Consider the following 63289-nt stretch of genomic DNA (forward strand, 5'->3'; position numbering starts at 1 on the left):
ACTTTCAAAAGGGAATTGGATAAATTCTTGAAGGGGAAAAACTTGCAGGGCTATGGGGGAAGAAAGGGGGGACGGGGAGAACTAATTGGACAGCTCTTTCAAAGAGCTGGCACAGGCACGATGGGCCAAACGGCCTCCTTCTGTGCTGTACGATTTTATGATTCTAGCTAGGGGATGGGTAACAAATGCCAGTCTTGCCAGTGATGCCCACATCCTGAGAATGAACAAGATTAGAACAGTAGGGGAAGGGCAGAAGGGAGAGCAATCACTCAAACCAAGGGTATCCAAGAGACCGTTACCGGGCAAAGTCCTATGAGCAAAGCAGAGTCGAAGAGCAAGGATAACACCATTGGGGCACTGCCAAGGTACACTCAGAAGCCAAGCTAGACATTCCCGTCTACACCGCCTGAGACAACCAGCGTGGGGGAGCAGCCACATGGGGGTCGCCAACTCCAGTTGAATGCAGTCCTGGAGGTTTCATCACGTGACCTCTAGCCTCTAACTGCCCCACCCCCATGCTCCCGCCATTGGTCGGCCAACATGTCCATCCTCATGGTGCACCGCCAATTGGAAAGCGGACAGACTCTTTTTTTACCCGATTGGATGGTTCTTTACTGTCAGTCAAACAGCCTTTTCTCCAATATTTTTATAACTAATGAACAGACTTGTTTCAAAGAAAATTAAAAAAACACACAATTTTTTTTTTAACACCCCTATAATTTTTCTCCCGGGTGTTTTGTTCGCAGCAGTGTCCTGGAGATAAATCTTCAATTCCTGGAGATTCCAGGCCAATCGGGGTAGAGTCGGGACACAGTGCCCTTCAGTGTGATTGACGAGTCCCCCAGACTCAGAATGGGAATTGGTGCCAAGCCAGGAGAGATTAAAATCAGCCATTCCAATGACATGCTTATTTGAGTCTGATGAATCATTGTTTCCACGTTCAGTTTGAGAACATTTCCTGGTGATACTGAGAAGTGAAACTGGCCAACCAGGTTAGGAACTGTCTTTTCACCATTCGCAATACACCAACAATACCCCAACCAGACCCCAATCATACCCCAATACCCCAACCAGACCCCAATCATGCCCCAATACCCCAACCAGACCCCAATCATACCCCAATACCCCAACCAGACCCCAATCATGCCCCAATACACCAACCAGACCCCAATCATACCCCAATACCCCAACCAGACCCCAATCATACCCCAATACCCCAACCAGACCCCAATCATGCCCCAATACCCCAACCAGACCCCAATCATACCCCAATACCCCAACCAGACCCCAATCATACCCCAATACCCCAACCAGACCCCAATCATGCCCCAATACCCCAACCAGACCCCAATCATACCCCAATACCCCAACCAGACCCCAATCATACCCCAATACCCCAACCAGACCCCAATCATACCCCAATACCCCAACCAGACCCCAATCATACCCCAATACCCCAACCAGACCCCAATCATACCCCAATACACCAACCAGACCCCAATCATACCTCAATACACCAACCAGACCCCAATCATACCCCAATACCCCAACCAGACCCCAATCATACCCCAATACACCAACCAGACCCCAATCATACCCCAATACCCCAACCAGACCCCAATCATACCCCAATACCCCAACCAGACCCCAATCATACCCCAATACCCCAACCAGACCCCAATCATACCCCAATACACCAACCAGACCCCAATCATACCCCAATACACCAACCAGACCCCAATCATACCCCAATACCCCAACCATGCCCAAACCATACCCCAATACCCCAACCATGCCCCAACCATACCCCAATACACCAACCAGACCCCAAACGTTCCTTAATCACTCTCTAACTGCACCCCGACAGTACTCTCAACATACATGAGTACCTAAACACACTCCAACTGTATTCCAACTATTCCCCAACTATACCTGGCCAAATCCCAATTGTACTGCACGTACCCCACCAACACACAAGAGTCAGCTCCTTAACGGTGTGCGGACAACACAGTGTGAACGGAGAGTTTGGTAAGTGTGGGAGTTTAAGGGTTAATCTCTTTAAATCTAGTGCATATTGCTATCAACTGTTCAAGTTCAATTTTAAAGTTTAAATTTTTAAGTTTCTGTCAGGCTTCAGCAGAGAGAGCTGCTGCAACAAGTTAATTGGTTAGCTAGATTAAACTGGTACTTGAAGGTGGGGCAGGCCTGACTCATCTGAGTCACCAACTGTAGAAATGCAGGGGCCTGTCAGTGCAAACAGCATGGTGTGCAGACAGCACAGTGTGAACGGAGAGTTTGGTACGTGTGGGAGTTTGGTGAAGTGGGGGAAGGAGGTGCTGCTTTGTCTTGCTTTTCCTAACTTCTTCCCCAGAGCGGCAGTGGACCTGAGCGTAGAAGACTGAGATTGGGGAATAAAAGCAGCAGTAGACCTGCAACAAGAGAAAACTACAGTGCGACGTCACAGGTGAGGCAGGAGAGTCCGAGAGGTGAGCACAGTATAAAAGGAGAGACCTAGAGCGGGAGGAGAGTCTGAGAGTCCAAGGCAAGTCATGGCAGCACAGCTCGCACCCGTGATATGCTTCTGCTGCACTATGTGGGAAGTCATGGACACTACCAGTGTCCCTGGCGACCATGTGTGCAGGAAATGTGTCCAGCTGCAGCTACTGGCTAACCGTCTTTCGGAGCTGGAGCTGCGGGTGGATTCACTGTGGAGCATCCGCGATGCTGAGACTATCGTGGATAGCACGTTCAGTGAGGTGGTCACACCGCAGGTAAAGATTACGCAGGCAGAAAAGAAATGGGTGACCGCCAGGCAGAGTAAAAGGACTAGGCAGGTAGAGCAGGAGTCCCCTGGGGCCATCTCCCTCTCAAACAGATATTCTGCTTTGGATACTGTTGGGGGAGATGGCTTATCAGGAGAAAGCAGCAAGAGCCAGTTTCGGGGCACCACGGGTGGCTCTGCTGCACAGGAGGGGAGGAAGAAGAGTGGCAGGGCTTTAATGATAGGGGATTCAATTGTAAGGGGAACAGATAGGCGTTTCTGCGGCCGCAAACGTGACTCCAGGATGGTATGTTGCCTCCCTGGTGCTAGGGTCAAGGATGTCACGGAGCGGCTGCAGGGCATTCTGGAGGGGGAGGGTGAACAGCCAGTAGTCGTGGTCCATATTGGTACCAACGACATAGGTAAAAAAAGGGATGAGGTCCTGCAAGGTGAATTTAAGGAGTTAGGAGATAAATTAAAAAGCAGGACTTCAAAGGTAGTGATCTCAGGATTACTACCAGTGCCACGTGCTAGTGAGTATAAGAACAGGAGAACAGACAGGATGAATGCGTGGCTGCAGGGATGGTGTAGGAGGGAGGGATTTAGATTCCTGGGACATTGGGACCGGTTCTGGGGAAGGTGGGACCTGTACAAACGTGACGGGTTACACCCGAGCAGGACCGGGACCAATGTCCTCGCGGGGGTATTTGCTAGTGCTGTTGGGGAAGGTTTAAACTAGAGTGGCAGGGGGATGGGAACCTGAGCGGTGAGTCAGAAGGAAATAAAGTTGAGAGCAGCAAGAGAGGGGAAGACCCAGGGGAAATCTACAATAAAAATAGTACAAACAGTTGTTCAAGAACAAGTGAAAGGGAAAAGCGTAGAGCAGCGGAAAGAAAGTGTACTTTAGGCACGACAGATAAAATAAAAACTAGAAGGCGTAAGGCGATTAACCCAGCATCAAAGCTGTGGCAGGGGGTTGGGAACCTGAGCAGGGAGACAGAGGAAAGTGTGTCAGGAAGGGACAGAAGGTATGGAGTAAAAGGTAAAGTGTTAAATAAGGAAAAAGCAGAAACTAAGTGTCACAAAACATATTTGAAAGTTCTTTATCTGAATGCACGTAGCATTCGTAACAAAATGGATGAGTTAATGGCACAAATAACTACGTATGGGTATGATCTTGTGGCCATTACAGAAACATGGCTGCAGGGTGACAACGACTGGGAATTAAATATGCCAGGGTATTTAACAATCAGGAAGGACAGGCAGGAAGGAAGGGGAGGTGGGGTGGCTATGTTAATAAAGGAAGGAATCACTGTAATACAGAGAAATGATATTGGGACAAAGGATCAGGATAATGAAACAGTTTGGGTAGAGATAAGGAATAATAAGGGGAAAAAAACACTAGTGGGCGTAGTATATAGGCCTCCTAATAGTTGCAACTCTGCTGGAAGAAGTATTAATCAGGAAATAGTCGGGGCATGTAATAAGGGAACAGCTATAATTATGGGGGATTTTAACTATCATGTTAACTGGACAAATCAAATTGGGCAGGGCAGCCTTGAGGAAGAGTGTATTAGGGATGGATTTCTTGAGCAGTATGTAACTGATCCTACAAGGGGGCAAGCAACCTTGGACCTGGTCCTGTGTAATGAGCCAGGATTAATTAATAATGTCCTAGTTAAGGATCCCCTTGGAATGAGTGACCATAACATGGTTACATTCCATATCCAATTAGAGGGTGAGAAGGTTGGTTCTCAAACAAGCGTACTGAGCTTGAATAAAGGAGACTATGATGGTATGAGAGCGGAATTGATTAAAGTGGACTGGGAAAATAGATTTAAGGGTAAGATGGTACATGAGCAGTGGTGTTCATTTAAGGAGTTATTTTACAACTTTCAAAAAATATATATTCCACTGAGGAAAAAAGGGTGTAAAAGAAATGACAGCCATCCATGGCTAAGTAAAGAAATTAAGGATAGTATCCAACTAAAAACAAGGACATATAAGGTAGCCAAACTTAGTGGGAGGATAGAAGATTGGGAAGTCTTCAAAAGACAGCAAAAAGTAACTAAAGGATTGATTAAGAAAGGGAAGATAGATTATGAAAATAAATTAGCAAAAAATATAAAAACAGATAGCAAGAGTTTCTACAGTTATATAAAAAGAAAAAGGGTGGCTAAGGCAAACGTAGGTCCCTCAGAGGATGAGACCGGGAAATTAATGGTGGGAAACATGGAGATGGCAAAAATGCTGAACAAATATTTTGTTTCAGTCTTTACAGTAGAGGACACTAAGAATATCCCAACACTGGACAAACAGGGGGCTCTAGAGGGGGGAGGAGCTAAATACGATTAAAATCACTAAGGAATTGGTACTCAGTAAATTAATGGGACTCAAGGCGAATAAATCCCCTGGACCTGATGGCTTACATCCAAGGGTCTTGAGGGAAGTGGCAGTGGGGATTGTGGATGCTTTGGTAATAATTTTCCAAAATTCTCTGGACTCGGCAAAGGTCCCGGCAGATTGGAAAACTGCTAATGTAACACCGTTATTTAAAAAGGGTAGCAGGCAGAAGGCTGGAAATTATAGACCAGTTAGTCTAACATCTGTGGTGGGTAAAATTTTGGAGTCTATTATTAAGGAGACAGTAGCGGAACATTTGGATAAACATAATTTAATAGGACAAAGTCAGCATGGGCTTTATGAAGTGGAAGTCATGTCTGACAAATTTGCTTGAGTTCTTTGAGGACATAACGTACAGGGTGGATAAAGGGGAACCAGTGGACGTAGTGTATTTGGACTTCCAGAAGGCATTCGACAAGGTGCCACATAAAAGATTATTGCTCAAGATAAAGAATCACTGGATTGGGGGTAATATTCTGGCATGGGTGGAGGATTGGTTATCTAACAGGAAGCAGAGAGTTGGGATAAATGGTTCATTCTCGGACTGGCAACCAGTAGCCAGTGGTGTTCCGCAGGGGTCGGTGCTGGGTCCCCAACTCTTTACAATCTATATTAACGATTTGGAGGAGGGGACCGGGTGTAACATATCAAAGTTTGCAGATGATACAAAGATGGGAGGGAAGGTAGAGAGTGAGGAGGACATAAAAAACCTACAAGGGGTTATAGACAGGCTGGGTGAGTGGGCGGAGATTTGGCAGATGCAATACAATATTGGAAAATGTGAGGTTATGCACTTTGGCAGGAAAAATCAGACAGCAAGTTATTATCTTAATGGCGAGAAACTGGAAAGTACTGCAATACAAAGGGATCTGGGGGTCCTGGCGCAAGAAAATCAAAATGTTAGTATGCAGGTGCAGCAGGTGATCAAGAAGGCCAACGGAATGTTGGCGTTTATTGCTAGGGGGATAGAATATAAAAACAGGGAGGTATTGCTGCAGTTATATCAGGTATTGGTGAGACCGCACCTGGAATACTGCATACAGTTTTGGTGTCCATACTTAAGAAAAGACATACTTGCTCTCGAGGCAGTACAAAGAAGGTTCACTCGGTTAATCCCGGGGATGAGGGGGCGGACATATGAGGAGAGGTTGAGTAGATTGGGACTCTACTCATTGGAGTTCAGAAGAATGAGAGGCGATCTTATTGAAACATATAAGATTGTGAAGGGGCTTGATCGGGTGGATGCGGTAAGGATGTTCCCAAGGATGGGTGAAACTAGAACGAGGGGGCATAATCTTAGAATAAGGGGCTGCTCTTTCAAAACTGAGATGAGGAGAAACTTCTTCACTCAGAGGGTAGTGGGTCTGTGGAATTTGCTGCCCCAGGAAGCTGTGGAAGCTACATCATTAAATAAATTTAAAACAGAAATCGACAGTTTCCTAGAAGTAAAGGGAATTAGGGGTTATGGGGAGCGGGCAGGAAATTGGACATGATTTTAGATTTGAGGTTAGGATCAGATCAGCCATGATCTTATTGAATGGCGGAGCAGGCTCGAGGGGCCGATTGGCCTACTCCTGCTCCTATTTCTTATGTTCTTATGTTCTGAAGGAAGAAAGGGCAACATCCCATTGGGAATTCTGTCCCTTCAGAGTGAACCTGTTGAGAAAAGACAGCCTCAAGGGCACTCACCCAACGAGCAATAACATGTCTCCAGAGACTCGAGGGTTAAAACAACATTTCATTCTGTTTGCCTAAAACTGAAACCAGAATCAGTTGTCCTGATATAAAAGGCGTTTAACTGTTTTCTGTGTCGCTCTCAGTTCTGTGCAAATCAGCAGGTGAGTGGTTTCTCTCTCAGCTCCTGCCGCAGTGAAGACTCTGTGAGACCCGGACAAAGTTTAACACCTGACAAGGTATGAGGCACATCGCATTTAATGTGAGGGGGCACGCTGTGATCTGGTTAGTGCGAGGGGGCACAGTGTGATCTGGTTAGTGTGAGGGGGCACAGTTTGATCTGGTTAGTGCGAGGGGGCACGGTGTGACCTGGTTAGTGTGAGGGGCACAGCGTGATCTGGTTAGTATGAGTGGGTACAGTGTGATCTGGTTAGTGCCGAGGCCACAGTGTGATCTGGTTAGGGCCGGGGGCACAGTGTGATCTGGTTAGGGCCGGGGGCACAGTGTGATCTGGTTCGTGCGAAGGGCACAGTGTGATCTGGTTAGTGCGAGGGGCACAGTGTGATCTGGTTAGTGTGAGTGGGCACAGTGTGATCTGGTTAGTGTGAGTGGGCACAGTGTGATCTGGTTAGTGCGAGGGGCACAGTGTGATCTGGTTAGTGTGAGTGGGCACAGTGTGATCTGGTTAGTGTGAGTGGGCACAGTGTGATCTGGTTAGTGCGAGGGGCACAGTGTGATCTGGTTAGTGCGAGATGGCACAGTGTGATCTGGTTAGTGCGAGGGGCACAGTGTGATCTGGTTAGTGCGAGATGGCACAGTGTGATCTGGTTAGTGCCGAGGGCACAGTGTGATCTGGTTAGTGTGAGTGGGCACAGTGTGATCTGGTTAGTGTGAGTGGGCACAGTGTGATCTGGTTAGTGTGAGTGGGCACAGTGTGATCTGGTTAGTGTGAGTGGGCACAGTGTGATCTGGTTAGTGTGAGTGGGCACAGTGTGATCTGGTTAGTGTGAGGGGCACAGTGTGATCTGGTTAGTGCGAGGGGCACAGTGTGATCTGGTTAGTGCAAGGGGCACAGTGTTATCTGGTTAGTGCGAGGGGCACAGTGTGATCTGGTTAGTGTGAGTGGGCACAGTGTGATCTGGTTAGTGCGAGGGGCACAGTGTGATCTGGTTAGTGCAAGGGGCACAGTGTGATCTGGTTAGTGCGAGGGGCACAGTGTTATCTGGTTAGTGCGAGGGGCACAGTGTGATCTGGTTAGTGTGAGTGGGCACAGTGTGATCTGGTTAGTGTGAGTGGGCACAGTGTGATCTGGTTAGTGCGAGGGGCACAGTGTGATCTGGTTAGTGTGAGTGGGCACAGTGTGATCTGGTTAGTGCAAGGGGCACAGTGTTATCTGGTTAGTGCGAGGGGCACAGTGTGATCTGGTTAGTGCGAGATGGCACAGTGTGATCTGGTTAGTGCGAGGGGCACAGTGTGATCTGGTTAGTGCGAGATGGCACAGTGTGATCTGGTTAGTGCGAGGGGCACAGTGTGATCTGGTTAGTGCGAGATGGCACAGTGTGATCTGGTTAGTGCCGAGGGCACAGTGTGATCTGGTTAGTGTGAGTGGGCACAGTGTGATCTGGTTAGTGTGAGTGGGCACAGTGTGATCTGGTTAGTGTGAGTGGGCACAGTGTGATCTGGTTAGTGTGAGGGGCACAGTGTGATCTGGTTAGTGCGAGGGGCACAGTGTGATCTGGTTAGTGCAAGGGGCACAGTGTTATCTGGTTAGTGCGAGGGGCACAGTGTGATCTGGTTAGTGTGAGTGGGCACAGTGTGATCTGGTTAGTGCGAGGGGCACAGTGTGATCTGGTTAGTGCAAGGGGCACAGTGTGATCTGGTTAGTGCGAGGGGCACAGTGTTATCTGGTTAGTGCGAGGGGCACAGTGTGATCTGGTTAGTGTGAGTGGGCACAGTGTGATCTGGTTAGTGTGAGTGGGCACAGTGTGATCTGGTTAGTGTGAGTGGGCACAGTGTGATCTGGTTAGTGTGAGTGGGCACAGTGTGATCTGGTTAGTGCGAGGGGCACAGTGTGATCTGGTTAGTGCGAGGGGCACAGTGTGATCTGGTTAGTGCGAGGGGCACAGTGTGATCTGGTTAGTGTGAGTGGGCACAGTGTGATCTGGTTAGTGCGAGGGGCACAGTGTGATCTGGTTAGTGCAAGGGGCACAGTGTGATCTGGTTAGTGCGAGGGGCACAGTGTGATCTGGTTAGTGCGAGAGGGCACAGTGTGATCTGGTTAGTGTGAGTGGGCACAGTGTGATCTGGTTAGTGCGAGGGGCACAGTGTGATCTGGTTACTGCAAGGGGCACAGTGTGATCTGGTTAGTGTGAGTGGGCACAGTGTGATCTGGTTAGTGCGAGGGGCACAGTGTGATCTGGTTAGTGCAAGGGGCACAGTGTGATCTGGTTAGTGCGAGGGGCACAGTGTGATCTGGTTAGTGCAAGGGGCACAGTGTGATCTGGTTAGTGCGAGGGGCACAGTGTGATCTGGTGAGTGCGAGGGGCACAGTGTGATCTGGTTAGTGCGAGGGGCACAGTGTGATCTGGTTAGTGCGAGGGGCACAGTGTGATCTGGTTAGTGCGAGATGGCACAGTGTGATCAGGTTAGTGCGAGGGGCACAGTGTGATCTGGTTAGTGCGAGGGGCACAGTGTGATCTGGTTAGTGCGAGGGGCACAGTGTGATCTGGTTAGTGCGAGGGGCACAGTGTGATCTGGTTAGTGCGAGATGGCACAGTGTGATCTGGTTAGTGCGAGAGGGCACAGTGTGATCTCGTAAGTGCGAGATGGCACAGTGTGATCTGGTTAGTGCGAGGGGCACAGTGTGATCTGGTTAGTGCAAGGGACACAGTGTGATCTGGTAAGTGCGAGATGGCACAGTGTGATCTGGTTAGTGCGAGATGGCACAGTGTGATCTGGTTAGTGCGAGGGGCACAGTGTGATCTGGTTAGTGCGAGGGGCACAGTGTGATCTGGTTAGTGCGAGAGGGCACAGTGTGATCTGGTTAGTGCGAGAGGGCACAGTGTGATCTGGTTAGTGCGAGGGGCACAGTGTGATCTGGTTAGTGCGAGGGGCACAGTGTGATCTGGTTAGTGTGAGAGGGCACAGTGTGATCTGGTTAGTGCGAGGGGCACAGTGTGATCTGGTTAGTGTGAGGGGCACAGTGTGATCTGGTTAATGTGAGGGGCACAGTGTGATCTGGTTAGTGCGAGGGGCACAGCGTGATCTGGTTAGTGTGAGAGGGCACAGTGTGATCTGGTTAGTGCGAGGGGCACAGTGTGATCTGGTTAGTGCGAGAGGGCACAGTGTGATCTGGTTAGTGCGAGGGGCACAGTGTGATCTGGTTAGTGCGAGAGGGCACAGTGTGATCTGGTTAGTGCGAGAGGGCACAGTGTGATCTGGTAAGTGCGAGGGGCACAGTGTGATCTGGTTAGTGTGAGGGGCACAGTGTGATCTCAATAATGTGAGGGAATGTAGTGAAACATCATTACTGCAAAGGGGCATAGAAGGCTCCCATTAAAGTGAGGGGACACAGTGTGACCCCATTAGTGTGAGGGGATACAGTGTGACTCCATTAGTGTGAGGGGATACAGTGTGACTCCATTAGTGTGAGGGGATACAGTGTGACCCCATTAGTGTGAGGGGATACAGTGTGACCCCATTAGTGTGAGGGGATACAGTGTGACCCCATTAGTGTGAGGGGATACAGTGTGACCCCATTAGTGTGAGGGGATACAGTGTGACCCCATTAGTGTGAGGAGATACAGTGTGACTCCATTAGTGTGAGGGGATACAGTGTGATCCCATTAGTGTGAGGGGATACAGTGTGACCCCATTAGTGTGAGGGGATACAGTGTGATCCCATTAGTGTGAGGGGATACAGTGTGACCCCATTAGTGTGAGGGGATACAGTGTGATCCCATTAGTGTGAGGGGATACAGTGTGACTCCATTAGTGTGAGGGGATACAGTGTGACCCCATTAGTGTGAGGAGATATAGTGTGATCCCATTAGTGAGAGGGGATACAGTGTGAGCCCATTAGTGTGAGGGGATACAGTGTGACCCCATTAGTGTGAGGGGATACAGTGTGACCCCATTAGTGTGAGGGGAAACAGTGTGACCCCATTAGTGTGAGGGGAAACAGTGTGACCCCATTAGTGTGAGGGGATACAGTGTGACCCCATTAGTGTGAGGGGATACAGTGTGACCCCATTAGTGTGAGGGGATACAGTGTGACCCCATTTGTGTGAGGAGATACAGTGTGACTCCATTAGTGTGAGGGGATACAGAGTGACTCCATTAGTGTGAGGAGATACAGTGTGACTCCATTAGTGTGAGGGGATACAGTGTGACTCCATTAGTGTGAGGGGATACAGTGTGACTCCATTAGTGTGAGGAGATACAGTGTGACCCCATTAGTGTGAGGGGATACAGTGTGACCCCATTAGTGTGAGGGGATACAGTGTGACTCCATTAGTGTCAGGGGATATAGTGTGATCCCATTAGTGTGAGGGGATACAGTGTGACCCCATTAGTGTGAGGGGATACAGTGTGACTCCATTAGTGTCAGGGGATATAGTGTGATCCCATTAGTGTGAGGGGATACAGTGTGACCCCATTAGTGTGAGGGGATACAGTGTGACCCCATTAGTGTGAGGGGATACAGTGTGACCCCATTAGTGTGAGGGGATACAGTGTGACTCCATTAGTGTGAGGGGATACAGTGTGACTCCATTAGTGTGAGGGGATACAGTGTGACTCCATTAGTGTGAGGGGATACAGTGTGACCCCATTAGTGTGAGGGGATACAGTGTGACCCCATTAGTGTGAGGGGATACAGTGTGACCCCATTAGTGTGAGGGGATACAGTGTGACCCCATTAGTGTGAGGGGATACAGTGTGACCCCATTAGTGTGAGGAGATACAGTGTGACTCCATTAGTGTGAGGGGATACAGTGTGATCCCATTAGTGTGAGGGGATACAGTGTGACCCCATTAGTGTGAGGGGATACAGTGTGATCCCATTAGTGTGAGGGGATACAGTGTGACCCCATTAGTGTGAGGGGATACAGTGTGATCCCATTAGTGTGAGGGGATACAGTGTGACTCCATTAGTGTGAGGGGATACAGTGTGACCCCATTAGTGTGAGGAGATATAGTGTGATCCCATTAGTGAGAGGGGATACAGTGTGAGCCCATTAGTGTGAGGGGATACAGTGTGACCCCATTAGTGTGAGGGGATACAGTGTGACCCCATTAGTGTGAGGGGAAACAGTGTGACCCCATTAGTGTGAGGGGAAACAGTGTGACCCCATTAGTGTGAGGGGATACAGTGTGACCCCATTAGTGTGAGGGGATACAGTGTGACCCCATTAGTGTGAGGGGATACAGTGTGACCCCATTTGTGTGAGGAGATACAGTGTGACTCCATTAGTGTGAGGGGATACAGAGTGACTCCATTAGTGTGAGGAGATACAGTGTGACTCCATTAGTGTGAGGGGATACAGTGTGACTCCATTAGTGTGAGGGGATACAGTGTGACTCCATTAGTGTGAGGAGATACAGTGTGACCCCATTAGTGTGAGGGGATACAGTGTGACCCCATTAGTGTGAGGGGATACAGTGTGACTCCATTAGTGTCAGGGGATATAGTGTGATCCCATTAGTGTGAGGGGATACAGTGTGACCCCATTAGTGTGAGGGGATACAGTGTGACTCCATTAGTGTCAGGGGATATAGTGTGATCCCATTAGTGTGAGGGGATACAGTGTGACCCCATTAGTGTGAGGGGATACAGTGTGACCCCATTAGTGTGAGGGGATACAGTGTGACCCCATTAGTGTGAGGGGATACAGTGTGACTCCATTAGTGTGAGGGGATACAGTGTGACCCCATTAGTGTGAGGGGATACAGTGTGACCCCATTAGTGTGAGGGGATACAGTGTGACTCCATTAGTGTGAGGGGATACAGTGTGACCCCATTAGTGTGAGGGGATACAGTGTGACCCCATTAGTGTGAGGGGATACAGTGTGACCCCATTAGTGTGAGGGGATACAGTGTGACTCCATTAGTGTCAGGGGATATAGTGTGATCCCATTAGTGTGAGGGGATACAGTGTGACCCCATTAGTGTGAGGGGATACAGTGTGACCACATTAGTGTGAGGGGATACAGTGTGACTCCATTAGTGTCAGGGGATATAGTGTGATCCCATTAGTGTGAGGGGATACAGTGTGCCCCATTAGTGTGAGGGGATACAGTGTGACCCCATTAGTGTGAGGGGATACAGTGTGACCCCATTAGTGTGAGGGGATACAGTGTGACCCCATTAGTGTGAGGGGATACAGTGTGACCCCATTAGTGTGAGGGGATACAGTGTGACCCCATTAGTGTGAGGGGATACAGTGTGACCCCATTAGTGTGAGGGGATACAGTGTGACCCCATTAGTGTGAGGGGATACAGTGTGACCCCATTAGTGTGAGGGGTTACAGTGTGACCCCATTAGTGTGAGGGGATACAGTGTGACCCCATTAGTGTGAGGGGATACAGTGTGACCCCATTAGTGTGAGGGGATACAGTGTGACCCCATTAGTGTGAGGGGATACAGTGTGACCCCATTAGTGTGAGGGGATACAGTGTGACCCCATGAGTGTGAGGAGATACAGTGTGATCCCATTAGTGTGAGGGGATACAGTGTGACCCCATTAGTGTGAGGGGATACAGTGTGATCCCATTAGTGTGAGGGGATACAGTGTGACCCCATTAGTGTGAGGGGATACAGTGTGATCCCATTAGTGTGAGGGGATACAGTGTGACTCCATTAGTGTGAGGGGATACAGTGTGACCCCATTAGTGTGAGGGGATACAGAGTGACTCCATTAGTGTGAGGAGATACAGTGTGACTCCATTAGTGTGAGGGGATACAGTGTGACTCCATTAGTGTGAGGGGATACAGTGTGACTCCATTAGTGTGAGGGGATACAGTGTGACTCCATTAGTGTGAGGAGATACAGTGTGACCCCATTAGTGTGAGGGGATACAGTGTGACCCCATTAGTGTGAGGGGATACAGTGTGAGCCCATTAGTGTGTGGGGATACAGTGTGACCCCATTAGTGTGAGGGGAAACAGTGTGACCCCATTAGTGTGAGGGGATACAGTGTGACCCCATTAGTGTGAGGGGATACAGTGTGACCCCATTAGTGTGAGGGGATACAGTGTGACTCCATTTGTGTGAGGTGATACATTGTGACCCCATTAGTGTAAGGAGATACATTGTGACTCCATTAGTGTGAGGGGATACAGTGTGATGCCATTAGTGTAAGGAGATACAGTGTGACTCCATTAGTGTGAGGGGATACAGTGTGACATCATTAGTGTGAGGGGATACAGTGTGACCCCATTAGTGTGAGGGGATACAGTGTGACCCCATTAGTGTGAGGGGATACAGTGTGATCCCATTAGTGTGAGGGGATACAGTGTGACCCCATTAGTGTGAGGGGATACAGTGTGACTCCATTAGTGTGAGGGGATACAGTGTGACCCCATTAGTGTGAGGGGATACAGTGTGATCCCATTAGTGTGAGGGAATACAGTGTGACCGCATTAGTGTGAGGGGATACAGTGTGACCACATTAGTGTGAGGGGATACAGTGTGACTCCATTAGTGTCAGGGGATATAGTGTGATCCCATTAGTGTGAGGGGATACAGTGTGACCCCATTAGTGTGAGGGGATACAGTGTGACCCCATTAGTGTGAGGGGATACAGTGTGACCCCATTAGTGTGAGGGGATACAGTGTGACTCCATTAGTGTGAGGGGATACAGTGTGACCCCATTAGTGTGAGGGGATACAGTGTGACCCCATTAGTGTGAGGGGATACAGTGTGACTCCATTAGTGTGACGGGATACAGTGTGACCCCATTAGTGTGAGGGGATACAGTGTGACTCCATTAGTGTGAGGGGATACAGTGTGACCCCATTAGTGTGAGGGGATACAGTGTGACTCCATTAGTGTGAGGGGATACAGTGTGACTCCATTAGTGTGAGGGGATACAGTGTGACCCCATTAGTGTGAGGAGATACAGTGTGACTCCATTAGTGTGAGGGGATACAATGTTATCCCATTAGTGTGAGGGGATACAGTGTGACCCCATTTGTGTGAGGGCATACAGTGTGACTCCATTAGTGTGAGGGGATACAGTGTGACCCCATTAGTGTGAGAGGATACAGTGTGACTCCATTAGTGTGAGGAGATACAGTGTGACTCCATTAGTGTGAGGGGATACAGTGTGACTCCATTAGTGTGAGGGGATACAGTGTGACTCCATTAGTGTGAGGAGATACAGTGTGACCCCATGAGTGTGAGGGGATACAGTGTGACCCCATTAGTGTGAGGGGATACAGTGTGAGCCCATTAGTGTGTGGGGATAGAGTGTGACCCCATTAGTGTGAGGGGATACAGTGTGAGCCCATTAGTGTGAGGGGATACAGTGTGACCCCATTAGTGTGAGGGGAAACAGTGTGACCCCATTAGTGTGAGGGGATACAGTGTGAGCCCATTAGTGTGAGGGGATACAGTGTGACCCCATTAGTGTGAGGGGATACAGTGTGACTCCATTTGTGTGAGGGGATACAGTGTGACCCCATTTGTGTGAGGGGATACAGTGTGATGCCATTAGTGTAAGGAGATACAGTGTGACTCCATTAGTGTGAGGGGATACAGTGTGACATCATTAGTGTGAGGGGATACAGTGTGACCCCATTAGTGTGAGGGGATACAGTGTGACCCCATTAGTGTGAGGGGATACAGTGTGACCCCATTAGTGTGAGGGGATACAGTGTGACCCCATTAGTGTGAGGGGATACAGTGTGACTCCATTAGTGTGAGGGGATACAGTGTGACCCCATTAGTGTGAGGGGATACAGTGTGATCCCATTAGTGTGAGGGAATACAGTGTGACCGCATTAGTGTGAGGGGATACAGTGTGACCACATTAGTGTGAGGGGATACAGTGTGACTCCATTAGTGTCAGGGGATACAGTGTGACCGCATTAGTGTGAGGGGATACAGTGTGACCACATTAGTGTGAGGGGATACAGTGTGACTCCATTAGTGTCAGGGGATATAGTGTGATCCCATTAGTGTGAGGGGATACAGTGTGACTCCATTAGTGTGAGGGGATACAGTGTGACCCCATTAGTATGAGGGGATATAGTTTGATCCCATTAGTGTGAGGGGATACAGTGTGACCCCATTAGTGTGAGGGGATACAGTGTGACCCCATTAGTGTGAGGGGATACAGTGTGACTCCATTAGTGTGACGGGATACAGTGTGACCCCATTAGTGTGAGGGGATACAGTGTGACTCCATTAGTGTGAGGGGATACAGTGTGACCCCATTAGTGTGAGGGGATACAGTGTGACTCCATTAGTGTGAGGGGATACAGTATGACTCCATTAGTGTGAGGGGATACAGTGTGACCCCATTAGTGTGAGGAGATACAGTGTGACTCCATTAGTGTGAGGGGATACAGTGTTATCCCATTAGTGTGAGGGGATACAGTGTGACCCCATTTGTGTGAGGGGATACAGTGTGACTCCATTAGTGTGAGGGGATAGAGTGTGACACCATTAGTGTGAGGGGATACAGTGTGACTCCATTAGTGTGAGGGGATACAGTGTGACCCCATTAGTATGAGAGGATACAGTGTGACTCCATTAGTGTGAGGGGATACAGTGTGACACCATTAGTGTGAGGGGATACAGTGTGACTCCATTAGTGTGAGGGGATACAGTGTGACTCCATTAGTGTGAGGGGATACAGTGTGACTCCATTAGTGTGAGGGGATACAGTTTGACTCCATTAGTGTGAGGGGATACAGTGTGACCCCATTAGTGTGAGGGGATACAGTGTTATCCCATTAGTGTGAGGGGATGCAGTGTGACCCCATTAGTGTGAGGGGATACAGTGTGATCCCATTAGTGTGAGGGGATACAGTGTGACCCTATTAGTGTGAGGGGATACAGTGTGATCCCATTAGTGTGAGGGGATACAGTGTGACCCCATTAGTGTGAGGGGATACAGTGTGACCCCATTAGTGTGAGGGGATACAGTGTGACCCCATTAGTGTGAGGGGATACAGTGTGACCCCATTAGTGTGAGGGGATACAGTGTGAGCCCAATAGTGTGAGGGGATACAGTGTGAGCCCATTAGTGTGAGGGGATACAGTGTGACCCCATTAGTGTGAGGGGATACAGTGTGAGCCCATTAGTGTGAGGGGACACAGTGTGAGCCCATTAGTGTGAGGGGATACAGTGTGAATCCATTAGTGTGAGGGGATACAGTGTGACCCCATTAGTGTGAGGGGATACAGTGTGAGCCCATTAGTGTGAGGGGATACAGTGTGAGCCCATTAGTGTGAGGGGATACAGTGTGAGCCCATTAGTGTGAGGGGATGCAGTGTGACTCCATTAGTGTGAGGGGATACAGTGTGACCCCATTAGTGTGAGGGGATACAGTGTGACCCCATTAGTGTGAGGGGATACAGTGTGAGCCCATTAGTGTGAGGGGATACAGTGTGAGCCCATTAGTGTGAGGGGATACAGTGTGACTCCATTAGTGTGAGGGGATACAGTGTGATCCCATTGGTGTGATGGGATACAGTGTGAGCCCATTAGTGTGAGGGGATACAGTGTGAGCCCATTAGTGTGAGGGGATACAGTGTGATCCCATTAGTGTGAGGGGATACAGTGTGACTCCATTAGTGTGAGGGGATACAGTGTGACCCCATTAGTGTGAGGGGATACAGTGTGACCCCATTAGTGTGAGGGGATACAGTGTGACTCCATTAGTGTGAGGGGATACAGTGTGACCCCATTAGCGGGAGGGGGCACAGTGTGACTCCATTAGTGTGAGGCGATACAGTGTGACTCCATTAGTGTGAGGGGATACAGTGTGACCCCATTAGTGTGAGGGGATACAGTGTGACCCCATTAGTGGGAGGGGGCACAGTGTGACTCCATTAGTGTGAGGGGATACAGTGTGACCCCATTAGTGGGAGGGGGCACAGTGTGACTCCATTAGTGTGAGGGGATACAGTGTGACCCCATTAGTGTGAGGGGATACAGTGTGACTCCATTAGTGTGAGGGGATACAGTGTGACCCCATTAGTGTGAGGGGATACAGTGTGATCCCATTAGTGTGAGGGGATACAGTGTGATCCCATTAGTGTGAGGAGATACAGTGTGACTCCATTAGTGTGAGGGGATACAGTGTGACTCCATTAGTGTGAGGGGATACAGTGTGACCCCATTTGTGTGAGGAGATACAGCGTGACTCATTTAGTGTGAGGGGATACAGTGTGACCCCATTAGTGTGAGGGGATACAGTGTGATCCCATTAGTGTGAGGGGATACAGTGTGACTCCATTAGTGTGAGGGGATACAGTGTGACCCCATTAGTGTGAGGGGATACAGTGTGACTCCATTAGTGTGAGGGGATACAGTGTGATCCCATTGGTGTGATGGGATACAGTGTGAGCCCATTAGTGTGAGGGGATACGGCGTGAGCCCATTCGTGTGAGGGGATACAGTGTGATCCCATTAGTGTGAGGGGATACAGTGTGACTCCATTAGTGTGAGGGGATACAGTGTGACCCCATTAGTGTGAGGGGATACAGTGTGACCCCATTAGTGTGAGGGGATACAGTGTGACCCCATTAGTGTGAGGGGGCACATTGTGACTCCATTAGTGTGAGGGGATACAGTGTGACTCCATTAGTGTGAGGGGATACAGTGTGACCCCATTAGTGTGAGGGGATACAGTGTGACTCCATTAGTGTGAGGGGATACAGTGTGACTCCATTAGTGTGAGGGGATACAGTGTGACCCCATTAGTGTGAGGGGATACAGTGTGATCCCATTAGTGTGAGGGGATACAGTGTGACCCCATTTGTGTGAGGAGATACAGTGTGACTCCATTAGTGTGAGGGGATACAGTGTGACCCCATTAGTGTGAGGGGATACAGTGTGATCCCATTAGTGTGAGGGGATACAGTGTGACCCCATTAGTGTGAGGGGATTCAGTGTGACTCCATTAGTGTGAGGGGATACAGTGTGACCCCATTAGTGTGAGGGGATACAGTGTGACTCCATTAGTGTGAAGGGATACAGTGTGACCCCATTAGTGTGAGGGGATACAGTGTGAATCCTTTAGTGTGAGGGGATACAGTGTGACCCCATTAGTGTGATGGGATACAGTGTGAGCCCATTAGTGTGAGGGGATACAGTGTGACCCCATTAGTGTGAGGGGATACAGTGTGACTCCATTAGTGTGAGGGGATACAGTGTGACTCCATTAGTGTGAGGGGATACAGTGTGACCACATTAGTGTGAGGGGATACAGTGTGACCCCATTAGTGTGAGGGGATACAGAGTGACTCCATTAGTGTGAGCGGATACAGTGTGACCCCATTAGTGTGAGGGGATACAGTGTGACTCCATTAGTGTGAGGGGATACAGTGTGACCCCATTAGTGTGAGGGGATACAGTGTGACTCCATTAGTGTGAGGGGATACAGTGTGACACCATTTGTGTGAGGAGATACAGTGTGACTCCATTAGTGTGAGGGTATACAGTGTGACCCCATTAGTGTGAGGGGATACAGTGTGACTCCATTAGTGTGAGGGGATACAGTGTGACAACATTTGTGTGAGGAGATACAGTGTGATCCCATTAGTGTGAGGAGATACAGTGTGACCCCATTAGTGTGAGGGGATACAGTGTGACTCCATTAGTGTGATGGGATACAGTGTGACCCCATTAGTGTGAGGGGATACAGTGTGACTCCATTAGTGTGATGGGATACAGTGTGACCCCATTAGTGTGAGGGGATACAGTGTGACCCCATTAGTGTGAGGGGATACAGTGTGACCCCATTTGTGTGAGGAGATACAGTGTGACCCCATTAGTGTGAGGGGATACAGTGTGACTCCATTATTGTGATGGGATACAGTGTGACCCCATTAGTGTGAGGGGATACAGTGTGACCCCATTAGTGTGATGGGATACAGTGTGACCCCATTAGTGTGATGGGATGCAGTGTGATCCCATTAGTGTGAGGGGATACAGTGTGACTCCATTAGTGTGAGGGGATACAGTGTGACTCCATTAGTGTGAGGGGATACAGTGTGACACCATTAGTGTGAGGGGATACAGTGTGACATCATTGGTGTGAGGGGATACAGTGTGACTCCATTAGTGTGAGGGGATACAGTGTGACCCCATTAGTGTGAGGGGATACAGTGTGACCCCATTAGTGTGATGGGATACAGTGTGACCCCATTAGTGTGATGGGATACAGTGTGATCCCATTAGTGTGATGGGATACAGTGTGACACCATTAGTGTGAGGGGATACATTGTGACCCCATTTGTGTGAGGGGATACAGTGTGATCCCATTAGTGTGAGGGGATACAGTGTGACCCCATTTGTGTGAGGGGATACAGTGTGACCCCATTAGTGTGAGGGGGCACAGTGTGACTCCATTAGTGTGAGGGGATACAGTGTGACTCCATTAGTGTGAGGGGATACAGTGTGACCCCATTAGTGTGAGGGGATACAGTGTGACCCCATTAGTGTGAGGGGGCACAGTGTGACTCCCTGAGTGTGAGGGGATACAGTGTGAACCCATTAGTGGGAGGGGGCACAGTGTGACTCCATTAGTGTGAGGGGATACAGTGTGACCCCATTAGTGTGAGGGGATACAGTGTGACTCCATTAGTGTGAGGGGATACAGTGTGACCCCATTAGTGTGAGGGGATACAGTGTGATCCCATTAGTGTGAGGGGATACAGTGTGACCCCATTTGTGTGAGGAGATACAGTGTGACTCCATTAGTGTGAGGGGATACAGTGTGACCCCATTAGTGTGAGGGGATACAGTGTGACTCCATTAGTGTGAGGGGATACAGTGTGACCCCATTAGTGTGAGGGGATTCAGTGTGACTCCATTAGTGTGAGGGGATACAGTGTGACCCCATTAGTGTGAGGGGATACAGTGTGACTCCATTAGTGTGAGGGGATACAGTGTGACCCCATTAGTGTGAGGGGATACAGTGTGACTCCTTTAGTGTGAGGGGATACAGTGTGACCCCATTAGTGTGATGGGATACAGTGTGACCCCATTAGTGTGAGGGGATACAGTGTGACCCCATTAGTGTGAGGGGATACAGTGTGACCCCATTAGTGTGAGGGGATACAGTGTGACCCCATTAGTGTGAGGGGATACAGTGTGAGCCCAATAGTGTGAGGGGATACAGTGTGAGCCCATTAGTGTGAGGGGATACAGTGTGATCCCATTAGTGTGAGGAGATACAGTGTGACTCCATTAGTGTGAGGGGATACAGTGTGACTCCATTAGTGTGAGGGGATACAGTGTGACCCCATTTGTGTGAGGAGATACAGTGTGACTCCATTAGTGTGAGGGGATACAGTGTGACCCCATTAGTGTGAGGGGATACAGTGTGATCCCATTAGTGTGAGGGGATACAGTGTGACTCCATTAGTGTGAGGGGATACAGTGTGACCCCATTAGTGTGAGGGGATACAGTGTGACTCCATTAGTGTGAGGGGATACAGTGTGATCCCATTGGTGTGATGGGATACAGTGTGAGCCCATTAGTGTGAGGGGATACGGCGTGAGCCCATTCGTGTGAGGGGATACAGTGTGATCCCATTAGTGTGAGGGGATACAGTGTGACTCCATTAGTGTGAGGGGATACAGTGTGACCCCATTAGTGTGAGGGGATACAGTGTGACCCCATTAGTGTGAGGGGATACAGTGTGACCCCATTAGTGTGAGGGGGCACATTGTGACTCCATTAGTGTGAGGGGATACAGTGTGACTCCATTAGTGTGAGGGGATACAGTGTGACCCCATTAGTGTGAGGGGATACAGTGTGACCCCAATAGTGTGAGGGGGCACAGTGTGACTCCCTTAGTGTGAGGGGATACAGTGTGACCCCATTAGTGGGAGGGGGCACAGTGTGACTCCATTAGTGTGAGGGGATACAGTGTGACCCCATTAGTGTGAGGGGATACAGTGTGACTCCATTAGTGTGAGGGGATACAGTGTGACTCCATTAGTGTGAGGGGATACAGTGTGACCCCATTAGTGTGAGGGGATACAGTGTGATCCCATTAGTGTGAGGGGATACAGTGTGACCCCATTTGTGTGAGGAGATACAGTGTGACTCCATTAGTGTGAGGGGATACAGTGTGACCCCATTAGTGTGAGGGGATACAGTGTGATCCCATTAGTGTGAGGGGATACAGTGTGACCCCATTAGTGTGAGGGGATTCAGTGTGACTCCATTAGTGTGAGGGGATACAGTGTGACCCCATTCGTGTGAGGGGATACAGTGTGACTCCATTAGTGTGAAGGGATACAGTGTGACCCCATTAGTGTGAGGGGATACAGTGTGACTCCTTTAGTGTGAGGGGATACAGTGTGACCCCATTAGTGTGATGGGATACAGTGTGAGCCCATTAGTGTGAGGGGATACAGTGTGACCCCATTAGTGTGAGGGGATACAGTGTGACTCCATTAGTGTGAGGGGATACAGTGTGACTCCATTAGTGTGAGGGGATACAGTGTGACCACATTAGTGTGAGGGGATACAGTGTGACCCCATTAGTGTGAGGGGATACAGAGTGACTCCATTAGTGTGAGCGGATACAGTGTGACCCCATTAGTGTGAGGGGATACAGTGTGACTCCATTAGTGTGAGGGGATACAGTGTGACCCCATTAGTGTGAGGGGATACAGTGTGACTCCATTAGTGTGAGGGGATACAGTGTGACACCATTTGTGTGAGGAGATACAGTGTGACTCCATTAGTGTGAGGGGATACAGTGTGACCCCATTAGTGTGAGGGGATACAGTGTGACTCCATTAGTGTGAGGGGATACAGTGTGACAACATTTGTGTGAGGAGATACAGTGTGATCCCATTAGTGTGAGGAGATACAGTGTGACCCCATTAGTGTGAGGGGATACAGTGTGACTCCATTAGTGTGATGGGATACAGTGTGACCCCATTAGTGTGAGGGGATACAGTGTGACTCCATTAGTGTGATGGGATACAGTGTGACCCCATTAGTGTGAGGGGATACAGTGTGACCCCATTAGTGTGAGGGGATACAGTGTGACCCCATTTGTGTGAGGAGATACAGTGTGACCCCATTAGTGTGAGGGGATACAGTGTGACTCCATTAGTGTGATGGGATACAGTGTGACCCCATTAGTGTGAGGGGATACAGTGTGACCCCATTAGTGTGATGGGATACAGTGTGACCCCATTAGTGTGATGGGATGCAGTGTGATCCCATTAGTGTGAGGGGATACAGTGTGACTCCATTAGTGTGAGGGGATACAGTGTGACTCCATTAGTGTGAGGGGATACAGTGTGACACCATTAGTGTGAGGGGATACAGTGTGACATCATTGGTGTGAGGGGATACAGTGTGACTCCATTAGTGTGAGGGGATACAGTGTGACCCCATTAGTGTGAGGGGATACAGTGTGACCCCATTAGTGTGATGGGATACAGTGTGATCCCATTAGTGTGATGGGATACAGTGTGACACCATTAGTGTGAGGGGATACATTGTGACCCCATTTGTGTGAGGGGATACAGTGTGATCCCATTAGTGTGAGGGGATACAGTGTGACCCCATTTGTGTGAGGGGATACAGTGTGACCCCATTAGTGTGAGGGGGCACAGTGTGACTCCATTAGTGTGAGGGGATACAGTGTGACTCCATTAGTGTGAGGGGATACAGTGTGACCCCATTAGTGTGAGGGGATACAGTGTGACCCCATTAGTGTGAGGGGGCACAGTGTGACTCCCTGAGTGTGAGGGGATACAGTGTGAACCCATTAGTGGGAGGGGGCACAGTGTGACTCCATTAGTGTGAGGGGATACAGTGTGACCCCATTCGTGTGAGGGGATACAGTGTGACTCCATTAGTGTGAGGGGATACAGTGTGACCCCATTAGTGTGAGGGGATACAGTGTGATCCCATTAGTGTGAGGGGATACAGTGTGACCCCATTTGTGTGAGGAGATACAGTGTGACTCCATTAGTGTGAGGGGATACAGTGTGACCCCATTAGTGTGAGGGGATACAGTGTGACTCCATTAGTGTGAGGGGATACAGTGTGACCCCATTAGTGTGAGGGGATTCAGTGTGACTCCATTAGTGTGAGGGGATACAGTGTGACCCCATTAGTGTGAGGGGATACAGTGTGACTCCATTAGTGTGAGGGGATACAGTGTGACCCCATTAGTGTGAGGGGATACAGTGTGACTCCTTTAGTGTGAGGGGATACAGTGTGACCCCATTAGTGTGATGGGATACAGTGTGACCCCATTAGTGTGAGGGGATACAGTGTGACCCCATTAGTGTGAGGGGATACAGTGTGACCCCATTAGTGTGAGGGGATACAGTGTGACCCCATTAGTGTGAGGGGATACAGTGTGAGCCCAATAGTGTGAGGGGATACAGTGTGAGCCCATTAGTGTGAGGGGATACAGTGTGACCCCATTAGTGTGAGGGGATACAGTGTGAGCCCATTAGTGTGAGGGGATACAGTGTGAGCCCATTAGTGTGAGGGGATACAGTGTGAATCCATTAATGTGAGGGGATACAGTGTGACCCCATTAGTGTGAGGGGATACAGTGTGAGCCCATTAGTGTGAGGGGATACAGTGTGAGCCCATTAGTGTGAGGGGATACAGTGTGATCCCATTAGTGTGAGGGGATACAGTGTGACTCCATTAGTGTGAGGGGATACATTGTGACCCCATTTGTGTGAGGGGATACAGTGTGATCCCATTAGTGTGAGGGGATACAGTGTGACCCCATTTGTGTGAGGGGATACAGTGTGACCCCATTAGTGTGAGTGGATACAGTGTGACATCATTAGTGTGAGGGGATACAGAGTGACTCCTTTAGTGTGAGGGGATACAGTGTGACATCATTAGTGTGAGGGGATACAGTGTGACATCATTAGTGTGAGGGGATACAGTGTGACATCATTAGTGTGAGGAGATACAGTGTGATCCCATTGGTGTGATGGGATACAGTGTGAGCCCATTAGTGTGAGGGGATACGGTGTGAGCCCATTAGTGTGAGGGGATACAGTGTGATCCCATTAGTGTGAGGGGATACAGTGTGACTCCATTAGTGTGAGGGGATACAGTGTAACCCCATTAGTGTGAGGGGATACAGTGTGACTCCATTAGTGTGAGGGGATACAGTGTGAGCCCATTAGTGTGAGGGGATACGGTGTGAGCCCATTAGTGTGAGGGGATACAGTGTGATCCCATTAGTGTGAGGGGATACAGTGTGACTCCATTAGTGTGAGGGGATACAGTGTAACCCCATTAGTGTGAGGGGATACAGTGTGACCCCATTAGTGTGAGGGGATACAGTGTGACCCCATTAGTGTGAGGGGGCACAGTGTGACTCCATTAGTGTCAGGGGATACAGTGTGACTCCATTAGTGTGAGGGGATACAGTGTGACCCCATTAGTGTGAGGGGATACAGTGTGACCCCATTAGTGTGAGGGGATACAGTGTGAACCCATTAGTGGGAGGGGGCACAGTGTGACTCCATTAGTGTGAGGGGATACAGTGTGACCCCATTAGTGTGAGGGGATACAGTGTGACTCCATTAGTGTGAGGGGATACAGTGTGACCCCATTAGTGTGAGGGGATACAGTGTGATCCCATTAGTGTGAGGGGATACAGTGTGACCCCATTTGTGTGAGGAGATACAGTGTGACTCCATTAGTGTGAGGGGATACAGTGTGACCCCATTAGTGTGAGGGGATACAGTGTGACTCCATTAGTGTGAGGGGATACAGTGTGACCCCATTAGTGTGAGGGGATTCAGTGTGACTCCATTAGTGTGAGGGGATACAGTGTGACCCCATTAGTGTGAGGGGATACAGTGTGACCCCATTAGTGTGAGGGGATACAGTGTGACCCCATTAGTGTGAGGGGATACAGTGTGACTCCTTTAGTGTGAGGGGATACAGTGTGACCCCATTAGTGTGATGGGATACAGTGTGAGCCCATTAGTGTGAGGGGATACAGTGTGACCCCATTAGTGTGAGGGGATACAGTGTGACCCCATTAGTGTGAGGGGATACAGTGTGACCCCATTAGTGTGAGGGGATACAGTGTGAGCCCAATAGTGTGAGGGGATACAGTGTGAGCCCATTAGTGTGAGGGGATACAGTGTGACCCCATTAGTGTGAGGGGATACAGTGTGAGCCCATTAGTGTGAGGGGATACAGTGTGAGCCCATTAGTGTGAGGGGATACAGTGTGAATCCATTAGTGTGAGGGGATACAGTGTGACCCCATTAGTGTGAGGGGATACAGTGTGAGCCCATTAGTGTGAGGGGATACAGTGTGAGCCCATTAGTGTGAGGGGATACAGTGTGAGCCCATTAGTGTGAGGGGATGCAGTGTGACTCCATTAGTGTGAGGGGATACAGTGTGACCCCATTAGTGTGAGGGGATACAGTGTGACCCCATTAGTGTGAGGGGATACAGTGTGAGCCCATTAGTGTGAGGGGATACAGTGTGAGCCCATTAGTGTGAGGGGATACAGTGTGACTCCATTAGTGTGAGGGGATACAGTGTGATCCCATTGGTGTGATGGGATACAGTGTGAGCCCATTAGTGTGAGGGGATACAGTGTGAGCCCATTAGTGTGAGGGGATACAGTGTGATCCCATTAGTGTGAGGGGATACAGTGTGACTCCATTAGTGTGAGGGGATACAGTGTGACCCCATTAGTGTGAGGGGATACAGTGTGACCCCATTAGTGTGAGGGGATACAGTGTGACTCCATTAGTGTGAGGGGATACAGTGTGACCCCATTAGTGTGAGGGGATACAGTGTGACCCCATTAGTGGGAGGGGGCACAGTGTGACTCCATTAGTGTGAGGGGATACAGTGTGACTCCATTAGTGTGAGGGGATACAGTGTGACCCCATTAGTGTGAGGGGATACAGTGTGACCCCATTAGTGGGAGGGGGCACAGTGTGACTCCATTAGTGTGAGGGGATACAGTGTGACCCCATTAGTGGGAGGGGGCACAGTGTGACTCCATTAGTGTGAGGGGATACAGTGTGACCCCATTAGTGTGAGGGGATACAGTGTGACTCCATTAGTGTGAGGGGATACAGTGTGACCCCATTAGTGTGAGGGGATACAGTGTGATCCCATTAGTGTGAGGGGATACAGTGTGATCCCATTAGTGTGAGGAGATACAGTGTGACTCCATTAGTGTGAGGGGATACAGTGTGACTCCATTAGTGTGAGGGGATACAGTGTGACCCCATTTGTGTGAGGAGATACAGTGTGACCCCATTAGTGTGAGGGGATACAGTGTGACCCCATTAGTGTGAGGGGATACAGTGTGATCCCATTAGTGTGAGGGGATACAGTGTGACTCCATTAGTGTGAGGGGATACAGTGTGATCCCATTGGTGTGATGGGATACAGTGTGAGCCCATTAGTGTGAGGGGATACGGTGTGAGCCCATTCGTGTGAGGGGATACAGTGTGATCCCATTAGTGTGAGGGGATACAGTGTTACCCCATTAGTGTGAGGGGATACAGTGTGACTCCATTAGTGTGAGGGGATACAGTGTGACCCCATTTGTGTGAGGAGATACAGTGTGACTCCATTAGTGTGAGGGGATACAGTGTGACTCCATTAGTGTGAGGGGATACAGTGTAACCCCATTAGTGTGAGGGGATACAGTGTGACCCCATTAGTGTGAGGGGATACAGTGTGACTCCATTAGTGTGTGGGGATACAGTGTGACTCCATTAGTGTGAGGGGATACAGTGTGACCCCATTAGTGTGAGGGGATACAGTGTGACCCCATTAGTGTGAGGGGATACAGTGTGACCCCATTAGTTTGAGGGGGCACATTGTGACTCCATTCGTGTGAGGGGATACAGTGTGACTCCATTAGTGTGAGGGGATACAGTGTGACCCCATTAGTGTGAGGGGATACAGTGTGACCCCATTAGTGTGAGGGGGCACAGTGTGACTCCCTTAGTCTGAGGGGATACAGTGTGACCCCATTAGTGGGAGGGGGCACAGTGTGACTCCATTAGTGTGAGGGGATACAGTGTGACCCCATTAGTGTGAGGGGATACAGTGTGACTCCATTAGTGTGAGGGGATACAGTGTGACCCCATTAGTGTGAAGGGATACAGTGTGATCCCATTAGTGTGAGGGGATACAGTGTGACCCCATTTGTGTGAGGAGATACAGTGTGACTCCATTAGTGTGAGGGGATACAGTGTGACCCCATTAGTGTGAGGGGATACAGTGTGATCCCATTAGTGTGAGGGGATACAGTGTGACTCCATTAGTGTGAGGGGATACAGTGTGACCCCATTAGTGTGAGGGGATTCAGTGTGACTCCATTAGTGTGAGGGGATACAGTGTGACCCCATTAGTGTGAGGGGATACAGTGTGACTCCATTAGTGTGAAGGGATACAGTGTGACCCCATTAGTGTGAGGGGATACAGTGTGACTCCTTTAGTGTGAGGGGATACAGTGTGACCCCATTAGTGTGATGGGATACAGTGTGAGCCCATTAGTGTGAGGGGATACAGTGTGACCCCATTAGTGTGAGGGGATACAGTGTGACTCCATTAGTGTGAGGGGATACAGTGTGACTCCATTAGTGTGAGGGGATACAGTGTGACCCCATTAGTGTGAGGGGATACAGTGTGACCCCATTAGTGTGAGGGGATACAGAGTGACTCCATTAGTGTGAGCGGATACAGTGTGACCCCATTAGTGTGAGGGGATACAGTGTGACTCCATTAGTGTGAGGGGATACAGTGTGACCCCATTAGTGTGAGGGGATACAGTGTGACTCCATTAGTGTGAGGGGATACAGTGTGACACCATTTGTGTGAGGAGATACAGTGTGACTCCATTAGTGTGAGGGGATACAGTGTGACCCCATTAGTGTGAGGGGATACAGTGTGACTCCATTAGTGTGAGGGGATACAGTGTGACACCATTTGTGTGAGGAGATACAGTGTGATCCCATTAGTGTGAGGAGATACAGTGTGACCCCATTAGTGTGAGGGGATACAGTGTGACTCCATTAGTGTGATGGGATACAGTGTGACCCCATTAGTGTGAGGGGATACAGTGTGACTCCATTAGTGTGATGGGATACAGTGTGACCCCATTAGTGTGAGGGGATACAGTGTGACCCCATTAGTGTGAGGGGATACAGTGTGACCCCATTTGTGTGAGGAGATACAGTGTGACCCCATTAGTGTGAGGGGATACAGTGTGACTCCATTAGTGTGATGGGATACAGTGTGACCCCATTAGTGTGAGGGGATACAGTGTGACCCCATTAGTGTGATGGGATACAGTGTGACCCCATTAGTGTGATGGGATACAGTGTGATCCCATTAGTGTGAGGGGATACAGTGTGACTCCATTAGTGTGAGGGGATACAGTGTGACTCCATTAGTGTGAGGGGATACAGTGTGACACCATTAGTGTGAGGGGATACAGTGTGACATCATTGGTGTGAGGGGATACAGTGTGACTCCATTAGTGTGAGGGGATACAGTGTGACCCCATTAGTGTGAGGGGATACAGTGTGACCCCATTAGTGTGATGGGATACAGTGTGATCCCATTAGTGTGATGGGATACAGTGTGATCCCATTAGTGTGAGGGGATACAGTGTGACTCCATTAGTGTGAGGGGATACAGTGTGACACCATTAGTGTGAGGGGATACAGTGTGACCCCATTAGTGTGAGGGGATACAGTGTGACCCCATTTGTGTGAGGGGATACAGTGTGACCCCATTAGTGTGAGGAGATACAGTGTGACCCCATTAGTGTGAGGGGATACAGTGTGACATCATTAGTGTGAGGGGATACAGTGTGACCCCATTAGTGTGAGGGGATACAGTGTGACCCCATTTGTGTGAGGGGATACAGTGTGACCCGATTTGTGTGAGGGGATACAGTGTGACATCATTAGTGTGAGGGGATACAGAGTGACATCATTAGTGTGAGGGGATACAGAGTGACCCCATTAGTGTGAGGGGATACAGAGTGACCCCATTAGTGTGAGGGGATACAGAGTGACCCCATTAGTGTGAGGGGATACAGTGTGACCCGATTTGTGTGAGGGGATACAGTGTGACATCATTAGTGTGAGGGGATACAGTGTGACATCATTAGTGTGAGGGGATACAGTGTGACTCCTTTAGTGTGAGGGGATACAGTGTGACATCATTAGTGTGAGGAGATACAGTGTGACCCCATTAGTGTGAGGAGATACAGTGTGATCCCATTGGTGTGATGGGATACAGTGTGAGCCCATTCGTGTGAGGGGATACGGTGTGAGCCCATTAGTGTGAGGGGATACAGTGTGATCCCATTAGTGTGAGGGGATACAGTGTGACTCCATTAGTGTGAGGGGATACAGTGTAACCCCATTAGTGTGAGGGGATACAGTGTGACCCCATTAGTGTGAGGGGATACAGTGTGACCCCATTAGTGTGAGGGGATACAGTGTGACCCCATTAGTGTGAGGGGATACAGTGTGACCCCATTAGTGTGAGGGGATACAGTGTGACTCCATTAGTGTGAGGGGATACAGTGTGACCCCATTAGTGTGAGGGGATACAGTGTGACCCCATTAGTGTGAGGGGATACAGTGTGACCCCATTAGTGTGAGGGGGCACAGTGTGACTCCATTAGTGTGAGGGGATACAGTGTGACTCCATTAGTGTGAGGGGATACAGTGTGACCCCATTAGTGTGAGGGGATACAGTGTGACCCCATTAGTGTGAGGGGGCACAGTGTGACTCCCTTAGTGTGAGGGGATACAGTGTGACCCCATTAGTGGGAGGGGGCACAGTGTGACTCCATTAGTGTGAGGGGATACAGTGTGACCCCATTAGTGTGAGGGGATACAGTGTGACTCCATTAGTGTGAGGGGATACAGTGTGACCCCATTAGTGTGAGGGGATACAGTGTGACCCCATTAGTGTGAGGGGGCACAGTGTGACTCCCTTAGTCTGAGGGGATACAGTGTGACCCCATTAGTGGGAGGGGGCACAGTGTGACTCCATTAGTGTGAGGGGATACAGTGTGACCCCATTAGTGTGAGGGGATACAGTGTGACTCCATTAGTGTGAGGGGATACAGTGTGACACCATTAGTGTGAAGGGATACAGTGTGATCCCATTAGTGTGAGGGGATACAGTGTGACCCCATTTGTGTGAGGAGATACAGTGTGACTCCATTAGTGTGAGGGGATACAGTGTGACCCCATTAGTGTGAGGGGATACAGTGTGATCCCATTAGTGTGAGGGGATACAGTGTGACTCCATTAGTGTGAGGGGATACAGTGTGACCCCATTAGTGTGAGGGGATTCAGTGTGACTCCATTAGTGTGAGGGGATACAGTGTGACCCCATTAGTGTGAGGGGATACAGTGTGACTCCATTAGTGTGAAGGGATACAGTGTGACCCCATTAGTGTGAGGGGATACAGTGTGACTCCTTTAGTGTGAGGGGATACAGTGTGACCCCATTAGTGTGATGGGATACAGTGTGAGCCCATTAGTGTGAGGGGATACAGTGTGACCCCATTAGTGTGAGGGGATACAGTGTGACTCCATTAGTGTGAGGGGATACAGTGTGACTCCATTAGTGTGAGGGGATACAGTGTGACCCCATTAGTGTGAGGGAATACAGTGTGACTCCATTAGTGTGAGGGGATACAGTGTGACCCCATTAGTGTGAGGGGATACAGTGTGACCCCATTGGTGTGAGGGGATACAGAGTGACTCCATTAGTGTGAGCGGATACAGTGTGACCCCATTAGTGTGAGGGGATACAGTGTGACTCCATTAGTGTGAGGGGATACAGTGTGACCCCATTAGTGTGAGGGGATACAGTGTGACTCCATTAGTGTGAGGGGATACAGTGTGACACCATTTGTGTGAGGAGATACAGTGTGACTCCATTAGTGTGAGGGGATACAGTGTGACCCCATTAGTGTGAGGGGATACAGTGTGACTCCATTAGTGTGAGGGGATACAGTGTGACACCATTTGTGTGAGGAGATACAGTGTGATCCCATTAGTGTGAGGAGATACAGTGTGACCCCATTAGTGTGAGGGGATACAGTGTGACTCCATTAGTGTGATGGGATACAGTGTGACCCCATTAGTGTGAGGGGATACAGTGTGACTCCATTAGTGTGATGGGATACAGTGTGACCCCATTAGTGTGAGGGGATACAGTGTGACCCCATTAGTGTGAGGGGATACAGTGTGACCCCATTTGTGTGAGGAGATACAGTGTGACCCCATTAGTGTGAGGGGATACAGTGTGACTCCATTAGTGTGATGGGATACAGTGTGACCCCATTAGTGTGAGGGGATACAGTGTGACCCCATTAGTGTGATGGGATACAGTGTGACCCCATTAGTGTGATGGGATACAGTGTGATCCCATTAGTGTGAGGGGATACAGTGTGACTCCATTAGTGTGAGGGGATACATTGTGACTCCATTAGTGTGAGGGGATACAGTGTGACACCATTAGTGTGAGGGGATACAGTGTGACATCATTGGTGTGAGGGGATACAGTGTGACTCCATTAGTGTGAGGGGATACAGTGTGACCCCATTAGTGTGAGGGGATACAGTGTGACCCCATTAGTGTGATGGGATACAGTGTGATCCCATTAGTGTGATGGGATACAGTGTGATCCCATTAGTGTGAGGGGATACAGTGTGACTCCATTAGTGTGAGGGGATACAGTGTGACACCATTAGTGTGAGGGGATACAGTGTGACCCCATTAGTGTGAGGGGATACAGTGTGACCCCATTTGTGTGAGGGGATACAGTGTGACCCCATTAGTGTGAGGAGATACAGTGTGACCCCATTAGTGTGAGGGGATACAGTGTGACATCATTAGTGTGAGGGGATACAGTGTGACCCCATTAGTGTGAGGGGATACAGAGTGACCCCATTAGTGTGAGGGGATACAGTGTGACCCGATTTGTGTGAGGGGATACAGTGTGACATCATTAGTGTGAGGGGATACAGAGTGACTCCTTTCGTGTGAGGGGATACAGTGTGACATCATTAGTGTGAGGGGATACAGAGTGACTCCTTTAGTGTGAGGGGATACAGTGTGACTCCATTAGTGGGAGGGGATACAGTGTGACATCATTAGTGTGAGGGGATACAGAGTGACTCCTTTAGTGTGAGGGGATACAGTGTGACATCATTAGTGTGAGGAGATACAGTGTGACCCCATTAGTGTGAGGAGATACAGTGTGATCCCATTGGTGTGATAAGATACAGTGTGAGCCCATTAGTGTGAGGGGATACGGTGTGAGCCCATTAGTGTGAGGGGATACAGTGTGATCCCATTAGTGTGAGGGGATACAGTGTGACTCCATTAGTGTGAGGGGATACAGTGTAACCCCATTAGTGTGAGGGGATACAGTGTGACTCCATTAGTGTGAGGGGATACAGTGTGACCCCATTAGTGTGAGGGGGCACAGTGTGACTCCATTAGTGTGAGGGGATACAGTGTGACTCCATTAGTGTGAGGGGATACAGTGTGACCCCATTAGTGTGAGGGGATACAGTGTGACCCCATTAGTGTGAGGGGGCACAGTGTGACTCCCTTAGTGTGAGGGGATACAGTGTGACCCCATTAGTGGGAGGGGGCACAGTGTGACTCCATTAGTGTGAGGGGATACAGTGTGACCCCATTAGTGTGAGGGGATACAGTGTGACTCCATTAGTGTGAGGGGATACAGTGTGACCCCATTAGTGTGAGGGGATACAGTGTGATCCCATTAGTGTGAGGGGATACAGTGTGACCCCATTTGTGTGAGGAGATACAGTGTGACTCCATTAGTGTGAGGGGATACAGTGTGACCCCATTAGTGTGAGGGGATACAGTGTGACTCCATTAGTGTGAGGGGATACAGTGTGACCCCATTAGTGTGAGGGGATTCAGTGTGACTCCATTAGTGTGAGGGGATACAGTGTGACTCCATTAGTGTGAGGGGATACAGTGTGACTCCATTAGTGTGAGGGGATACAGTGTGACCCCATTAGTGTGAGGGGATACAGTGTGACTCCTTTAGTGTGAGGGGATACAGTGTGACCCCATTAGTGTGATGGGATACAGTGTGAGCCCATTAGTGTGAGGGGATACAGTGTGACCCCATTAGTGTGAGGGGATACAGTGTGACTCCATTAGTGTGAGGGGATACAGTGTGACTCCATTAGTGTGAGGGGATACAGTGTGACCCCATTAGTGTGAGGGGATACAGTGTGACTCCATTAGTGTGAGGGGATACAGTGTGACCCCATTAGTGTGAGGGGATACAGAGTGACTCCATTAGTGTGAGCGGATACAGTGTGACCCCATTAGTGTGAGGGGATACAGTGTGACTCCATTAGTGTGAGGGGATACAGTGTGACACCATTTGTGTGAGGAGATACAGTGTGATCCCATTAGTGTGAGGAGATACAGTGTGACCCCATTAGTGTGAGGGGATACAGTGTGACTCCATTAGTGTGATGGGATACAGTGTGACCCCATTAGTGTGAGGGGATACAGTGTGACTCCATTAGTGTGATGGGATACAGTGTGACCCCATTAGTGTGAGGGGATACAGTGTGACCCCATTAGTGTGAGGGGATACAGTGTGACCCCATTTGTGTGAGGAGATACAGTGTGACCCCATTAGTGTGAGGGGATACAGTGTGACTCCATTAGTGTGATGGGATACAGTGTGACCCCATTAGTGTGAGGGGATACAGTGTGACCCCATTAGTGTGATGGGATACAGTGTGACCACATTAGTGTGATGGGATACAGTGTGATCCCATTAGTGTGAGGGGATACAGTGTGACTCCATTAGTGTGAGGGGATACAGTGTGACTCCATTAGTGTGAGGGGATACAGTGTGACACCATTAGTGTGAGGGGATACAGTGTGACATCATTGGTGTGAGGGGATACAGTGTGACTCCATTAGTGTGAGGGGATACAGTGTGACCCCATTAGTGTGAGGGGATACAGTGTGACCCCATTAGTGTGATGGGATACAGTGTGATCCCATTAGTGTGATGGGATACAGTGTGATCCCATTAGTGTGAGGTGATACAGTGTGACTCCATTAGTGTGAGGGGATACAGTGTGACACCATTAGTGTGAGGGGATACATTGTGACCCCATTTGTGTGAGGGGATACAGTGTGATCCCATTAGTGTGAGGGGATACAGTGTGACCCCATTAGTGTGAGGGGATACAGTGTGACCCCATTAGTGTGAGGAGATACAGTGTGACCCCATTAGTGTGAGGGGATACAGTGTGACATCATTAGTGTGAGGGGATACAGTGTGACCCGATTTGTGTGAGGGGATACAGTGTGACATCATTAGTGTGAGGGGATACAGAGTGACTCCTTTCGTGTGAGTGGATACAGTGTGACATCATTAGTGTGAGGGGATACAGAGTGACTCCTTTAGTGTGAGGGGATACAGTGTGACATCATTAGTGTGAGGGGATACAGTGTGACATCATTAGTGTGAGGGGATACAGAGTGACTCCTTTAGTGTGAGGGGATGCAGTGTGACATCATTAGTGTGAGGAGATACAGTGTGACCCCATTAGTGTGAGGAGATACAGTGTGACCACATTAGTGTGAGGGGATACAGTGTGACATCATTAGTGTGAGGGGATACAGAGTGACTCCTTTCGTGTGAGGAGATACAGTGTGACCCCATTAGTGTGAGGGTATACAGTGTGACATCATTAGTGTGAGGGGATACAGTGTGACATCATTAGTGTGAGGGGATACAGAGTGACCCCATTAGTGTGAGGGGATACAGTGTGACATCATTAGTGTGAGGGGATACAGTGTGACATCATTAGTGTGAGGGGATACAGTGTGACATCATTAGTGTGAGGGGATACAGAGTGACCCCATTCGTGTGAGGGGATACAGAGTGACCCCATTCGTGTGAGGGGATACAGTGTGACCCCATTAGTGTGAGGGGATACAGTGTGACATCATTAGTGTGAGGAGATACAGTGTGACCCCATTAGTGTGAGGGGATACAGTGTGACCCCATTAGTGTGAGGGGATACAGTGTGACATCATTTGTGTGAGGGGATACAGTGTGACATCATTAGTGTGAGGGGATACAGTGTAATCCCATTAGTGTGAGGGGATACAGTGTGACATCATTAGTGTGAGGGGATAAAGAGTGACTCCTTTATTGTGAGGAGATACAGTGTGACATCATTAGTGTGAGGGGATACAGTGTGACTCCATTAGTGTGAGGGGATACAGAGTGACTCCTTTCGTGTGAGGGGATACAGTGTGACATCATTAGTGTGAGGGGATACAGTGTGACTCCATTAGTGTGAGGGGATACAGAGTGACTCCTTTCGTGTGAGGGGATACAGTGTGACTCCATTAGTGTGAGGGGATACAGTGTGACATCATTAGTGTGAGGGGATACAGTGTGACCCCATTAGTGTGAGGGGATACAGAGTGACTCCTTTAGTGTGAGGGGATACAGTGTGACTCCTTTAGTGTGAGGGGATACAGTGTGACATCATTAGTGTGAGGGGATACAGTGTGACTCCATTAGTGTGAGGGGATACAGAGTGACTCCTTTAGTGTGAGGGGATACAGTGTGACTCCATTAGTGTGAGGGGATACAGTGTGACATCATTAGTGTGAGGGAATACAGTGTGACTCCATTAGTGTGAGGGGATACAGTGTGACCCCATTAGTGTGAGGGGATACAGTGTGACTCCATTAGTGTGAGGGGATACAGTGTGACCCCATTAGTGTGAGGGGATACAGTGTGACCCCATTAGTGTGAGGAGATACAGTGTGACTCCTTTAGTGTGAGGGGATACAGTGTGACTCCATTAGTGTGAGGGGATACAGTGTGACTCCTTTAGTGTGAGGGGATACAGTGTGACTCCATTAGTGTGAGGAGATACAGTGTGACTCCTTTCGTGTGAGGAGATACAGTGTGACTCCATTAGTGTGAGGGGATACAGTGTGACCCCATTAGTGTGAGGGGATACAGTGTGACCCCATTAGTGTGAGGAGATACAGTGTGACTCCATTAGTGTGAAGGGATACAGTGTGACTCCATTAGTGTGAGGGGATACAGTGTGACTCCATTAGTGTGAGGAGATACAGTGTGACTCCATTAGTGTGAGGGGATACAGTGTGACTCCATTAGTGTGAAGGGATACAGTGTGACTCCATTAGTGTGAGGGGATACAGTGTGACTCCATTAGTGTGAAGGGATACAGTGTGATCCCATTAGTGTGAGGGGATACAGTGTGAGCCCATTAGTGTCAGGGGATACAGTGTGACCCCATTAGTGTGAGGGGATTCAGTGTGACTCCATTAGTGTGAGGGGATGCAGTGTGACCCCATTAGTGTGAGGGGATACAGTGTGACTCCATTAGTGTGAGGGTGTACAGTGTGTTCCCATAAGTGTGAAGGGATACAGCGTGATTCCATTAGTGTGAGGGGGCACATTGTGATCCCATTAGTGTGAGGGGATACAGTGTGACCCCATTAGTGTGACGGGATGCAGTGTGACTCCATTTGTGTGAGGGGATACAGAGTGAATCAATTAGTGTGAGGGGATACAGTGTGATCCCATTAGAGTGAGGGAATACAGTGTGACCCCATTAGTGTGAGGGGATACAGTGTGACCCCATTAGTGTGAGGGGATACAGTGTGACTCCATTTGTGTGAGGGGATACAGTGTGACCCCATTAGTGTGAGGGGGCACATTGTGACCCCATTAGTGTGAGGGGATACAGTGTGACCCCATTAGTGTGAGGGGATACAGTGTGACTCCATTTGTGTGAGGGGATACAGTGTGACCCCATTAGTGTGAGGGGATACAGTGTGACCCCATTAGTGTGAGGGGATACAGTGTGACCCCATTAGTGTGAGGGGATACAGTGTGACCCCATTAGTGTGAGGGGATACAGTGTGACCCCATTAGTGTGAGGGGATACAGTGTGACCCCATTAGTGTGAGGGGATTCAGTGCGATCCCATTAGTGTGAGGGGATACAGTGTGACTCCATTAGTGTGAGGGGATACAGTGTGACTCCATTAGTGTGAGGGGATACAGTGTGACATCATTAGTGTGAGGGGATTCAGTGCAATCCCATTAGTGTGAGGGGATACAGTGTGACCCCATTGGTGTGAGGGGATTCAGTGCAATCCCATTTGTGTGAGGGGATACAGTGTGACTCCATTAGTTTGAGGGGATACAGTGTGACTCCATTAGTGTGAGGGGATACAGTGTGACTCCATTAGTTTGAGGGGATACAGTGTGACCCCATTAGTGTGAGGGGATACAGTGTGACATCATTAGTGTGAGGGGATTCAGTGCAATCCCATTTGTGTGAGGGGATACAGTGTGACTCCATTAGTGTGAGGGGATACAGTGTGACCCCATTAGTGTGAGGGGATACATTGTGACCCCATTAGTGTGAGGGGATACAGTGTGAGCCCATTAGTGTCAGGGGATACAGTGTGACCCCATTAGTGTGAGGGGATTCAGTGTGACTGCATTAGTGTGAGGGGATGCAGTGTGACCCCATTAGTGTGAGGGGATACAGTGTGACTCCATTAGTGTGAGGGGATACAGTGTGACCCCATTAGTGTGAGGGGATACAGAGTGACTCCATTAGTGTGAGGGGATACAGTGTGACCCCATTAGTGTGAGGGGATACATTGTGACCCCATTAGTGTGAGGGGATACAGTGTGACCCCATTAGTGTGAGGGGGCACAGTGTGACATCATTAGTGTGAGGGGATACAGAGTGACTCCATTAGTGTGAGGGGATACAGTGTGACCCCATTAGTGTGAGGGGATACAGTGTGACCCCATTAGTGTGAGGGGATACAGTGTGACCCCATTAGTGTGAGGGGGCACAGTGTGACCCCATTAGTGTGAGGGGATACAGTGTGACCCCATTAGTGTGAGGGGATACAGTGTGACATCATTAGTGTGTGGGGATACAGTGTGACCCCATTAGTGTGAGGGGATACAGTGTGACCCCATTAGTGTGATGGGATACAGTGTGACCCCATTGGTGTGAGGGGATACAGTGTGACTCCATTGGTGTGAGGGGATACAGTGTGACTCCATTAGTGTGAGGGGATACAGTGTGACCCCATTGGTGTGAGGGGATACAGTGTGACCCCATTAGTGTGAGGGGATACAGTGTGATCCCATTTGTGTGAGCGAATACAGTGTGACCCCATTAGTGTGAGGGGATACAGTGTGACTCCATTAGTGTGAGGGGATACAGTGTGATCCCATTAGTGTGAGCGAATACAGTGTGACCCCATTAGTGTGAGGGGATACAGTGTGACTCCATTAGTGTGAGGGGATACAGTGTGACCCCATTAGTGTGAGGGGATACAGTGTGATCCCATTAGTGTGAGCGAATACAGTGTGACCCCATTAGAGTGAGGGGATACAGTGTGACTACATTAGTGTGAGGGATACAGTGTGACCCCATTAGTGGGAGGGGATACAGTGTGACCCCATTAGTGGGAGGGGATACAGTGTGACCACATTAGTGTGAGGGGACACAGTGTGACCCCATTAGTGTGAGGGGATACAGTGTGACCCCATTGGTGTGAAGGGATACAGAGTGACTCCATTAGTTTGAGGGGATACAGTGTGACCCCATTAGTGTGAGGGGATACAGTGTGACCCCATTGGTGTGAAGGGATACAGAGTGACTCCATTAGTGTGAGGGGATTCAGTGCAATCCCATTAGTGTGAGGGGATACAGTGTGACTCCATTGGTGTGAGGGGATACAGTGTGACCCCATTGGTGTGAAGGGATACAGAGTGACTCCATTAGTGTGAGGGGATTCAGTGCAATCCCATTAGTGTGAGGGGATACAGTGTGACTCCATTAGTGTGAGGGGATACAGTGTGACCCCATTAGTGTGAGGGGATACAGTGTGACCCCATTAGTGGGAGGGGATACAGTGTGACCCCATTAGTGTGAGGGGATACAGTGTGAGCCCATTAGTGTGAGGGGATACAGTGTGACCCCATTAGTGTGAGGGGATACAGTGTGAGCCCATTAGTGTGAGGGGATTCAGTGTGACCCCATTAGCGTAAGGGGATTCAGTGCAATCCCATTTGTGTGAGGGGATACAGTGTGACCCCATTAGTGGGAGGGGATACAGTGTGACCCCATTAGTGTGAGGGGATACAGTGTGACCCCATTAGTGTGAGGGGATACAGTGTGACCCCATTGGTGTGAAGGGATACAGAGTGACTCCATTAGTTTGAGGGGATACAGTGTGACCCCATTAGTGTGCTGAGATACAGTGTGACCCCATTAGTGTGAGGGGATACAGTGTGAGCCCATTAGTGTGAGGGGATTCAGTGTGACCCCATTAGCGGAAGGGGATTCAGTGCAATCCCATTTGTGTGAGGGGATACAGTGTGACCCCATTAGTGGGAGGGGATACAGTGTGACCCCATTAGTGTCAGGGGATTCAGTGCAATCCCATTAGTGTGAGGGTGTACAGTGTGTTCCCATAAGTGTGAAGGGATACAGCGTGATTCCATTAGTGTGAGGGGGCACATTGTGATCCCATTAGTGTGAGGGGATACAGTGTGACCCCATTAGTGTGACGGGATGCAGTGTGACTCCATTTGTGTGAGGGGATACAGAGTGAATCAATTAGTGTGAGGGGATACAGTGTGATCCCATTAGAGTGAGGGAATACAGTGTGACCCCATTAGTGTGAGGGGATACAGTGTGACCCCATTAGTGTGAGGGGATACAGTGTGACTCCATTTGTGTGAGGGGATACAGTGTGACCCCATTAGTGTGAGGGGGCACATTGTGACCCCATTAGTGTGAGGGGATACAGTGTGACCCCATTAGTGTGAGGGGATACAGTGTGACTCCATTTGTGTGAGGGGATACAGTGTGACCCCATTAGTGTGAGGGGATACAGTGTGACCCCATTAGTGTGAGGGGATACAGTGTGACCCCATTAGTGTGAGGGGATACAGTGTGACCCCATTAGTGTGAGGGGATACAGTGTGACCCCATTAGTGTGAGGGGATACAGTGTGACCCCATTAGTGTGAGGGGATTCAGTGCGATCCCATTAGTGTGAGGGGATACAGTGTGACTCCATTAGTGTGAGGGGATACAGTGTGACTCCATTAGTGTGAGGGGATACAGTGTGACATCATTAGTGTGAGGGGATTCAGTGCAATCCCATTCGTGTGAGGGGATACAGTGTGACCCCATTGGTGTGAGGGGATTCAGTGCAATCCCATTTGTGTGAGGGGATACAGTGTGACTCCATTAGTTTGAGGGGATACAGTGTGACTCCATTAGTGTGAGGGGATACAGTGTGACTCCATTAGTTTGAGGGGATACAGTGTGACCCCATTAGTGTGAGGGGATACAGTGTGACATCATTAGTGTGAGGGGATTCAGTGCAATCCCATTTGTGTGAGGGGATACAGTGTGACTCCATTAGTGTGAGGGGATACAGTGTGACTCCATTAGTGTGAGGGGATACAGTGTGACCCCATTAGTGTGAGGGGATACAGTGTGACCCCATTAGTGTGAGGGGATACAGTGTGACCCCATTAGTGTGAGGGGATACAGTGTGACCCCATTAGTGTGAGGGGATACAGTGTGACCCCATTAGTGTGAGGGGATACAGTGTGACCCCATTAGTGTGAGGGGATACAGTGTGACCCCATTAGTGTGAGGGGATTCAGTGTGACCCCATTAGCGTAAGGGGATTCAGTGCAATCCCATTTGTGTGAGGGGATACAGTGTGACTCCATTAGTTTGAGGGGATACAGTGTGACCCCATTAGTGTGAGGGGATACAGTGTGACCCCATTAGTGTGAGGGGATACAGTGTGACCCCATTAGTGTGAGGGGATACAGTGTGACCCCATTAGTGTGAGGGGATTCAGTGTGACCACATTAGCGTAAGGGGATTCAGTGCAATCCCATTTGTGTGAGGGGATACAGTTTGATCCCATTAGTGTGAGGGGATACAGTGTGACCCCATTAGTGGGAGGGGATACAGTGTGACCCCATTAGTGTGAGGGGATACAGTGTGATCCCATTAGTGTGAGGGGATACAGTGTGACCCCATTAGTGTGAGGGGATACAGTGTGACCCCATTAGTGTGAGGGGATACAGTGTGACTCCATTAGTGTGAGGGGATACAGTGTGATCCCATTAGTGTGAGGGGATACAGTGTGACCCCATTAGTGTGAGGGGATACAGTGTGACCCCATTGGTGTGAAGGGATACAGAGTGACTCCATTAGTTTGAGGGGATACAGTGTGACCCCATTAGTGTGAGGGGATTCAGTGCAATCCCATTAGTGTGAGGGTGTACAGTGTGTTCCCATTAGTGTGAAGGGATACAGCGTGATTCCATTAGTGTGAGGGGGCACATTGTGATCCCATTAGTGTGAGGGGATACAGTGTGACCCCATTAGTGTGACGGGATGCAGTGTGACTCCATTTGTGTGAGGGGATACAGAATGACTCAATTAGTGTGAGGGGATACAGTGTGATCCCATTAGTGTGAGGGAATACAGTGTGACCCCATTAGTGTGAGGGGATACAGTGTGACCCCATTAGTGTGAGGGGATACAGTGTGACCCCATTAGTGTGAGGGGATACAGTGTGACTCCATTTGTGTGAGGGGATACAGTGTGACTCCATTTGTGTGAGGGGATACAGTGTGACCCCATTCGTGTGAGGGGATACAGAGTGACCCCATTAGTGTGAGGGGATACAGTGTGACCCCATTAGTGTGAGGGGATACAGTGTGACCCCATTGGTGTGAGGGGATTCAGTGCAATCCCATTTGTGTGAGGGGATACAGTGTGACTCCATTAGTTTGAGGGGATACAGTGTGACCCCATTAGTGTGAGGGGATACAGTGTGACTCCATTAATTTGAGGGGATACAGTGTGACCCCATTAGTGTGAGGGGATACAGTGTGACCCCATTAGTGTGAGGGGATACAGTGTGACATCATTAGTGTGAGGGGATTCAGTGCAATCCCATTAGTGTGAGGGGATACAGTGTGACCCCATTAGTGTGAGGGGATACAGTGTGACCCCATTAGTGTGAGGGGATACAGTGTGACATCATTAGTGTGAGGGGATTCAGTGCAATCCCATTTGTGTGAGGGGATACAGTGTGACTCCATTAGTTTGAGGGGATACAGTGTGACCCCATTAGTGTGAGGGGATACAGTGTGACTCCATTAGTTTGAGGGGATACAGTGTGACCCCATTAGTGTGAGGGGATACAGTGTGACTCCATTAGTGTGAGGGAATACAGTGTGACCCCATTATTGTGAGGGGATTCAGTGTGACTCCATTAGTGTGAGGGGATACAGTGTGACCCCATTATTGTGAGGGGATTCAGTGCAATCCCATTAGTGTGAGGGTATACAGTGTGTTCCCATTATTGTGAAGGGATACAGCGTGATTCCATTAGTGTGAGGGGGCACATTGTGATCCCATTAGTGTCAGGGGGCACAGTGTGATCCCATTAGTGTGTCGGGATACAGTGTGACCCCATTAGTGTGAGGGGATACAGTGTGACCCCATTAGTGTGAGGGGATACATTGTGACCCCATTAGTGTGAGGGGATACAGTGTGACCCCATTAGTGTGAGGGGATACAGTGTGACCCCATTAGTGTGAGGAGATACAGTGTGACCCCATTAGTGTGAGGGGATACAGTGTGACCCCATTAGTGTGAGGGGATTCAGTGTGACTCCATTAGTGTGAGGGGATACAGCGTGACCCCATTAGTGTGAGGGGATTCAGTGCGATCCCATTAGTGTGAGGGGATACAGTGTGACTCCATTAGTGTTAGGGGAAACAGTGTGACCTCATTAGTGTGAGGGGATACAGTGTGACCCCATTAGTGTGAGGGGATACAGTGTGACCCCATTAGTGTGAGGGGATACAGTGTGACCCCATTAGTGTGAGGGGATACAGTGTGACATCATTAGTGTGAGGGGATACAGTGTGACTCCATTAGTGTGAGGGGATACAGTGTGACCCCATTAGTGTGAGGGGATACAGTGTGACCCCATTAGTGTGAGGGGATACAGTGTGACTCCATTAGTGTGAGGGGATACAGTGTGACTCCATTAGTGTGAGGGGATACAGTGTGACATCATTAGTGTGAGGGGATTCAGTGCAATCCCATTTGTGTGAGGGGATACAGTGTGACTCCATTAGTTTGAGGGGATACAGTGTGACCCCATTAGTGTGAGGGGATACAGTGTGACTCCATTAATTTGAGGGGATACAGTGTGACTCCATTAATTTGAGGGGATACAGTGTGACCCCATTAGTGTGAGGGGATTCAGTGCAATCCCATTAGTGTGAGGGGATACAGTGTGACTCCATTAGTTTGAGGGGATACAGTGTGACCCCATTAGTGTGAGGGGATACAGTGTGACTCCATTAATTTGAGGGGATACAGTGTCACCCCATTAGTGTGAGGGGGCACAGTGTGACCCCATTAGTGTGAGGGGATACAGTGTGACCCCATTAGTGTGAGGTGATACAGTGTGACATCATTAGTGTGAGGGGATTCAGTGCAATCCCATTAGTGTGAGGGGATACAGTGTGACCCCATTAGTGTGAGGGGATTCAGTGTGACTCCATTAGTTTGAGGGGATACAGTGTGACCCCATTAGTGTGAGGGGATACAGTGTGACCCCATTAGTTTGAGGGGATACAGTGTGACCCCATTAGTGTGAGGGGATACAGTGTGACCCCATTAGTGTGAGGGAATACAGTGTGACCCCATTAGTGTGAGGGGATACAGTGTGACCCCATTAGTGTGAGGGGATACAGTGTGACCCCATTAGTTTGAGGGGATACAGTGTGACCCCATTAGTGTGAGGGGATACAGTGTGACCCCATTATTGTGAGGGGATTCAGTGCAATCCCATTAGTGTGAGGGTATACAGTGTGTTCCCATTATTGTGAAGGGATACAGCGTGATTCCATTAGTGTGAGGGGGCACATTGTGATCCCATTAGTGTCAGGGGGCACAGTGTGATCCCATTAGTGTGTCGGGATACAGTGTGACCCCATTAGTGTGAGGGGATACAGTATGACCCCATTAGTGTGCTGAGATACAGTGTGATCCCATCAGTGCGAGTAGATTCAGTGTGACCCCATTAGTGTGAGGGGATACATTGTGACCCCATTAGTGTGAGGGGATACAGTGTGACCCCATTAGTGTGAGGGGATACAGTGTGACCCCATTAGTGTGAGGAGATACAGTGTGATCCCATTAGTGTGAGGGGATACAGTGTGACCCCATTAGTGTGAGGAGATACAGTGTGATCCCATTAGTGTGAGTGGATACAGTGTGACCCCATTAGTGTGAAGGGATAGAGTGTGACCCCATTAGTGTGAGGAGATACAGTGTGACCCCATTAGTGTGAGGAGATACAGTGTGACCCCATTAGTGTGTGGAGATACAGTGTGATCCCATTAGTGTGAGTGGATACAGTGTGACTCCATTAGTGTGAGGGAATACAGTGTGACTCCATTAGTGTGAGGGAATACAGTGTGACCCCATTAGTGTGAGGGAATACAGTGTGACTCCATTAGTGTGAGGGAATACAGTGTGACTCCATTAGTGTGAGGGAATACAGTGTGACTCCAATAGTGTGAGGGAATACAGTGTGACTCCATTAGTGTGAGTGGATACAGTGTGATCCTATTAGTGTGAAGGGGCACAGTGTGATTCTATTAGTGTAAAGGTGCACAGTGTGATTCTATTAGTGTAAAGGGGCAGTGTGATTCTATTTGTGTAAAAGCGCACAGAGTGATCCTATTAGTGTAAAGGTGCACAGTGTGATCCTATTAGTGTAAAGGTGCACAGTGTGATCCTATTAGTGTAAAGGGGCACAGTGTGATCCTATTCCTGTAAAGGTGCACAGTGTGATCCTATTAGTGTAAAGGGGCACAGTGTGATCCTATTAGTGTAAAGGTGCACAGTGTGATCCTATTAGTGTAAAGGGGCACAGTGTGATCCCACTCATGTAAAGGTGCACAGTGTGATCCCACTCATGTAAAGGTGCACAGTGTGATCCTATTAGTGTAAAGGGGCACAGTGTGATCCTATTGGTGTCAAGGTGCACAGTGTGATTCTATTCATGTAAAAGTGCACAGTGTGATCCTATTTGTGTAAAGGAGCACAGTGTGATCCTATTCGTGTAAAGAGGCACAGTGTGATCCTATTTGTGTAAAGGTGCACCGTGTGATCCCACTCGTGTAAAGGTGCACAGTGTGATCCCATTCGTGTAAAGGTGCACAGTGTGATCCCATTCGTGTAAAGGTGCACAGTGTGATCCTATTTGTGTAAAGGTGCACAGTGTGATCCTATTTGTGTAAAGGTGCACAGTGTGATCCTATTTGTGTAAAGGTGCACAGTGTGATCCCACTCGTGTAAAGGTGCACAGTGTGATCCCACTCGTATAAAGGTGCACAGTGTGATCCTATTTGTGTAAAGGTGCACAGTGTGATCCTGTTAGTGTAAAGGTGCACAGTGTGATTCTATTCATGTAAAAGTGCACAGTGTGATCCTATTTGTGTAAAGGAGCACAGTGTGATCCTATTCGTGTAAAGAGGCACAGTGTGATCCCACTCGTGTAAAGGTGCACAGTGTGATCCCACTCGTGTAAAGGTGCACAGTGTGATCCTATTCCTGTAAAGGTGCACAGTGTGATCCCATTCGTGTAAAGGTGCACAGTGTGATCCCATTCGTGTAAAGGTGCACAGTGTGATCCCATTCGTGTAAAGGTGCACAATGTGATCCCACTCGTGTAAAGGTGCACAGTGTGATCCCACTCGTGTAAAGGTGCACAGTGTGATCCTATTTGTGTAAAGGTGCACAGTGTGATCCTATTCGTGTAAAGGTGCACAGTGTGATCCTATTCGTGTAAAGGTGCACAGTGTGATCCCACTCGTGTAAAGGTGCGCAGTGTGATCCTATTAATGTAAAGATGCACAGTGTGATCCTATTAGTGTAAAGGGGCACAGTGTGATCCCACTCGTGTAAAGGTGCACAGTGTGATCCTATTTGTGTAAAGGTGCACAGTGTGATCCTATTCGTGTAAAGGTGCACAGTGTGATCCCATTCGTATAAAAGTGCACAGTGTGATCCTATTAGTGTAAAGGTGCACAGTGTGATCCCATTCGTGTAAAGGTGCACAGTGTGATCCTATTCGTGTAAAGGTGCACAGTGTGATCCTATTCGTGTAAAGGTGCACAGTGTGATCCCACTCGTGTAAAGGTGCACAGTGTGATCCTATTCGTGTAAAGGTGCACAGTGTGATCCCATTCGTATAAAAGTGCACAGTGTGATCCTATTAGTGTAAAGGTGCACAGTGTGATCCCATTCGTGTAAAGGTGCACAGTGTGATCCTATTTGTGTAAAGGTGCACAGTGTGATCCTATTCGTGTAAAGGTGCACAGTGTGATCCCACTCGTGTAAAGGTGCGCAGTGTGATCCTATTAATGTAAAGATGCACAGTGTGATCCTATCAGTGTGAATGGGCATATTGTGATCCCATTCGTGTAAAAGTGCACAGTGTGATCCTATTCGTGTAAAAGTGCACAGTGTGATCCTATTCGTGTAAAAGTGCACAGTGTGATCCTATTTGTGTAAAAGTGCACAGTGTGATCCTATTCATGTGAAGGTGCACAGTGTGATCCTATTCGTGTAAAGGTGCACAGTGTGATCCTATTCGTGTAAAAGTGCACAGTGTGATCCTATTCGTGTAAAAGTGCACAGTGTGATCCTATTCGTGTAAAAGTGCACAGTGTGATCCTATTCATGTGAAGGTGCACAGTGTGATCCTATTCGTGTAAAAGTGTTCCCATGCACAAGAGTCAGCTCCTTAAGGAAAAAGGGGCAACATCCCATTGGGATTTCTGTCCCTTCAGAGTGAACCTGTTGAGAAAAGACAGCCTCAAGGGCGCTCACCCAACGAGCAATAACATGTCTCCAGAGACTCGAGGGTTAAAACAACATTTCATTCTGTTTGCCTGAAACCGAAACCAGAATCAGTTGTCCTGATATAAAAGGCGTTTAACTGTTTTCTGTGTCGCTCTCAGTTCTGTGCAAATCAGCAGGTGAGTGGTTTCTCTCTCAGCTCCTGCCGCAGTGAAGACTCTGTGAGACCCGGACAAAGTTTAACACCTGACAAGGTATGAGGCACATCGCATTTAATGTGAGTGGGCACGCTGTGATCTGGTTAGTGTGAGGGGACACAGTGTGATCCCATTATTGTGAGGGGGCACTGTGTGATCCTATTTGTGTTTTTTTTTATGTTCATTCTCGGGATGTGGGCATCGCTGGCGAGGCCGGCATTTATTGCCCATCCCTAATTGCCCCTTGAGAAAGTGGTGGTGAGCCGCCTTCTTATTGAACCGCTGCAGTCCGTGTGGTGAAGGTTCTCCCACTGTGCTGTTAGGAAGGGAGTTGAAGGATTTTGACCCAGCGACGATAAAGGAACGGCCGATATATTTCCAAGTCGGGGTGGTGTGTGACTTGGAGGGGAACTTAGAGGTGGTGGTGTTCCCCTGCTGCCCCTGCCCTTTAAGGCGGTAGAGGTCATGGGTTTGGGAGGTGCTGTCGAAGAAGCCTTGGCGAGTTGCTGCAGTGCATCCTGTAGATAGTACACACGGTGCACCTGTGGTGGAGAAAGTGGATGTTTAAGCTGCCAATCAAGCGGGCTGCTTTGTCCTCGATGTTGTCGAGCTTCTTGAGTGTTGTTGGAGCTGCGCTCATCCAGGCAGGTGGAGAGTATTCCATCACACTCCTGATTCTTCCTGCCGCCCTGACGCAACGGCCGCCTCCGCGCTCCCATGACCGCGGCTGGGAGGTCAAGTCCTCGGCCTGGGTATTGACCTTCAGAGGTCTCAGGCCCTATTGCCTGAAACCCCCCACCCCCTCTTCAACCCCCATGGCCGAATCCTCCTACACCCCCAGGGTTACCCCGAGGAAGCCAGGCCAGGTTCTGACTCCCCTCGGGCTCCTCTGATCTCCGTCCCCCTTCAGCCTCTATCGCCATCAGCTCTTTAGTTCCAACATCGAGGGTTCCTCTGCCCGATCCTCCCCTACCCCCCACTGCTCGTGACCTCCCCCAAACCCAGCCCCCAACCCCTTAGCCTCGTTCCCCCGTCCAACATCAGATTCATTCTCTCCATAGAGCTCCATCGAGCACCCCCCCAAACCCCGACCCAGCTCCTTACCAACCACACTCGTTGTTTAGGGATTGTTTTGACCCCTTTCGCAACTATTTTATTCACCCTTGACCCCCTCTGTCGTTGTGACCCTTCCCATCCTGGCCAAGGCCCTTGAAGGGTTTCATTGCCAATCAGCACTCCCATCACTCTCTGTCCTTCCAATCCAGTTTCCCAACAGCTCACGACAACGGAACTGCCGTGGTCAAGGTGACCTTTGACATCCCGTGTGACTGGGAACCGCGGCTCGCTGTCCCTCCGCACCCTCCTGGACCTCTCCGCCACTTTCTGCCCCACCTTCACCCCCACTGCCCCTTCTATTCCGTCTGTCGTTGAGGCACCTCTCCACTATGGTCCCACTCCCAGTTGTCCTAGTGCAGGACAGACCTACCAGAGGTGGGAGCACAGTGGTAAACAGTCGGGGTTGGGGAGGAGGGTGGATGTGGCCCTGGGAGTCCTCAACATTGAACCCAGACCCCATGAAGTCTCATGGCTTCAGGTCAAATATGGGCAAGGAAACCTCCTGCTGATTATCACCTACCGCCCTCCCTCAGCTGATGAATCAGTCCTCCTCCATGTTCAACACCCACTTGGAGGAAGCACTGAGGGTAGCAAGGACACAGAAAGTACTCTGGGTTGCACTCAATGTTCATCACCAAGACTTGCTTGGTAGTACCACCACTGAGCGAGCTGGCTGAGTCCTGAAGGACGCAGCTGCCAGACTGGGCTTGCGGCAAGCAGTGAGACAACCAACACAAGGGAATAACCTACAGGACCATGACAGCATTGATAGGAGTGACCACCGCACAGTCCTTGTGAAGGCCAAGTCCCTTCTTCACAGTGAGGACACACTACCATCGCGCTAAATGGGATAGATTAAGAACAGATCTAGCAGCTGGAAACTGGGCATCCATGAGGTGCTGTGGGCCATCAGCAGCAGAATTGTATTCCACCATGATCTGTAACCTCATGGCCCAGAATATCCCTCACTCCTACATCACCATCAGGCCAGATGACCAACCCTGGTTCAATGAGGAGTGTAGAAGAACATCCCCGGATGAGCACCAGGTGTACCTGAAAATGAGGTGCCAACCTCAGGACTACATACGATGCTAAACAACGGAAGCAGCACGCTATTGACAGAGCTAAGCGATCCCACAACCGACGGATCAGGTCAAAGCTCTGCAGTCCTGCCTTATTCAGTCATGAATGGCAGTGGGCAATGAAGCAACTAACAGGAGGAGGAAGTTCCATGAACATCCCCATCCTCAATGATGGCGGAGTCCAGCACGTGAGTGCAAAGGACAAGGCTGAAACATTCGCAACCATCTTCAGCCAGAAGTGCCAAGTGGATGATCCATCTCGGCCTCCTCCTGAGGTCTCCACCATCACAGATACCAGTCTTCAGCCAATTCGATTCACCCCACGTGATATCAAGAAACGGCTGAGGGTACTAGACACAGCAAAGGCTACGGGTCCTGACAACATCCTGGCTGTAGTGCTGAAGACCTGTCCTCCAGAACTAGCCGAGCCCCTAGCCAAGGTGCTCCAGTACAGCTACAACACTGGCATCTACCCAACAATGTGGAAAATTGCCCAGGTATGGCCTGTCCACTAAAAGCAGGACAAATCCAACCTGTCCTATTGGCCTCCTCCCAATAATCAGCAAAGTGATGGAAGGAGTCGTCAACAGTGCTATCAAGCGGCACTTACTCACCTACAACCTGCTCACCCATGCTCAGTTTGGGTTCCACCAGGACCACTCGGCTCCAGACCTCATTACAGCCTTGGTCCAAACATGGACAAAAGAGCTGAATTCCAGAGGTGAGAATAGAGCAACTGCCCTTGACATCAAGGCAGCATTCGACCAAATGTAGCACCATGGAACCCTAGTTAAATGGAAGTCAATGGGGATCAGGGGGAAAGCTCTCCAGTGCTGGAGTCATACCTGGCACAAACTCTCTGTGGAATTTGCTGCCCCAGGAAGCTGTGGAAGCTACATCATTAAATAAATTTAAAACAGAAATAGACAATTCCTTTGGAGAAGTCAGATTCCCATCAGTCCTCTGGTCCGGCATCGGATAAGTTGGCTCCAGTTTTGAGCCGAGTTGGTTCTGGGCATCTTCTGTGCGCGTGGTGAGGCAAACAGCCAAACTCACAGGTCCTCAGGACCATCTCTGCATCAAATCCAGGCCCGCTCACCCTAAGGGAGCCATAGCACTGGCTCTCGGTCCCACTAATCAGACTCCGCCAGCTTAAATCGAGGTGGGGACGAGTGACATGTGGAGACCGTCGCCCAGGGGTGTGGGAGGTAAGATAAGGGAGATTGTCCAAGGTCTGCGTAGGGACTGGCTCCTTGCCCTCAAAAGGGCCTCTTCTCATTCTGTGCTCACTCATCCGTCCGTCAGGCGAGATATTAAACTCAGGCTACCAGTCTATCCCGTTCAAGGTGGCCGTTAATGATCCCGTTTGAAAATGTTATCCCGGGCCAACATTCCTCGCTCGACCAACACCGTCCAAAAAAAAAAAAGCAGATTACCCGAGCGGCCATCTTATTGGTGCAGGCGGCGCAAAATGGCTGCCGTATTGGCCGACATAACAAGTGTCGTGGTACCTCAGCACGATTCATTGACTGACGCCCTTGGAGACAATGCTAGACAAACGCAAGTTTTCCTTTTGCGGTTCGCTCCGTTACCCCGGTTACCAGTTGGGTATCATCCATACTTAAGAAAAGACATACTCCATACTTAAGAAAAGACATACTCCATACTTAAGAAAAGACATACTTGCTCTCGAGGCAGTACAAAGAAGGTTCACTCGGTTAATCCCGGGGATGAGGGGGCGGACATATGAGGAGAGGTTGAGTAGATTGGGACTCTACTCATTGGAGTTCAGAAGAATGAGAGGCGATCTTACTGAAATATATAAGATTGTGAAGGGGCTTGATCGGGTGGATGCAGTAAGGATGTTCCCAAGGATGGGTGAAACTAGAACTAGGGGGCATAATCTTAGAATAAGGGGCTGCTCTTTCAAAACTGAGATGAGGAGAAACTTCTTCACTCAGAGGGTGGTGGGTCTGTGGAATTTGCTGCCACAGGAAGCTGTGGAAGCTACATCATTAAATAAATTTAAAACGGAAATCGACAGTTTCCTCGAAGTAAAGGGAATTAGGGGTTACGGGGAGCGGGCAGGAAATTGGACATGAATTTAGATTTGAGGTTAGGATCAGATCAGCCATGATCTTATTGAATGGCGGAGCAGGCTCGAGGGGCCGATTGGCCTACTCCTGCTCCTATTTCTTATGTTCTTATCTATCAGCCTTCATCGTGCCTGAGTGTTTGCAGTGAGAGAGTTAATCAACCATGACCAGGAGGCATTCGTGAGGAATCTAGGTTGTTCGGTTGCAATCCACAACACTAAGAGCTGCTGTTAGCAATGTGGCCCTCCCCATAATGACGATTGGAGTGGACGTTTAAAGTGAACTGTTTGGGCGAGGCATTTCCTGATATTTATCCAAAAATTGGCTTTTGTGCAGCACTTGTTCCATGTTCCTTGTTCCAAGGCTGGATTTCTCCCTTCAATTAGTTCTTGATGCAATGTTACTGATAAACGGGAAGTTCTCCACAAGCTGCAGGAAATAATCACCAGATAAGAATAGAATTTCTCATGGAATGTTCCGGCACAGGTCATTCGGTACATTAATTCTGTGCTGGTGTTGTTCTCCAAATGAGGCACACAGTCTAATCCCACTCTCCCGCTCCCTCCCCGTACTCTTCAATATCCCACCCAGCCTAATCCCACTCTCCTCTCTCCCCATACCCTTTAATATCCCACCCAGTCTAATCCCACTCTCCTCACTCCCCATACCCTTTAATATCCCACCCAGTCTAATCCCACTCTCCTCTCTCCCCATACCCTTTAATATCCCACCCAATCTAATCCCACTCTCCTCTCTCCCCGTACCCTTTAATATCCCACCCAGTCTAATCCCACTCTCCTCTCTCCCCGTACCCTTTAATATCCCACCCAGTCTAATCCCACTCTCCTCACTCCCCATACCCTTTAATATCCCACCCAATCTAATCCCACTCTCCTCTCTCCCCATACCCTTTAATATCCCACCCAATCTAATCCCACTCTCCTCTCTCCCCGTACCCTTTAATATCCCACCCAATCTAATCCCACTCTCCTCTCTCCCCATACCCTTTAATATCCCACCCAGTCTAATCCCACTCATCCCAACTTTAGGATGGAGGGAAGGTCATTGATGAAGCAGCTGAAGCTAGTTGGGCCTGCTGCCTGGGCACAGCTCTCACTGACTCCCCTTTGCTTCTCTTTTTCATAGAATTAGCCATGGCTGCGCCTGTCGTTGTGATGACTCAGCCCCAAGTGACAACCACCGTTATCACCACTCAGCAAAAGGGCTGGAACTCTGGAATCTGCGACTGCTGCGAGGACTGTGGGATCTGTACGTATCGCGTCTCCCCGCCCTGTTTATCCAACTCATTTACTCCCCTCCCCTCATAAGGGTGCTGACTCCTGGAGCAGGACAGTTCCACGGACTCCTCTCCTAGGTGGCTGTCCTTAGTTGCAGACAGTGAGAGCCAGCTGGCTATTCGACTGCAGGGGCATCACACTCAAATGCGTTCCTGTCCTCACCGCATGTCTGCACACACACATAGATGCGCGCACACACACACATAAGTACACATGCGCACACATATGTACGCATGTATACACGCGCGCGCACACATGCACATGTACATATACACACACATACACACACACACACACACAAATGGACACACAGGTGCCGTTTTCTGCAGGGTTCCCTGGACAGCGATCAGGAACCGGAGCCCTGGTTGATTCTCAGCTCTCCAGCCCCCGAGTGATGTATTGTCCTAACTCACCTGCTGCTCTACTCCCAACAGGATCAACTCACTCAGCACAGAGCTGGGAATGAACTCCCAGGGCAGGTACAGCACGGGTTAGATACAGAGTAAAGCTCCCTCTACACTGTCCCATCAAACACTCCCAGGGCAGGTACAGTATGGGTTAGATGCAGAGTAAAGCTCCCTCTACACTGTCCCATCAAACACTCCCAGGGCAGGTACAGTATGGGTTAGATGCAGAGTAAAGCTCCCTCTACACTGTCCCATCAAACACTCCCAGGGCAGGTACAGTATGGGTTAGATGCAGAGTAAAGCTCCCTCTACACTGTCCCATCAAACACTCCCAGAAGTTTAAGGGGAGATTCAAACTTAAGAGGGGTTTTGATAGGGTAGAGAGGGAGAAACTGTTTCCAGTGGCAGGAGGGTCGGTAACCAGAGGACACAGATTTAGTGTAATTGGCAAAAGAATCAGAGGGGAGATATGGAGAATTATTTTTACGCAGCGAATAGTTACAATTACACATAATTACATAGAATGTACAGCACAGAAACAGGCCATTCGGCCCAACTTGTCCATGCTGTTGTTTATGCTCCACACGAGCTGGAATGCACTCCCTGAAAGGGCGGTGGAAGCAGATTCAATAGTAACTTTCAAAAGGGAATTGGAGAAATACTTGAAAAGGAAAAATTTGCAAGGCTAAGGGGGAAAGAGATGGGGAGCGGGACTAATTGCATAGTTCTTTCAGAGAGCCGGCACAGACACAATGGACAAAATGGCCTCCTTCTGTGCTGTATGATTCTATGATCAGCAAACTGGAATTACCACTGGGTCCCCGAGGGTGAATTGCCATCACACCTGTGCATTGGGCGTGCTATGATTTATTTTTAATTCTGTTTTGATTCTAGGATGTTGTGAGAGTCTATTGTTTAAGGTAGATGCCTGCAGGCAAATTCCAGCTCCAAATACTTACGGGAGCCTGTTAAAATATTACATTGTCCACTAAATAGCTACAGTGGGAGCTTTACTCTGTATCTAACCTGTGCTGTACCTACCCCTGGGAGTGTTTGATGGGACAGTGTAGAGGGAGCTTTACTCTGTATCTAACCCGTGCTGTACCTGCCCTGGGAGTGTTTGATGGGACAGTGTAGAGGGAGCTTTACTCTGTATCTAACCCGTGCTGTACCTGCCCTGGGAGTGTTTGATGGGACAGTGTGGAGGGAGCTTTACTCTGTATCTAACCCGTGCTGTACCTGCCCGGGGAGTGTTTGATGGGACAGTGTAGAGGGAGCTTTACTCTGTATCTAACCCGTGCTGTACCTGTCCTGGGAGTGTTTGATGGGACAGTGTAGAAGGAGCTTTACTCTGTAATCTCTGGAGTTAGTTAGCATTGAAATTTAGTGCAATAAAATTTCACTCAGCAGGCCAATTTTAACTTGGGGGCGGGTGGGTTCAGATTTCGGCAGCTGATTTTTGAAGAGGGCAATTTTAACCTTCGGAAAACTGATAGCATCGGGTGCGACACTGGTTTTACCCCCCATCTGATTTTACTTTCCATTGAAGTCAGTGGAGCGTAATATTGGGCGGGGAGTTAAACCAGGGTCGCACCCCATTGGAGAGTTCGGCTAAAATTACCCGCTTGGTGTCAGTTCAAATCTCACCTATTGGAGCAGAAAAAAAAGTGGCCCGGGGTGGGGGGGTATTTTAACTCCTGGGCCTCGTTTAAAGGCCCTAAGCTGACCCCCCCACCTCTTCTGGGCGGGAGGCAGCGCAAATTTGGGCGGCCTCAGCAGGCAATTCGGGCCGTCCTGCTGTTGGGGAGGGGGGAGTCCCAAGTTCTGGGTGGGGTGGGAGGTATGGGGCGGGGGAGTCAGCAATGGCGGCCGGGGAGGCCTAAGCCTCCTTTGTGGGGCCCAGAGAATCACTCCTGCCCCCTCTCGCCCCTGAGTCATGAAGGTCGTGGGTTCAAACCCCACCCCCTCCCGCACTCCGCGACCTCCGACCACCTAGAGGGACAAGGGCAGCAGGTGCACGGGAACCCCACCACCTCCAAGTCGCACGCGCCATCCCGACTTGGACGTACGTCGGCCGTCCCTTCATGGTCGCTGGGCGTAAATCCTGGAGCTCCCCACCTAACAGCACTGCGGGAGAACCTTCACCGCGCGGACTGCAGCGGTTCAAGAAGGCGGCTCACCACCACCTTCTCAAGAAATGCCGGCTTGCCAGCGACGCCCACATCCCGAGGATGATGATAAAAAAAAAACAAGCAACCCTCCTGAGCTCGGTATCATAGTGAGTGTGTCTGGGTGGTCTCCATGTTAACCTCAGTTCCTTTGTTCTCTTCCCTCCCCAGGTTGCTTGGCTCTCTGGTGCATGCCCTGCTTCATGTGCAAGACTGCGGATGATTTTGGCGAGTGCCTGTGCCTCCCATTGGTGGAGATCTGCTGCACCAATTGTGGCTACTGCAGCAATGGAGTCGTTCCTCCGATTGCCCTCGCGATGCGGTCCGCCGTCCGTGAGAGATACGGCATTTCGGTAAGAGTGAAGAGCCATTCGTTGTGTAGGTCGTCGCAGGTTATGTCTTGAGTCACCGGTGGGCAAGGGGCGGGGGTCTGGGACAATGTGACGTCACTTTCATCCTCTCGTCGATGCTTGTTTTTACAGGACAAAAGGAGGCCATTCAGCCCATCGCTCCTGTGCCAGCTCTCCGAACGCGTTCTCCACTCAGTCCCATTCCCCTGCCCTATTCAGCCCATCGCTCCTGTACTAGCTCTCTGAACGCACTCTCCACTCAGTCCCATTCCCCTGCTCTATTCAGCCCATCGCTCCTGTGCTAGCTCTCTGAACGTGCTCTCCACTCAGTCCCATTCCCCTGCTCTATTCAGCCCATCGCTCCTGTACTAGCTCTCTGAACGCACTCTCCACTCAGTCCCATTCCCCTGCTCTATTCAGCCCATCGCTCCTGTGCTAGCTCTCTGAACGCGCTCTCCACTCAGTCCCATTCCCCTGCCCCATTCAGCCCATCACTCCTGTACTAGCTCTCTGAACGCGCTCTCCACTCAGTCCCATTCCCCTGTCCTATTCAGCCCATCGCTCCTGTACTAGCTCTCTGAACGCACTCTCCACTCAGTCCCATTCCCCTGTCCTATTCAGCCCATCGCTCCTGTACTAGCTCTCTGAACGTGCTCTCCACTCAGTCCCATTCTTTTGCTCTTTCCCCAACCCCTATTAAATTTTTTCTTTTCCAAATGTTTCTTCACTTCCCTTTTGACGTGAAAGGGAAGTTTAACATTCCCTTTTAAACTTCCCCTCCATTATGGTTTCTGCTTCCCCACTGTACCTGGTCGGGCGTTCAACACTCTAACAACCCATCTGTGTAAAAAAAAATCTTCTTTGTTCTTTTGGTGATGACCTTAAGTTCATACCCTGTAGTTACGGACTAACCGATCACCAGAAATAGTTTGTCTCGAGCTACCTTATCAAAACCTCTCATAATTTTGAACCATCACGATTTTCTCATTCTGACTCTGGAACTTCCATGTCATCAAGAAATCACAAACGGTGGAATCGTAATGGTGAAGGGTCGCAAGGACTGTTGGAATCGTAATGGTGAAGTATCGCCAGGACTATTGGAGGCATGGCCTCCCAGGGAGGCTTCCACTCCTCTGACACTTCATGGTACCCGGTAGTTTACAGCACACCTGGCTTCAGAGACCACCTTAAATAATGAGTATTCAGTGGGTGGGTTCTGGGACTCCCAATTATAGAAAGGATATTGGAACCATGGACAATGGGACGGTGAAGATTCATTAGAACGATATCTGAAATGAAAAAAGCCTCCCAAAACACCCTGGGTCTTTTTTCACTTTGAATGGGGGGGGGGGATCTAATAGAGGGTTTTGAGAGGGTAAATCATTATTGATGGGCCACCAATAAAACTTTCTTTTTACCTCCAGGGCTCCATCTTCAAAGACTGCTGCATCATGTACTGGTGCAATTCCTGTGGTTGGTGCCAAATGGCTCGGGAAATCAAAGAACGCAAGAAGCCCGTGACCGTCATCAATGCCACTACTTCGATGCTTCCGCACCCAACCTACATATCCCAGCCATCCTACATGCCCCAGCCCGCTTACGCGCCACAGCCACCCTACGCACCAGATCCAAACCAAGCGGCGCCCATGTACACAAAATAAAATGCCACTGTAGGCAACAGGGTGGAGGGGCAACCTAATGAATGCTGATGGAATATTCATAATACCGAACAACAAGGCATTGCTTGTGAATGTTAGTCAAGTAGAGATTAAATTTGGAATGTTTTCATGTATAACAATAAAAGCTATAAGTAGAGCCCATTGGTTGGATGGCTCTTGCCTGCTAGGGATTAGGGTCTGCTGCAAATTCCTTCTCGGGTTCTGCTGCGTTCAGTCGCTCCTGTGAGTGTTCTATGTGAGTTGACTTGTCTCTGGAGTTGACTGGGGTCTTTCATTCCCTCTCCCTCAGGGAGATATCTGTACACTGACTGGGATCTGAGTCCCTCTCCCTCAGGGAGATATTTGTACACTGTCTGGGATCTGAGTCCCTCTCCCTCAGGGAGATATCTGTACACTGACTGGGATCTGAGTCCTTCTCCCTCAGGGAGATATTTGTACACTGACTGGGGTCTCTCAGTCCCCTCTCCCTCAGGGAGATATCTGTACACTGACTGGGGTCTTTCATTCCCTCTCCCTCAGGGAGATATCTGTACATTGACTGGGGTCTTTCAGACTCTCTCCCTCAGGGAGATATCTGTACACTGACTGGGCTCTTTCATTCCCTCTCCCTCAGGGAGATATCTGTACATTGACTGGGATCTGAGTCCCTCTCCCTCAGGGAGATATCTGTACACTGACTGCAGTCTCTCAGTCCCCTCTCCCTCAGGGAGATATCTGTACACTGACTGCGGTCACTCAGTCCCCTCTCCCTCAGGGAGATATCTGTACACTGACTGGGGTCTCTCAGACCCTCTCCCCCAGGGAGATATCCGTACACTGACTGGGGTCTCTCAGTCCCCTCTCCCTCAGGGAGATATCTGTACACTGACTGCGGTCTCTCAGTCCCCTCTCCCTCAGGGAGATATCTGTACACTGACTGGGGTCTCTCAGTCCCCTCTCCCTCAGGGAGATATCTGTACACTGACTGGGGTCTCTCAGTCCCCTCTCCCTCATGGAGATATCTGTACACTGACTGGTGTCTCTCAGACCCTCTCCCCCAGGGAGATATCTGTACACTGACTGGGGTCTCTTTGTCCCCTCTCCCTCAGGGAGATATCTGTACACTGACTGGGGTCTCTCCGTCCCTCTCCCTGAGGGAGATATCTGTACACTGACTGGGGTCTCTCAGTCCCTCTCCCTCAGGGAGATATCTGTACACTGACTGGGGTCTCTTTGTCCCCTCTCCCTCAGGGAGATATCTGTACACTGACTGGGGTCTCTCCGTCCCTCTCCCTGAGGGAGATATCTGTACACTGACTGGGGTCCCTTTGTCCCCTCTCCCTGAGGGAGATATCTGTACACTGACTGGGGTCTCTCTGTCCCCTCTCCCTGAGGGAGATATCTGTACACTGACTGGGGTCTCTCAGTCCCCTCTCCCTCAGGGAGATATCTGTACACTGACTGGGGTCTCTCAGTCCCCTCTCCCTCAGGGAGATATCTGTACACTGACTGGTGTCTCTCAGACCCTCTCCCCCAGGGAGATATCTGTACACTGACTGGGGTCTCTCAGTCCCTCTCCCCCAGGGAGATATCTGTACACTGACTGGGGTCTCTCAGTCCCTCTCTCTCAGGGAGATATCTGTACATTGACTGGGGTCTCTCAGTCCCTCTCTCTCAGGGAGATATCTGTACACTGACTGGGGTCTCTTTGTCCCCTCTCCCTCAAGGAGATATCTGTACACTGACTGGGGTCTCTTTGTCCCCTCTCCCTCAGGGAGATATCTGTACACTGACTGGGGTCTCTCAGTCCCTCTCCCCCAGGGAGATATCCGTACACTGACTGGGGTCTCTCAGTCCCTCTCCCCCAGGGCGATATCTGTACACTGACTGGGGTCTCTCAGTCCCTCTCTCTCAGGGAGATATCCGTACACTGACTGGGGTCTCTTTGTCCCCTCTCCCTCAGGGAGATATCTGTACACTGACTGGGGTCTCTCAGGACCATATCTACTTGTACAACAGTGTAATCCAAGGGTGCAACGTGACGTGAACTGCATATTTGCGTCTTTTGCCCGTGTGCTTCTATCCCACTAAAGGAAGACCGAGTAAGCACTCGGTGAGATGAGACCAGATACGAGTTGTTAAGATGCTTTATTGCACTGCAAGTGGACATACAGAACAACAGTTATGATCAGATTCACTTAGTTCAATAATTACAACTTCATGTAAGAATTCAAAACAACAAACACACTACATCGGAACTACAGCACAGAAACAGGCCATTCGGCCCAACTGGTCGATGCCGGTATTTATGCTCCACACCAGATTCCTCCCACCCTACTTCATCTCACCCTATCAGGAAACCCTTCTATTCCTTTCTCCCTCATGTGTTTATCTCGCTTCCTCTTAAATGCATCTCTGCTATTCAGCTCAACCACTCTGTGGTAGCGAGTTCCCCATTCTCACCACTCTCTGGGTAAAGAAGTTTCTCCTGAATTCCCTATTGAGTTATTAGTGGCTATTTGATATTTATGACCTGTTGTTTTAGTCTCCCCCTCAAGTGGAAACATCTTCTCTACGTCTACTCTATCAAACCCTTTCATTATCTTAAAGACCTCTATCAGGTCACCCCTCAGCCTTCTCTTTTCTAGAGAAAAGAGCCCCAGCCTGTTCAGCCTTTCCTGATAAGAATATTCTCTCAGTTCTGGCATCATTCTTATGAATCTTTTTTGCACCTTCTCCAATACCTCCTTATCCTTCTTATAATATGGAGACCAGAACTGTGCACAATACTCCAAGTGTGGTCTATCCAAGGTTCTATACAAATTTAACATAACTACTGTGGTTTTCAATTCTATCCCTCTAGAAATGAACCCTGGTGCTTGATTTGCCTTTTTTTATGGCCTTATTAACCTGTATCACTACTGTTAGTGATTTGTGTATCTGTGGGTTGCCTTATTTAACTTAGGAAGAGTAACTCCCCTGCATTCTAATGTTTCACACAATCTTAGCCTCACAGCTTCCTGTTTCAAGAATTTGATTGACAGTGTCTGTGACTGCTTTATCTCTCGCTGTTCACAGCCAAAAAGAGATCAAGGACTTTCCTACACAATGGGTGTGAGGTGTTTAGCAATTACTGAAACAAGCTAATGAATTGCTTATTATTTACAGTCTATGAGGAAACAACATCAAAGATACTTCGTCTGCATCTGAACGACAGATCCCTTTATAAAAAAATTTGCATGAATACACTATGATTTAAAACACAACAGGCTATAAATTCGGCCGTGCAGCGCCTGTCGTTTCGGCGCTACACGGCCTCTTGAAGTTCCAAAATGGAGTCCGGGATACTTGCGCAAGCTTCTAGTGTGACGTGCGTCGGACACCATCTTGGTAGAGGGGTTTGAGCAGGTGCAGATAACAAACGCCGGCAGCATATAAAGTAAGGAGAATGTGCAGTGAGGAAAGTGAAGGTTAGATTAGTGTGCAACGCTGATTTAAAGGCATAGACGCCATTTTGGCACTTAACGCTGCAACCAACTACGATCGGCTGAACATGTCCTAGACGGCCTGGAGGACCCCCCTACCAGCACTATTTAAAGGGACCGTGCAGGATTTACGGATTAGTTGCTGGATTATTGCTTCTGGCTGCTGTTGCATTTGTACCTGCTTTTGGAGGTCTCCTATACTTGAATACTAGGACGCGGGGACAAAGCCGAACATTTCGAGCCAGGACGTGCGGGAGTGAAGTTAGGAAATGCTTCTACACGCAAAGGGTGGGAGATGTTTGGAACGCTCTTCTGCAGACGGCAGTTGATGCTAGCTCACTTGTGAATTTTAAATTTGAGATTGATAGATTTTGTTAACCAAGGGTATTAAGGGGTATAGGGCTAAGGCAGGTATATGGAGTTAGATCACCAATCAACCATGATCTCATTGAATGGTTCGAGGGGCTAAATGCCCACTGCCACTCGCTGCCTCCTGTTATGCCCCACCTTCTCCTGCAAGAAAGCGGGACGTGTGTCGGTGAGTGTCCTGCAGGGTGTTTGGGTGATGTGCCTGTTGTGGTTGAATAGCTGCCAGTGTGTGTGGCCTGTGAGTTGTGGGTGTGCGGCTTGCAACAGTAGTAATGTGTGAGGGTGAGAGGAAGCACCTGATTGAAGAGTTGAGTACTGATGGAAAGAGTTTGTTGGTATGTGGGTGATGGGGGTGTAGTGCGTGGTGCAGTTGGTGGGAGACGCCACTTGACAGTTGACCTCACTCACCTTGACCACTCGTGTCAAAGCATTGAACTTCTTCCTGCACTGCATCCATGTTCATGGTGCTATGCTCCTGGCATTGACTTCGTCCCCTACTGCCTCCCACTACCTCTTGAGCATATGTCTGGAGGGCCTCGTGCCCTCCTGTGGATATAGCGTGCCCCTCCTGATGTCCACCTCTTGCACCAAGGCCGCTCGGGCATCAGCAGAGAACCTTGGTGCACTCTCTCTCTCGCAGGCCTGGTACCAACTCTGATTGGTGAGGTCTGGCGTGCAGATTGGAGGATGTGGGATTTAGTAGTGCGCAACCTTTATTCAATGTTTTAACATAACTCATCAGTGTGTAAACGTAGGGACGGGACCTGCTTCTGAGTTTTAAACTCTGTTCGGACTCCGTGCGGACCAGTATCTGATTTTTTGCAAATAAGAGGTGCTGCCTGCCTTTAAGAGGTGCAGCCTGCCTTTAAGAGGTGCAGCCTGCCTCTTTAAGAAGTGCAGCCTGCCTTTAAAAGATACAGCCTGCCTCTTTAAGGGGTGCAGCCTGCCTTTAAGAGGTGCAGCCTGC

The 63289-nt window shown here is 49.5% G+C and overlaps 1 protein-coding gene across 3 annotated transcripts; it reads left to right on the plus strand.

The window, feature by feature from the left end:
* The first annotated feature begins 2274 nt into the window (after window positions 1-2274).
* LOC137302464 (cornifelin homolog A-like) lies at window positions 2275-58625 on the plus strand. Of its 3 annotated transcripts, none has more exons than XM_067972150.1 (4): window positions 2275-2464; window positions 53734-53856; window positions 56632-56813; window positions 58235-58625. In XM_067972150.1, the coding sequence occupies exons 2-4, from the start codon at window positions 53742-53744 to the stop codon at window positions 58469-58471; spliced, it is 534 nt and encodes a 177-aa protein (XP_067828251.1). In that variant the 5' UTR covers window positions 2275-2464; window positions 53734-53741; the 3' UTR covers window positions 58472-58625. The 3 variants fall into 3 exon arrangements, with proteins under 3 accessions (XP_067828251.1, XP_067828250.1, XP_067828252.1); XM_067972149.1 differs by lacking the exon at window positions 2275-2464 and adding an exon at window positions 48219-48350; XM_067972151.1 differs by lacking the exon at window positions 2275-2464 and adding an exon at window positions 48253-48275.
* The last annotated feature ends 4664 nt before the right edge of the window (window positions 58626-63289 follow it).

The sequence above is a fragment of the Heptranchias perlo genome, chromosome 35 (genome assembly GCF_035084215.1).
Source record: "Heptranchias perlo isolate sHepPer1 chromosome 35, sHepPer1.hap1, whole genome shotgun sequence".
NCBI classification, from domain to species: Eukaryota; Metazoa; Chordata; class Chondrichthyes; order Hexanchiformes; family Hexanchidae; genus Heptranchias; species Heptranchias perlo.

Coding starts and splice junctions, on each gene's coding strand:
- LOC137302464 (XM_067972150.1), top strand. CDS start 53,742: ATGGCTGCGCCTGTCGTTGTGATGACTCAGCCCCAAGTGACAACCACC. Junction 53,857..56,631: donor CTGCGAGGACTGTGGGATCT/GTACGTATCGCG, acceptor TTCCCTCCCCAG/GTTGCTTGGCTCTCTGGTGC. Junction 56,814..58,234: donor GTGAGAGATACGGCATTTCG/GTAAGAGTGAAG, acceptor TTTTACCTCCAG/GGCTCCATCTTCAAAGACTG.